This window comes from Amia ocellicauda, chromosome 1 (genome assembly GCF_036373705.1).
Source record: "Amia ocellicauda isolate fAmiCal2 chromosome 1, fAmiCal2.hap1, whole genome shotgun sequence".
Taxonomy (NCBI): Eukaryota; Metazoa; Chordata; class Actinopteri; order Amiiformes; family Amiidae; genus Amia; species Amia ocellicauda.
In genome coordinates, this window is record NC_089850.1 from 19223381 (window position 1) to 19295469 (window position 72089).

Genomic DNA, 72089 nt, shown 5'->3' on the forward strand with positions numbered 1-72089 from the left:
ATCACTGAGGCTGTGAACTTCCCAAAGTGACTTGTGCCCTTTCATTTTCCAACCTCAAGGCTTTTCCCCAATGAAAGTGGGGCAGCACTGATTTGTTTTTCTCAGTCATGTAGTAAACTTTCATGAACCAAAATGTGCAGAATTTCGCTCAGTCAGAAGCTTTAAGAAGATGCAAAGCGCAATACTGTCACCTTGCAAAGAAATAGTTGTATATATTCATTTATTTTTGAGGGTGCTTTTGTAGAGTGACAGTTCCGCAATTGAGAAATCAGATGTCAATTTGTGAGACGCTCAGCCAGAATCCAAAATAGTTAAACCATTCTAAAAAAGACATTCATTTGATGTCAAAATACCAAGAATGCTGTAACAAAAGGCCATACTTTACAATTTTTCCCAGTGGTTTTATTTTAGAGAATTGAGACTTCCCAGTTTGTACAGATTCTCTGGAATCCAAAACAAAATACAATTTGATCACAGCTATATGGACACAACTATAATTATCTCTTACAATGCACAAGTAAACAAGCACAGTCACTTTTCCAATTAAGTGCAATCTGGTCCTTGTGGGGCTAAGGGGCACTCAGCGGTTTGTTCCAAAGTATCTCAACATGTTTGAGTTGACCAACACCTGCTTGCATGATCAGAATGAGAGTCTCCTGGGTCTTCATAAATTGATCATTTGCGGGTGTTAAACTGTCGGCCTGGGGGCTGTCGGAGATCCCTCTTCCTGACATCGGTGAGCTGCTCCTTGCTCTTGCTCTTGCTCTTGGTGCGGCGTTCTGTTGGAGATGCTCTGTGTGAGCTAGACTCTTGTTCTTCTGCTGAGGAATTTTCACTCCTCTGCTGGAGGATCGCTCTCTTGTTTGCACTGAGGTCCCGGTGTTTCCATTCTTCTGCTGACTCGGTGACATTCCACAGTTTCTGTTCATGCAAGGCTGTGCTTCCACCTGGTTTACACATGTATTAGATGGTGATCTCTGTGACCGTCACGTACCTGAATGATCGAGCTTCTTTACAACGCTACAAATACTGTATGTCTAAATGGTAACACAAATTATAGCTGTTTGGTGCGGACTGGGGTGAGGAGGGGGGGCGGGTTAATAGACCTTTAAAGCCTGTGATTATTATGACTGTGGGAAGTAATGGGTGTCACAGGAAATTTAGAGAAGCTTTTTGTGAAGGCACACCTGCATACGGCCTCCGCTCTCATAAAACCTGCACTGAACTCAGACACTTAAATATCAGTCATACCTCATAGCAGAATTCCTACCCAGTCCCTGGAATTTCCATGCTTCGCAGAGAGGCTGACAAATAAACATACAACCCAGGGCATAGACAACTCCACTCCTGTGAGTTTTATAGGTCACTCTGAAATCGCCATTTCCTAACGACTGGGAGCCCATGTGAGTTATGATTTAATGAAGTGATTCCCTTGGAAGGCTGAAGGGTATTTGGGGAAGAGATGGGTGGTGCGGTTGTTCCCAGTGATTTCTAAAAGGCTGGATCGACTAGAACACCTGTTTCAGTGATCAGCACATAATGAGTCTTTACAAATTGGTGTTGAGACACCTGGTGCTCTCCCAGACCAGAGGCTGGAAACCCCAGTGATAATGGCAGAGAAATCCTTGGCAACAATCTGAAATAAAATAAGTTTGTCCCATCGTGAGCCTCTGTTCTGAATCTGAAAACATATTTCTCTGCTCCACACATTCAACTGTGCATGCAGCCCCAGACATTCTCTGCAAATTACCTGGCTGACAGTAATTGCAGTGCAGTGCAGTGTAGTGCTCAGATTACCTAGATTACAAGGTACCAGTGAGCAGTGAAGGGCTGAATGAGCAGTTCTCACCCTGCACTGCTTATCTTTTCAATGGTGATTTGCTGTGGTTTGGCTGCGTGGCACCACATCTGTTGAGCCCTGAACAACCCTTTAATGTGATCGGAGACCTGGTGACTCACGACCATCAAACCCTCCGAAAGAGAGAGACGGCGGCTAAGTGCGGCCTAAGGACAGGATGTAGGGCATCTCAGATAATGAAAGAACTGATCGTTCTTTTTAACACGTGGGCCGCAGCTCTGTGGTGCAAACAAACAAAAAAGGCCCTGTTCACACCAGTCATTTAATCAAAATTAGTTGCTTTCAAACCACACTGCAGAGAAACCAAAATAGCTTTTAAACCAAGCTCCAATCAAGCTGCTTTTGGTCACAGCTGCTGAGGTTTCTATAAAGATTGTGGAAAAGAGTTTATCACCCGTCCTGTAAGCTGTTTTTCTCAACCGAAGGCACAATTATCACCTCTGCCAGTGCGCCCCTTTATTGTAGTAATGGAGTTCTGGTGTGGTGAAGGAATGACTCTTGTATCAATAAGGCAACTGGATGCAGAGGGATTATACTGGGTAATTATAATAATAACCATATTCCACCCATTTATACCCTCAGAGAGCACACTGACACCTTACTGCACTATTCCTGTCCCCAAGTCAACCACTGATCGATGTGATGGATTTGATCGTGAGAGATCTTGCAAGTTAGCATTTACTAGAGACTATAAATAAATACGATAAATGAATTCCTAGCTATGCAGATAGAATATCAGTATTAAGTCATTATTTTTATTGCATTGTGACGGTACTCAGTTCAGCACCAGTGTAATGCCTGATTCAGATGTGCTTGTCTTTCTGTTTAAAGGCAGATTTAAATGTTCCCTCAGGTCTCAAAGATTTACGCAGTCATGTGATCACACTAAATGTATTCATCATATTATCTATGGTTTGACATTCCTGATTACGAGAGGATGGCATACAGTCAAATTGCCTTTTTCGTACCTGACACATACCTTTTGTATGTTTACAAGTGAGCCGGAGATTCCCCATGACTAAACCTCCTTTTTAAAAAATTCAAGGCTTCTTTCAATGTTTCTGTTCCATAGAACTGTATTGATTGTCCTATGAATTGCTGTGTTGGCTAATTAAATCAGGAATGTGCGACAATGACAAACGAGGGCAAACATTTCTCTGTCCTGGCTTCCTTTGAAAAAATTGTAGTCACTGGCCACGATGTAAGAAGGATGTGGTCACGGCTCTACCGGTGTTTGATTGGTGACCCAGCTCTCGCTGAACTTGTGAACTAACAATAACAGTTTAGAGTCAGCAAAGAAGCAGCTGAGAAGATTAATTGAGTGATGGCACTAAAAAGGCTGTAATGAGCTAGTCAGTCACTTCACTACTTTGTGTGTGTATGTGTGTCGGGGGAGGAGGATGTGTGAGTTTGCGGGTATCAAAATGCAAGTCTGTTAAAGTGATTAGAGGACAGGAAATCACCCGAGTAGTGTTCTGTGACCCAGTCCCAGATGTACTATTCAGGGAAATTGATTTTCCCAATGCAAAAATATTTTTAAACCAGAGGGCGAGAGTAGGTTTCAAAAGACTGGACGATACAATTACCTTTGCTGGAAGGAGACCCTTAATTTTGGGAAAGACTCAACATATTCTGAACTTTGTGTTCTTGATATACAAAGACAAAACAAGTCGGTGAAGTGAATGATTTCTGTTACTTGTTCCCATACTGGAATACATATGACAAATTCTGCAATTCTCTGTAATTTTTTGCTACAATGAAGAGAAATACCAAATATGGGATAGCGCATTCCAGTCAACTGTGTAACATTTTGTTTTCTTTTTAACTTGTCAAAAAGCTGCCTGGTGTTTGTCAGATTACTTTATTCTCCCAGCATGACTTACAATGTATCCCTTATGGCTCATTAATAAAGAAATCTACATGTGTATGTGCGTGGGTTGGTATTTTTTACCCTTCTGGCAATTATCATGCTTGTTTATAACACCCATCTATATGCAGCAAGAGCTAATGAGCATGCAGTAAAGTCCTGCATTTTATATTTACTACAGCGGAGCACAACTCCTCTGGAAGTCCAGTACAATGTGTTGGTCTCTGAAAATCTGATTTCTGATTTTGTTCATGTACTTACTGCTGATTTACAAGCATAAAAGTTGTGTACCTTTATAATATAATCACATTGAAAGCCAAGGCAGCCTCCTCTGCCACAGACCGTCATAGGAGAGCTCAGACCCTAAAGGAATGAGGTCTTGCTTAGTTTTTAGGGACAGGCTGTTCTCATTCTTCCATCTGACAGTCACCAAGACTGGTTTTGAATGTCCACATCGGACTGTTTCGCTCAGCTCGGTCTCTGAACTACATCTCCCACTGTTTTGCATCATTGTCTTGGCCTATGCAAACACCAGAATGAAGCCAAATCTATATTTAGGAATGATTAAAAGCTTTGAACATGTGGTGTAGCATCACAGAACCCAATCATCTCTTGCTGTCCCAGCCAGTACACTGCAAGGGGTAAAAAAACACACGGTGAGCAGATTAGGTGGATTTAGACTACCCCTTATAAGAGGTTCAGTCTCAGCATTTACTGAGCTTTTCCCCCCACGCTCATAAAGGGGTCTTTGTTAAGAGCTCAGACTGGCACTTTCATTAGAAGCTGCACACCTGGGTGTACCAGGCAGCAGGTGTCAGTGTGAAAACGGGGGTGAAACCTCAGCAGAAATACACACAATCTCAACATGACAATAAACACTCCCCCATAAAGCACACATTATATTTATGCCTTACCACCTGTGGCTGTGCATTTACTTTCCTTCAGTTTTCAAAAGATGCCATATGTCCCAAAATAGCAAGGGAGGGCAGACATAACCCTACAGATGGCTGTAATGAGGGGTTGTACAGAACTGTGACACCCCTGTTTGACACACCCTGCACCCTGCACTGGGGTGTAGGCGGATATGAATAAAAAATCTTCTCACTGCAAATTATTCTAATGTAGCTGCTAAAAACAGGCGAGGTAAAACTGTTGGCGATTTTGGTGACACTTTACATTAAGGTACTGGCACGTATTTAGAGTGTAGTTACACAAAACAATTTAGGTAATAATGCATGCGGTGGTGTAATTATACAAATAATTTAATGACATGAGTAAATGCACATTGCCTACACTGTCATTTTTTGTAAATACACTGAAAGTATTCAGTACTTACGCCCAGATATTTAGCCCACTTAATGTTGAGTGTTACACTGATTTCCATTTTTACATGTGGCATCACACCTACAGTCCACACAGACACAGCACTGTGCACATTATTACAGCACCAACCCCCCCCCCACCCAAGGTCTTTTGCTTTTGCACAAACACAAGAATATTCATTAAGGATGGAAATCGTGGTTAGTGGGAACCTATCTTAAACGCAGCTAATTTTGGACTGAGAACACAGCTGGACATTTCTTGGCAGTGGGCAGTGGGATCATTGTCTTCTTGGAATGTAAAATTCGGCCCAGTCAGCTTCGCCCCCAACCCGAACAGCAGGTAGGACTGCAATGATTCTGAAGAGTCCCGTGTATTTTACTTCAAATCTTCCCATTCTCTTCAAATCTTATCTTTGCTGTGTTGCTAAAATCCCCACTCCCAGGAATCCTGAATAGTAAGTGACCGTGCTTTGCTTTCAAACCGAATGTCGAAGGGAGTCTAATCATCTTGCCAGTTCTAACAAACATTCACTCTATGACACATACATTGATAAAGAGCAGGGCCGTGCACAACTTTTAGGCATGACATATGTTCTGGAGTAGACTGTCTGGAGACGTGGGCAAACAGTGAAATGTGTGAGCTACACGTTTTTCCTTTTGAATGAGATTCCTTTTCACTGATCACATGGTACAGCTACAGGGATATGAGATCCTAACACACTACCTGCACTCAGTGTGCCAAACGCTCATGGTTGCCACACACATGTAGTTATAATAAAAGGGTTAGGGCATAGTAAACAAACTGAGATATACATGTGGGTGGTCCCCTATATGTGCTTGTTCCAACTGGAATCGGAAACTCCTGTCTTCTGTGAAGCACTAGTCCTAATTTAGTCCTAAAAGCAATGCTGTTTATTGCCACTTACCCTACTGCTGAACCTTGGACAATCTTTTCAGTTAATATCCATTTTTGTATTGGCCTGGAGACATTGGGCTCAAGTAGCCTGGGAATGTTTTGCACTACAGTTGCTCAGAAGAGTTTCCCAGTAACCTGGACTTTTATGTGTTCGAGCAAATTTAACATTTAATAGTTTCCTCAGCTCCCTCCTAATTTCTCTGTTACTTAGATTTCATGTATTAATACTTACACTACATCACTTTGTTTCCACTTTGTGCCCTTCCTCTGTGTGGTGCGAGCTGGTCAAATCAGCCAATTGGTTAATTTAATTCTGTGTATCCATTTGACAAGTACATGAGCATTGTGGAAAAAAATAAACAAATATTTTATATCAATTGTATTGTTTTCTTGTAAACCAGTAAACCAGTCAGTTTGGTTAAAGACATCTGCCAGTAAACAAATGTAAAGATAAATGATTTAATACAAGTGAGTGGACCTCACTTTAAGCACCTGTGGGCATTAAAACATTTAACTGAGTTTATGTAGAGGATTAAGGATGAGTGGTTAATGAATCACCATAAAATCTATCAATTAAAGGTTATTGTATATAGCGCCTTTCAGGTGAGACAACCTTCACAAACCATAGCACATTAAAACAAGTAAATGCTACTGTTGTCTTTTTTTTTGGTGGAAAGCATATGAATCATGGGAAAATGCATAATCTTTGTTGTTACGGAAAATGCCCCGAGGTGTGGGAGGTCAGTTTATCATCAATTTCATCCCCCTTCCTTGTGGTCTTGTCTTGTGGTCAGTGTGACCCTGTGTTCTTGTTTCCTGGAGGATATCCTGGAAACATTATCTGCAAGAAAGAAAGAAAGAAAGAAAGAAGAAGAAGAAGAAGAAGAAGAAGAAGAAGAAGAAGAAGAAGAAGAAGAAGAAGAAGAAGAAGAAGAAGGAAAAGCTCCTGCAAATACAGCTGACAGCAAGACAGGAAACAATTTAGGGGGAAGGTTATAAGTGCCACACCACCCTAACAAATGAGACCTTGAAATGCTTCCTCACTTGACTTCCTCTCTGACATATCTGGCCTACATACAATCAGGAACAAAACGGGTCACCAATGAGGTGAACAGGAAAGCATAGGTGATATCTTTCAAATGAAGGCAAAGTGTAGAGACATGAAATGTCCAAAATGTCCAAAGTCACACAGACCTTGACCTGCACACATTTGAGATACCCAAGTGCTGAGTCCAAGGTTTGGGGTTTTGGTGTATTATTACACTCTGTCTAGGGAGCCTTCTTTGAACTGCACTGAGCTCCACTGCAAAAACATTGTTCATGACTCCCGACTTTAACTGGTCTGCACTGTCCTCGCCCCAAAGAGCCAAGTCGTATCTGTTATCAGGTGCTCAGCTTTCTAAATTTAACTTATATTTATTTATTTTTGTGGAGCACCCTCTGCATTTTCCTAGTGCAGGACAGAGCAGCAGGTGGTAGAGAGAATCCAAGGAATGAGGGAACTGGCATGATGGTGTGACTGCCTTTGCTGGTGAGCTGTTGTTTCTTCCCCCTGAGGTTCATTGTGCATTGTACAGGTTTATTGGCAGCCTGAAGTAGGACACATCCAAATACACGTACAGGGCACTGCCTCATTAAAATGAGTCCCCCCCACCCCATAACACTTTTAGGCCAAGCTGCCTGGGCATGCCTTGTACTGGTGTGCTCGGTTTTGTGCTTGGTATTGTGTGTCACTCATTTGAATATGGCCTCTGAGCTTTCGGGTGGCTGGTGAACAGAGCATGTCGTTCATTCCTAAAAAGCCGATTGCCTGCCCCCCCCCACCGCCAAACACACACACACACACACACACACACACTCTGGCATACCATCTTGTCATGTTTAAAAGCTTTGATCATCCATCTGAAAGGACAATATATCCTTCTGCCTGCTGTGTCTCCAACAACCCCGCCCCTCCCACACACTCCCTGCAAATGGTCAGTGTGGAGCACGACAGGCAGCAAAACTAATCATCTTGCCAGTTTCAGAGCCTTTTCTCTGAGCCCACACATGCCTAGGGCTCACCAGCCTAACCTTCTTAGGGAAGGTGGGAGAGGCCAGTGGCACTGAAGAATTCCTCTCTCTCTGTTCACACATCAGCTGCTGCTGGGTTGCTCCTGGGAGATCTGTCAGGATAAGAAATTATCTGTAAAAAGAAAGTAACGCTGATTTGTGATATTGATGAACCACACAGGATTAATGGGCATTTTTATTTCCACATAAGCATGCTTCATTGTATCATTCTGCAAAGTTACTAGGAAGGGTGTGGTGGAATTATTAGTAGCTATGGAAAATATTCATTTATAATATTTAATTTACCAATGTCCAGCTGCGGGGTCTGCCTCGGATTAAATTGGTTTTTACCGCAGTTCAAACATAAAATAATAAGTGGGAATGTTTGTGTTTGTCAGCGACTCAGAATAAATAACTTTTGAGAAAAAACCCTGATGCTTCTCTAATTCTGTCAGTGACATGGCACAGAGAAACGCAATGGTTATATATAGCCTGGCTTATAAAACAAAGCATATGCTTAATGTTTGAAGGGTGCTGGAAATAAGTCAAGAATACTCTCATTTTAAAAGAAAAAAAAACTAAATTCTTACAGCATATAAAGGCACATTGTAGCTACACAGGGCAGTACTGTAAATGTCTTGCCTCGCAGTATCTCAACTGCACACACACACACAAGTTTAAGTGAAAGACATACACTGTATACACAAAAAAAATGTTATTTTGGATTAGAGCCAGTTCACTCTCCAAACTTATAACCAGAAGCAGATGTCTAGACAGAGCACAATGAATCTAGAAGTACTGATAAACCCAAATAGAAACTAAGATAAAGGACTTGTGTAGATACTTGTCTAGTGCTACTAGTAGTAATAGTGGTATTATTATTATTACTACTAGTAGTAGTAGCAGCAGTAGTAGTAGTAGTAGTAGAATAGTAGTAGAAGAAGAAGTAAAGTAGTTAAATATAGAGAGGTTGAGCTTCAGTCAAAACTTCTTGCGTGAATGTTCCCCTTCGTTTGCGTAAAAGTATAAACTCTGTTCCAAAAGGCATCTGTGTTAAATGTCTTGCTCTGGTCCTTATTCAACAACAGAAAATGTTGCTTTCATTGGGTTCAGTTAATTGGGACTTTCCTGCCTCTGATACTTTGGCCTGATAACTTTCAATATGTGTGCAAATACTTCTTGAAACAGGCGGTGGGTGTCATTTTTTGGGGTGGGAGGATGTCATTGCACAGGGGGCTGGACGTTGAAAGGAGGGTCGGAGGCTGATGAGTGGAGGAGGATGGAAAGGGAGGGAGAGAGGGAGACTGGGGAGCGAGAAAGAAGGAGAGAGAGAGGGAGGGAGAGAGAGAGAGAGGGAGAAGGGGAGTGTAGTGATTCGTGCGCGCTGTTACGCAGGGAATACCATCATCTCCAGGGGAAAAAAGCGCACACCGACTACACGGAATTGACCCAAAGTTTTCAAGAATGATTTAACAGGATAAACGCTAACCTTGATGAGCCGCTGAAGAGATGTTTAGCTGCGATAAATGACGATAAAAGTTACATCCTTTATTTAAAAATTGAAAGAGAGCACTTGGCACTTCCCAAACCCCGACGCCTTGTTTGAAGCTCGGACGCAGAGGACCCCAGTCAGCCCCAGACACATTAAATCACATTTTTTGATGTTGTTAATCTACTACTGCTAATGTTTCTAATGCACAATGGTGTGAGAATATAATCTGCGAGGACTGGAAGCAGAGAAGAGTGTGCCACGGCTGGTAATCTCGCTTTCTTGGAGTATTGGCAATCATTCATTTTGGACACGACGAACTTTTATTTATTGGGGGGGACAGGCACCAGTTGTCAGTGTTTTAGACCGTGCTTTCAGGAATGGCTGGACCTGTCCCGTGTCTGCTTTGGTTTTTGACCCTTTGTGGAGGAGGGTGGAGTGCAACGTACCCCCAGCGATATAATCTTTACACCGGGCAGAGCCAGGTCCAGTCAGCACAGGCGCAGAACGGGCCGAGGGCATCTAGTAGACACAGGTAAGAATACAAATAATAACCATATGAGTGGTAGGATTATGTACTGTAATTTATGATTAACACCACATCTTTCAATGTGTGTGTGTGTGTGTGTGAGAGAGAGAGAGAGAGAGAGAGAGAGAGAGAGAGAGAGATTTCTAGCCCCGGTAAATGAAGTTGGAAAAAGTTGCCAGGTACAGAAAGCCTAGTCGCAGCAGTATCCGCCACTTAACCATAGCAGGGGTGTGATAAACTGCACTGTCTATTGTCATTTACCTCCCGGTGTTTTATAAAATAAAACTGAGCTACACCTTCTTCAACTGTCTAGGGTCAATTTAGACACTTGCACAAATAGATCACCCCAAATTCAACCCCAGAAGAACCAGACTGGAGATTTATGTGACTGGCCACTGGACCTTTGAGGCCAAGGGGAGCTAGACTTGATGAGCAGGAGGCGTCTTGTTTAAACAAGTTGTGCTGGTTAAGATGACAGTCATGGGCCAGTCCCTTAATGCGCACCGTTAAACCATGCTGGCGGGGGCGGCATATTGACCACAGTTTTGAGAAAATGTGACATGGCAATTTTGGGGGATCTTCTGGTGATGATCATAACAACCACAACAAATACAAGAACAATAATAATAATGGAGTGCATTGTAAAATAAAATCAGAGTATCTATATACGATGCCTTTACAATTTCAATAGTTTGTTAATATTTGTCATTCAAGGAAGGCAAGTTGTCGTTGCACTCATCCTATCTCAATTAAAATAAAAAATAAAAAAGATCCATATACCCATAATTAGACTCTAAATTAAATCATTTTTATTTTATGTATCCATGTATATTAGTATATATTTATTTATTTTGCATGGCCCTGCTGTAATTGAATCTCAGCTTCCTTGGACAGGCTGTTGTGGGTGCCAGACACGTCCCAATCCTGGGATGTGTCAGTAGTTCAAGCAAAAGACACACAAGGGGTCAACAAAAACATTAATGAATACTACTAGGGTTAGGGGGCAGCCTTCCCATGGGACTGGGAGATGAGTCCTATAATCCTAGTGTGCAGTAGTGTATAGTAATAACACAAAAACATGCCTTACTCAAAACTTGGACATGATTTATAGGCTATATACGGAACAGTGGATGCCTCAAGCCGTTCTGGCCCCTTGGGTGGTGGTGTCCGTTTACTGCACTGTAAACACTGAACAGGAAATGGCCCAATAAGCTCTGAAGTGCGAGAAGGGATGACGCAGGCACACGGATAGGGAACCCACAGTGGAGAGCTATGGGAGGAGGCTGGGATGCACTATCTAGATTTCTATCTCTTACTGTTGACTCATCAAGCGCTCAAGCTGGCTCTCTTAAACTATTTTTGTATTTATTTGATGAAGTCGTTGTGTCATGGAGATCTGCCAGACCCTGTCACTCTTATTCCATGGGTTGCAAAACATGACGCCAGAGTCTCCTCAATGAGCAGGTGTGACAAGACTTCCCACAGTCAGCTCTCCGATTTAATTCTGGCCAAGATAAAAAGAAAGAAACAAAATGAATGGAAATAATGCTTGGGTTTTCCACCGTGTAGTTGTGTGAATAGGCCAGCTAGATTTAATAGCACCCCCAGAGTGAATAATAATCAGTTGCCTGTTGCATAAATCATCAAATTATAATGATCGAGTGCTTAAGTGCAAAATACAGCAGCTTGGCTTCAGCGCTGGGTGCGATACCCTTAAACCCTTTCATGCAGTAGGCCACAGACAGACTTCAGTTGTTGCCTCCAAGCAGTTCTGAATGTCTTCCTCTATCTCACACTGAGCCCTATCCTAACAGTGTCTCAGGGATATTTGTTTGATTATTATTATTATTTTAAATTCCCACCTTGAACTTTAAAGATAAATGAAATATTTCCTCTTGTACTGCCTGCATAGAGCCTAATCCAAGTGTACTGTACAGAATGCATCCCAAGGGCTAAAAAGAAAATGGTTCAATTTATGTTCATCTGGAGGGCTGTAATGTAATACCCCTGTACTGGCACTACAGCACGTGCAGCAGGACACATAGCTGGTCATAATAAACGCCCCGTTTGAGAGGTGTAGTCATCCAGGCAACGCACTCCTTCCTGTGTGCCTGGGATGGACAGAGGGGAAGTCCTCAGCTGATGGGGTTCACGTGTGCTCTCTGAGACGGCCTAGCTTTGTTTTGCCAGAAGTAAAAGAAACTAAAAATGTAGTGAAGGCTTTGGGAAAGTATGTACTGGTTTTTGGCTGTACCGCTTGATCATTCATTTGAACTCTTTTGTTTTAACAGATGGGAAAGCTATTTCACCAGCCACGTTTGATTCTAGTCCTTTTTAATTGTTGTATATTTCAGGAGTGTGGCTGCTTGTGTAGACGTTTATGTAATTTTAACATCAAAGCTGATTTATACTGTTTTTCATTTTCCACCCAACTGCATTTTATGCCAGTTTAATCAAGCAAGGAGTGTGGGGGGGTATCTAAATAAACATTTAAGAAGCAATCCGAATCTCATTTTAAACTCAGCGGACGCAGTGTACTTTCTGTTGTCCTATATGGGAAGAAACTATGGCAGGTAGGATGAGCTATGATTTTAAATTATATTTTATGTTTTAATTTAATTTAAATGTATAGTTTTATTTCTGCCTCAGTTTTCTGAGAGGACTCACTGGATTTGCATAATGCACAACTGAGGAAGACCTAAAGCTGAGAAAGGACCCTCGTTTTGCATTGTTGTGTGGAGCTCTATGCCGCGGTGTGAAGGGGTGCAGGACATTGGGGGGGATCATTGTCAAGGAGAGGGCTAATGGCCTTGAGGTCCTCCGATCGCATGTCTTTGCACTGACAGTTACCAGAGTATAACCCGAACTCCTGGTCTGTGTACAACCGTGAAGGATTCTCAGGCCTCGTCTAGGAGAAATGTCATTAGCTCCCCCATACAGAACTGCTCTGCTTCTTCTCAGAGATGAAACCCTGGGACTAATAATTGAACTCTGTGAAGGATTCTTTAGATACACCGATTCTAAAAACTGCGAAGCAAACCAGCAGCTGGACAGTGATTGTTACATGGAGATATCATGTAGTCAGTGATTTTTCCTTTTTTCTGTATAAAAGACCTTGAAATTAGAATTGGTGCTGTTGCGTTATTGAACACCATAGTAATAAAGCACAGGAGTGGTGACTAGGGTGTATCAGTCGGACTGTGAATTGATTTGCTTTGATTGTCATTCTCTTATGCAAGGTTAATTTATTATATTTATCGTAGGATTTGTGCACTTTTAACATGGTTTTACTGTGGCTTTACCGCAGTGCGTCAGTGGTCTGCTATGGGTTGAGAGTGTCTTTAGTGTGCTTTACCTTGTAGATGACCTCAGAGTTCTGCTTGTAAAAATGCAAAGTCCCGTTTCATTTTCTTTTCTGCTTAATGCCTTTTTTCAGGCCCCTCCCCCTGCCCCCTTCCATAATTTTCTGCATTTTAGTGGCGTATAAAACTTTTCAACACTCTTCCTCCATCTCTTTAGCAAAGGGCCTTCTTTCAGCCTGCCCAGTATTTTCCTCCACATGCTGCAGGCACATTTTACTGTGCATCTGTCCAATGTCATGGGTTGCTGAATGCTTTTTTTCCCCCTGACTTCTGAAGTGCCCTATTAAAGCACCTAACAATGGCAGGCTGTGGCTTTTCTGCAGCTTAACTCTGAACAGCTGCTGCAAGCTCTCTGGCACTCTCTTACAAAGCCCATGCTCTACAATCTCCCAGATCAAACGCTAGAAACACCTCATCTTTAGAAGTAGAAGAAAAAAAAACGTATTTAGGAACCTAAAATTGACCCCTTTTTCAATAGCATTCATGTGTGTTCACATCACTGATTTGAACTGATACACAGTAGTAATCCTGTAGCTGAGCCTAAACCTTAAACTGATAAATTGACAATCCACAAAATGGCGTAACTTGGTTCTGTCCTTAAGGCGGTTACAACCTTGATTTATTGGTTTGTTAGTTTTAGTGATATGACTCAAGAAAAAGCTGCTTTTATTACCAACGTCTCTGTTCTGCCAAGGACAATGGCACAAGATTCCCTCTAGCAGTAGTTCATGTTCCCTGAGGGTCTGCTTTCTGAAAATGGAGAATGCGTATATCTTGTGGATATTCTGGACAACAGTGGACTGCCAGCATTGAAGGAACATTATAGAAAACCTGGCAACGGTAATGATCTGGCCAGCTGGGCAGTACTGGCTATTGGTCCTTCTGCTTAACTGGAGGAGAACTTATAGAGCTGGTTTCACAGACCCAAATCAGCACTAATCATGGCCTGCCTAATGTTTATATTAGGTAGAGCAGCCAGTAGAGTAAAAGTTTGGTATTTGGTAATATAGCAGACCTTGAGAAAAATATAACAAACTAAGCATTAAATTAAACTCCAATTCAGAGTAGGAGTTTACTCAACTGGGGCAGATTTGCTGAACTCTTTGTTTTGCCAGGACTTCAGGGGGGGTAGTGGAGTCTAATGTTGCAGTACACTTCAATATCTTTGCCAGCTCCTGTTAGTTAATAGCTGATGCTGTTTGTTCTTTTATCTGTTGAATCAGCAAGCAGGAGAAACAACTCAAACTCAGAGTGAGGGGTTATGTATGTTGGGTCTGCTGTTTTGTTTTTGTTGTTTTTTGTTGGGTTTGTGAACTAAGCCTCACTTTGCAAACCTGAATCCTCATTCTGTGATGGATATCTTCCAGTAGGAGGGGAATCTTGCTTCACATATGCTCCTCTTTAAAAGGAAGTGGCATGTTCTTTGCTCAGTCATGGTCTGTGGTGTGTATTGTAGTTTGCTATGTAATACCTCTGGATGCTTGGCTATGATTCCGCGTGGTGTTCCAACCCTGTACTATAGCACACTTTCTCAAGGGTATAGTGGAATGTGTATTGCTCCACACACAGACACTTCTGATCTCCTCTTCGGGTGCGACTCTTCTGTTGCGAACTGCCCTGGGTTCACCCCAGTGCTGGCTGGCAGAATGGAGCTGAGGTCACTGTGTTCTTCGCATGTTTACTCTGGGGAGTCAAACACTCCTCAGCTAGAAATTTCAGAACAAGAATGTATGAAAAGAAAATGAAGACTGCACGTGAAAGAGCGCTGCCCCGGTAATTTAAGATAGAAAGATTTCGAAACATCTGGAGGAATTCTTATGAAGCTTTCTGTGAGGGGGGGTGGCACTTACTGAAGGTCCATCCATCATCATCGCAGGGCTCTTGCAGGGAACTGGGCTGTGACTGTTTAATTGCCCTGTTTACGGCTTCATTGGGCCCTCTGGATTTATACTGCTAAGAGACAAGACACTTCAAAGGCCCCATTGCCTGAAGGGTGGGAGTGGGCAGGGGTCTGATACTGGAATATCAGGATCTCTGCACTGGATTTTGTTATCCAATAAAAACAATACAGCAGTGCAGTAAGCTCCTTGTTTCAAAGCCAGTTTAAGTGTATTTGATTCACAAATACGTGTCTATTTCATAAATGCGTTTTGTATATGGGTCTCCTGTTATTCATTTCATGCACATCTCAGTTCTGGTACTCGTGTTCCACACACCAGTACATGACAAATCACAACCTCAGCCCTGGTATAGTGCAGTGTAGCACAGTGAAGACATGGCAAAATAACAAGCTGAAAGTTAGATCCAGTTACTATAAAATGCAGAGGAAAACCAAGCAAATATTTCAGCGTTGACTTTCATTAAGTAGGAACAAGTATGTGACTGATCAAAATTAGGGATATTTCTTGAGGATTTCTCCTTGTCCTTCTCAGTAACACTGTATGGACCTGCTTGTGCAGTAACAGTTGCTATGGTACACTCTGTCCTGGGCGGTCTGACCCTTTTTTGGAGAATGTATTTATCCTGGTATGCTGGTAAAAGCAGAAAATAAAAAATAATGAGACTGTGGAGGTCTGTGGAAATGTACATTGTGCCAAGACGCAGGGGGCCTCTTTACAAAATATGAATTTGTTAGTAACAGTATAGATCTCACTGGGCACCTATGAAGAGAAGTAATTGTAATTATAGGGGCTCTGAATAAAACTAGGCATCCCACTGAAATGCTATACCACCCAGCCGTACTGGCCCCTGTGGCTTCCTCTCTCTCCATTTGCCCGTGTCTAAGCTGCTCTTTATACACTGTGCATATGTGTGCTGTACACAGTATACATTTATACACGTTACAATTAATGGACATGAACTGTTTTAGGGGATCAAAACAATAGAACAGCATTCCTCGTCACTTATACCGGCGGCCAGCTTAATTAATCAATAGCCAATATGTGTTCCCTTTTTCTGTAGGAATAAGGATTTAGAGGTGGCCTAATGGATCCTACTGGATTAGACAAGACCAGGGTTGTATGGAGATTTACTGTATTAAAGCAGTGGTCTGTGTGAAACACCTGTAGAGTTCAATTTAACTTGAATTAATTTGAGTCTATTATCCCCTCGTTAACGGAGGTAAAAATCACAAATTCAGCAGTTTTCCTTGTCGCCATTTGTTTGCTTACTTGTGTGTTTGTTTGTCTGGTTGATTTTGAACTGTGGTGCATTACGTCTGAGAGGGCCCCAGGAAGTGAAGGCCCCTTTGAGAGATAACCCTCAGTGACCCCACCTTCACCCAAGGTTGTTTGCTGCTGGCTTCCCCCCGGAGGGGTCGCTGGCTTTGAGACACGGGAAAACCTGATGTTTCCTCCTGTAAAGCAAGCAAGCTCTGTGATCAGTCCTCTCACAGGACAGTGTAGTTAGAAGGAGGTCGCTTCCCCTGCATCAGCGCACACCACTGTCCAGCTCAACACAATCTGTAAACACAATTAAGCTCTTAATTGGACACAGATGACTTTTGGAAAAAGGGTCAAACCCTGAAAAACCATAAACTGGTCATCCGCAGTGACAAGGAAGCACAGATTTTTAGTTTGTTTATTTTGTTTTTGTCTTCTCTGAAAATTAACCAGGGCTCTATTTTGGCTCATGCACTCATTAAGACAGCAAGGAACAACAACGAAAAAGCAAAATAGAAACAATTAAAACAAAAAATATTTAAATAAGTAAGACTATGCCAGACAGTGACTACATGGAAAGGTTGACATCAGTGCTATCATTTATTTGGCCTTTGAGCAGTTTTGGAGCTCTTGTCAACCAGTCTGATCCAAAATAGATACAATGCTACCTTACTGTACCAGTGATTGACAGTCTGTGAACCACATCAGTGTTCACTGAGGGGTAAAGGGTTGTGTGGCTGCTCTGTAGGAGCCCCTGTCTTTTGGATGAGTTGCTTAGCCACTGTTTTGTTTTGCAGTTGTTGTGATGTCATGGCAGTGTTGTAATGTGAAAACAATTTAGGTTTGGTTTTTTAAGAGACAGGCCTATATTGTTTTCACAATCATCGTTCAGAAAAAGGAGGCTGTACTGTACTGTAAGAATGCCTTGGACTGAGGTTAGGCTCAGGTCAGTGTATTATCTCAACCAAGAATGAATGTGTCTGATCTCATCCATAGCTTTCACATCCAAACCTCCAAAAGAAGGAGGAAAAAATATTAGTTTGAAGGTTTCACAGATGAAAGTAAATGTTCATTATATACCAGTGCACACCATGATGCCTTCACACATGTAGTATCAGATTTCCTCTACAATCTCAGAGTTTGCTGGCATCTTCCAGGGGCGCACAAGGGCAGGACTGCGAGCCAATTGTTACATTGGCAGGGCTGCCACAGCTGGGAATGGCAGGAGGAAGACAGCAATTAAAGTTTATTTATAAAGCCTTTGATCTGAGCCTTGAACTTTGCCTTTGACTCCATCCTCGTTCTCTGGGCATGATTTTTTGCACCACGTCGCAATCTCAAAACTTTTTGCTTTCACGGCTGTACTAATATTGTCCAATGTGTTATGTTTTAGTTAACAAAGGAAAGCCTCAAACAGCCAAACAGCTGGACAGCTCTGTGCTCTGTTTATTTCTGCTTATTGTGTGTGCCAGGAATGAAACACAACAATCAGGAGCAATTGTCAGCATTTCAGCTGCACATGCATATATATATATATATATATACACTCACCTAAAGGATTATTAGGAACACCTGTTCAATTTCTCATTAATGCAATTATCTAACCAACCAATCACATGGCAGTTGCTTCAATGCATTTAGGGGTGTGGTCCTGGTCAAGACAATCTCCTGAACTCCAAACTGAATGTCTGAATGGGAAAGAAAGGTGATTTAAGCAAGTTTGAGCGTGGCATGGTTGTTGGTGCCAGACGGGCCGGTCTGAGTATTTCACAATCTGCTCAGTTACTGGGATTTTCACGCACAACCATTTCTAGGGTTTACAAAGAATGGTGTGAAAAGGGAAAAACATCCAGTATGCGGCAGTCCTGTGGGCGAAAATGCCTTGTTGATGCTAGAGGTCAGAGGAGAATGGGCCGACTGATTCAAGCTGATAGAAGAGCAACTTTGACTGAAATAACCACTTGTTACAACCGAGGTATGCAGCAAAGCATTTGTGAAGCCACAACACGTACAACCTTGAGGCGGATGGGCTACAACAGCAGAAGACCCCACCGGGTACCACTCATCTCCACTACAAATAGGAAAAAGAGGCTACAATTTGCACAAGCTCACCAAAATTGGACAGTTGAAGACTGGAAAAATGTTGCCTGGTCTGATGAGTCTCGATTTCTGTTGAGACATTCAGATGGTAGAGTCAGAATTTGGCGTAAACAGAATGAGAACATGGATCCATCATGCCTTGTTACCACTGTGCAGGCTGGTGGTGGTGGTGGTGTAATGGTGTGGGGGATGTTTTCTTGGCACACTTTAGGCCCCTTAGTGCCAATTGGGCATCGTTTAAATGCCACGGCCTACCTGAGCATTGTTTCTGACCATGTCCATCCCTTTATGACCACCATATACCCATCCTCTGATGGCTACTTCCAGCAGGATAATGCACCATGTCACAAAGGTCGAATCATTTCAAATTGGTTTCTTGAACATGACAATGAGTTCACTGTACTAAACTGGCCCCCACAGTCACCAGATCTCAACCCAATAGAGCATCTTTGGGATGTGGTGGAACGGGAGGTTCGTGCCCTGGATGTGCATCCCACAAATCTCCATCAACTGCAAGATGCTATCCTATCAATATGGGCCAACATTTCTAATTTCAGCACCTTGTTGAATCAATGCCACGTAGAATTAAGGCAGTTCTGAAGGTGAAAGGGGGTCAAACACAGAATTAGTATGGTGTTCCTAATAATCCTTTAGGTGAGTGTGTATATATATATATATATATATATATATATATATATATATATATATACATTGTTTGAAAAAACCTAGAACATTAAAATTACTTGTGAATCCCAAGCTGGCCTATTTATTTTTTCTTGACAGGGTTTTCTTTCAATATTTCTGAATTCATTGATGGAGGAGATATTGTAACTACAGCACTGGAAAAGTGAAACTTGGAAGTCCATAGGAAGTACTTTCCTCTTCTTATCCTAGTCAATATCGGTCGTGGGAGACACAGAGATGCACAGATGAGCTGCTGGCTCTCTTTCTGGGCGAGGCAGAGAGAGAGAGACTGGAATCCAGCCATTAGGACACGCAGACATGGCATCCAAGCTGTACTCAAGGGATTTCACTCGCATTGCTGCAGTGATGTGCTGCTAACCACTTGTATTATCAGTGTATATTACTGCTTGAAAAAAACAATACATTAATAATAATAATAATAATAATAATAATAATAATAATAATAATAATAATAATAATTAAACCAGAAAACCTTTGAAAAACCAGACTACCTTCCTTTGTTGTAAAGAGCTCTTGGCATGCACACACTTTTACAGTGTCATAACTGGGAATTTAATATGCTCTCAGAGTCAGTGCACATCTGCATCAGCTGAGGATAATGACTGTTGAACACAGGGGCTGCTGGATATACAATAACGAGGGCTGAGAAAATGACAGGGTCGGTCTGTTTCACGAACAATAGACCCGACTATCTCCTTAAAATCAGCTGACTTTCATTACAAGCAATCAGCACAGTTCTGCAGCATGGAAAATGCCAGGTCGAGACAGTGTGTTGTTTATTGTGTGTATTAACCCTTCATTTACTTGCAGGAGTTATACGGCAGGTAGAGTCAGAGGTGTATATCTGGAAGATTACTGGTCTACTAAGTAGTATTTTGTAATAATATCAGAGTTGTGTTTTTTGTTAGAACATATGAACATAAGAAAGTTTACAAACGAGAGGAGGCCATTTGACCCATCTTGCTCGTTTGCTGTCCATTAATAAGTAAGTGATCCAAGGATCCTATCCAGTCTGATTTTAAATGTTCCCATATTTTCAGCTTCAACCACATCGCTGGGGAGTTTGTTCCAGATTGTGACGCCTCTCTGTGTGAAGAAGTGTCTGTTCTTGTTGGTGTTATCTTGGTGTTCCGGAACTCATCTTTGAACAATTAAGAAGTGCATAATTATCTTACGCTTGCACAGGTCGGATGTGTCTAGTTGTCTATGTGAGGTGTGATGTTCTTCTCAGCTGGTAACACCTACAATTTTGTCAGCAAGGGAGAGAGTTGATCCAGGGGAAGTGACATCATGCAGGCCCCGCCCACAGATGACGAGAATGAACATAAAGAGAGACTGCTTGACATGTAGAGCCCTTTACCTAAATGTTTTTCTCCTTGATCTAATGTATATCAACCAAACCACCCATGATCTTGATGTGAATAAGGCAGTAGAGTAGTGTTAATATAGTTTTAATTTTTTTTTATAGAAATATGCCTCGGTTGGTAGACCTTTATGGCACTGCAGAAAGGTTGGTGTCCTTTATGTCTCTCTTTCAGACTCCTTTCTCGTTCTTCATTGTGCCATTCTTGAGAGCGTTTCTTCCCCGTCTTTATCCCTCCAGGCTGTTGTTTACCCTAAAGCCATGCTTGCTTTCAAGCCGTATAAATACAGGCAGCTTTTTCTGTGATTATAATGGCAAATGTCAACATTTCAAAACCACTGAGAGAAAGAGACAGAGAGAGAGACTTTTTGCTCCAGTCATTCTGAACCTGTTCTTGTAGACACAGCAAGAAAAAGAAAGAAAAAAAATTCAGTAGTCATTCAGTTCTCTCCACTGTTGAATGTTCACTTTCTGTACTGAATGGCAGGGATTAGATGAAGAGTTTAATATCATTGCAATTGTTGTGTTCATTTCTTTCTTATTTCCTGGATATTCCCCGCATCTTCTGCTTTATTCTCTGTTGTTTCTGCTGACACTTTATATTCGCTGCATTGTTCCAACACAGCCATATTTAGAAAGACATCACTGTTTTTGGCGGGTTTGTTTTGAACAACTTTTGAATCATGCCACCCACAGACTGAAGGAGATATTTAAGAAAATAAAATAAAAACATCTCATTTACTCAATGAGACTAAGGACCATTTGAACACTAAAACCATGCATGAATACTGACATATTTGTGGCCTGTTGCTGGGCTTTATTGTAGTACTGGTCAGCTTCAACACATCTTACAACAAGTCTTTTGTGGACCTAAAAATCTTCTGAAAGACAGTGTGCAATAGTTCTTGTGTGACACGAATGAGAAACAAGGAATTCTCATTGTAGGAAGAGTCTCACCCCATCAATCAAAATGATTCATAGCCATCCTGACTTCTTTTGGGAGGCTCTTTTTCTGCAGAATAGCTTCCATGACAATCGGAGGAAAAAAGATACGAAAAGAAATAAAAAGCATTGAGGCTTCCCAGGATTCAATTGCAGTGAGGAGTGCAGAGAGATCACAGTCACACACAGAAAAAGGACATTTTAGCACTTGCAATATTAATGATAGGTAAAACTGCTATAGGCCAGTTAAATGTGCTTCTTCAGGGTTTCTTGTCACATTAAAAAAAAGATGTACATATTTGTAGTCTACCATACTTTAAACATGTTGGAAATTAGGGAAAACTTGTGCTAGCTAAATGTGTGCTGAAGGGAAAATCTACCCTGACACATGTTAGAACTGCGTGTATCTCCCACAGTCCCACAGCCCATCCTTCACCAGAACTGTCTCTCCCCTTTTTGCTCAAAAAAGCCTTTCACAATTTTGTGGAGAAGGAACGAGAAGCATTAGCGGTGTTCCCCAGGTGTTCACAGCAGCTGGTCTCATGCAGGTTGCACGCTGGAGATGTCCGGGCCAGTTCCTTTTATACGAGGACCACTGAGGTCAAGAGCTCCCCTGCCCTCACACTCTCTCTTCTCTCCGCAGGAACTGGTGCGCGTACGTGGTGACGCGGACGGTGAGCTGTGTTGTGGAGGATGGAGTGGAGACCTACGTGAAGCCGGACTACCAGCCCTGCTCCTGGGGCCAGATTCAGTGTGCTAGGGTTGTGACGTGAGTATCCCTCCTGGGCAGGATTAAAACAAACAAAAAAACTTAACACATTCCACACTAATTACTTATGACCATCACAATCCCGTGTCGGTGCTGTGCTTCACAGTTTTCTGCACAGACCACAGACCAATACAGCCCAGTTGTTTTGATGTTTAATTTTGAATTAAAATAAAATAAAAAGTATTGAAGATATTTAAGGCAGTTTTTTTTTTTTTTTTTGCAGAATTTTTATAGCATTATTTGAGTCAAAACTTGAAAAAGAATTAAACGGCCAAAGGTGTAAGTGGCACAAAATATTCTGCTGTTTAAGAAGGTGTCTATAGCTTGACTTTCACAAGTGGGCAAAATTTTGGTTTGCAAAGTAATTTCTAAAACCTCATCCAGGTCCCTTATATAAATTGTATTATGTATCTGCTTCCTCCACCTTCTACAGCAGTAATTCAGCGCTGTGAATTTGGCACTTCACTTTCAACCTTGATATCTAGAACTTGCCCAGCACAAAATCAGTAAGAATTAAATGGGTTCACCTACTTTTGAACATTATGTTTATCAGTATGGTGATGCACGGTGTAATTTACTACAACTGGTGTAGTGTATCCCAATTCCCAATGGCAGTCAGTCGCCTGTTGGGATTTCCCGCAAGGGTGTGAGCATGGCTGCTAGTCTAGGTGTGATGGGAAGGATATCCTCTCTTGAAAAGCTTAATCCCATTTAAAAAGCAGGTTTCTATAGAACCAGCCAAACCCTGAATTAGATAGAAATTTCCCAAACACTGAGAACTGTCAGTAAAAAGCATGAACTGATCAACAGGACAGTTTATCATCTTCAAAATTCTGTAGCACAGAAAAGCCTTTGAATTCTGCAAGTGCCCGCTTTCAAGGTAATTATAGGTTCATGTTTTAAATTTTTTAATTGGACTGTTTTCACAGTATATCACAGTGTTTCATCAGGGATAAACAATAATTAATTCACTGAACATTTTATTAAAAATCTTATTATATCTTTAATTAATTCATTCAACTACAGTGCATGTCCCTCCAGTTACAAGTCCAGAGCCCTCACCACTACACCACCCTGCAGCACTTTTAGATCAGTTTTTCGCAAGAAGCAACTCCGAGCTGTAAGTCAAGTCAATAAATAAACGTGCCCAAGCACACAAAACAGGAGTGAAGGGATTCCATTTCCCCCGAAGTGTTTCAGATTTGAGGGCAGTAGTAGGAATGGCTATTTGGTTTTCATTTCCCAACGGCAGCCAGAAAGCATTTATCCAGCTGGAAGTGTTTAATTTCATTAGTGCAGATTGGACTCACATGGTGCAGAATGTGAAGAGAGAAAAGACCCTTGATTCCTGCACAAGAACCACAGTAACTACTAATGACAACTACAGCTTGTCCCACTGTTAGACTTGGTTATCGTAACCACACATCTTTAATCGTTTCCCTTTTCTTTCCCCAAGTTGGGCGATGTTGCCTCATAGAGATCGAAATAAGACAATGTGAGAGTGAGAGTGAGAGAGAGAGAGGCAGGGACAGATATTTAGTTGACACTATGTTGCTGTGAAGTCTTAATTTATGATCAGATATCCTCCTGTAAAGTTTATACAGGATAGTCCCTGCAGCTTCACAAATTTTAGTGTTCAGCCAAAATATATTTTGTATGACACACTGATTTTGAGAACCATCTTTCAAATACTGTGTATGCTGTTGCTAAGGGATTAACAAAGAGATTTGCTGCATCTGCAAATCTTCACTTCCCATTGCCTTGACAGAATTTCTTATTAAAAAGCATGAAAACAAAATGAAACGATGAATACTAAACTAAACTAAACTTAACCCCTATTTCCCAAAGCACTAAGGCATATGTAACTGTAAATTATTCTTTTGGCTCACAATTGTATTATTAAATACATAGAATTGAATAATTCCATGACCAGAAAACCTTAAGAATTTCTATTACACCCGAGACGGTGTGGCCAGATTTCGAAGCATTCTGCAATCGGCTTTACTGGAACAAGTGCTTTGCACAGATGGAGGGCAGATGTTCAGTTTTTAAAGTTTTCATGATGCACACTGGTTGTAGAAACCAAATGGGGAATTTATGGTGTTTCCATATGTGGTAAATTATTCATGCAGGTTTTTTATGTAGAAAAAACAAAACAACAAAAGTAAACAGAGAAACATTTGCAGCTCCCTGCGGTGTGGAGGCTTGTTGTTATCAATCCTTAAAATACAAAAACATTCGGCCTGAACTGTACAATTACAACACTCATGCACAAGTCAAGAACCGTCAAGAACCTTTTGAAGATCTATTAGTCTATTAATGCTTCTCGATTAGAAATGTTTGGAGCACTGAACTTCATTCATGAAATCATTGTGTATACATTTGTATTACTAAATCTTGCTGCTGGAATAACACAATGTTTCTGATTCATATTATATTCAATTAAATGTCAAAGAAAAACTCTGCATTTATTTACAGCTTCTGTGCTGTGGCTTTGAAGAAGAAAGATATAACAGTACACAATCTCAGCTTAATGGTGGTTTCAGTGAGAAAAAGGCATGGTGCATATCATAGCGCTGCGTTTTGTGTTTCCTAGGTATCGGACCTACATGCGGCCTCGGTACAAAGTTGCTTATAAGATGGTGACGGAGATGGAGTGGAAATGTTGCCATGGTTTCTCCGGAGACGACTGCAGCGAGGGGCCGAGCGGAGGCCAGACACAGACACAGATCTCGACTGTCAGGCCCAGGCCCAAGCCTCACCGCCCCGGGCAGACTGGCTCAAACTCTGGCACAGTGCAGATTGGAGGAGAAGGTAGGAACCTCATGGTTCAGCAACCACAGCTTTTAACATTTTAGCAACTGCAGCTTTTACTGTTTGCTGTTTGTGTTGTAGGTTATTTTAGGAAGCTTGACAAGGAGGAAATTGGACCTGTAGATTAAATCAGTACATGCACCCTTAGCGAAGTGCTCACTCCTCGCAATTAAGATGTGTACATTTAGTATGTCTGTGAGTGTGAGTGCGTCATTCCTCTTCGAGGTATGTTTTGGGTGTCCTTGCAAGGGTCATCTGCTTCCCTATATCTGCCTGATAAAACTTACAAATGCCAAAGCTGACTCTCTCCTCTTGTGCATAGGGAGAGGGGAGAGCGACAAGGTGAAGCAGCTGGAAGACAAAATCCAGAGTCTGACCAAAGACCTCCATGACCTGCAGTCCACTCTGCGAGGGCTGAATGACAAGTTCCAGGAAGAGATCCGGAAGCCAGGGATCAACGGCAAGGTGCCTGCAGATGCTGCCGAGCCAGAGATGAAAGAGACACTCAACAGCATCCAGACCAAGCTGGACCAGCTCGACAACCGCACGCAGGCGCACGACAAGAAGCTGGTCACCATCAACAACCACCTAACCAATGGCAAGGGCACGAACAGCAACGAACTGGAGAGCTCTGATGTCACAGTGCAGAGGAAGTTCACGGAACTGAGGGAGGAGATCCTGAAAGAGGTGGAGGGGAGAATCAAGCAGTCCTGCGCAGCCTGCCAGACGGGGGCAGAGGATCTGAAGAAGCAGCAGCAGGAGGATCGCGAGAGGATCCGGGAGCTGGAGAAGCTCATCAGTTCCATGGACCAGCGTAACCGGGAGATGCTTGAGAGCATCCAGAAGGACTTCTCCAGCACACAGGGATGCTGCGACCAAGTGATAGAGCTCAGGAATAAGTTTGGCGACATGGAGAGGAAGATTGACTCGGTGTCCGGGGCCTATGACATTTTGAACGGCCGCTTAGACAACGAGCTGGTTGCGATCAAGGAGGATGGAGATATGCTGACCACGGAAGAGAAAATCAAACTCCTGATGGGAGACCTGGAGAGCAGGATGAACAGCACTTTGGAGAAGACAGAGAGTCACTGCGCCACTGTGGACAATGACCTGAAGGAATATTTCCAGAGGGAACTTAGCGACATGAGACACACATTAATCGACCAGTTTGATGAGGATGGGAGCAAGATCTCCACCCTGCAGATTGACATTGGTGACCTGAGGGACTCAGTTCTGGAGAACAAGGATCGGCTTGGAAGACTGGAAAATCTCACCTCCCTTTTGAATGACAAGCTGGCTTCGGCAGTGAGCAGGTGTGAGGAGAAGTGTACCACCGGCCAAGGCTCAGTAACTGGAGATGAGGCAATGGACGCTGTCAAGACGCTACAGTGGACGGTCATTGAGAACAAGGGCCAAATCCGTATATTCGACGACAAGATTAGGGACCTCTCAATGTCAGGGGATTCAATGTTTGAAAAAGTAGTGGGGATCAGCCACGATATTCGCAAAATAAAGGCCCTGACAGGAGAGAACGGGGAACACTTCAACAGGATAGTCAATGACATTGAAAATCTGGGGAAGACGCTGGAGACCTCAACGGCCAACTGCGATGTGTGCAGTATGCTCGACGAAGATCTGAGCTCCTTGCGGAACAATACGGATGACACCTTTAACAGATGGAACGCTGAATTCAATGACCTTCGCAACCGGATAGAGTCAGACGAGACCACATGTGCCCAAGTGTGCTCCAACCTGCAGGAGGAAGTGGGGAAACTGAAAGAAGATGTACAGAAGTGCACCGTACAGTGTAAAGTTGACTTAATCAGCCCCACTCCTGGCCATGGTGGTCTTGATCCACAGAAACCGTTAGATGGCCACAGCGTCATTGGGGGCACGTCCAGCATCAAACTGGAGTCTCTTCAGGGGGAGCTTTCTGAGGTCATTCTCACCTTCAGCTCCATTAACGACACCCTCAAGGGCCTGGAGCACACAGTGCAGAAACATGACAGCGTGATCTACGACTTGGGCAACACCAAGGACAAGATCATCTCAGAGATTGACAAGATCCAGCAGGAGCTGAGTGAGCACATAGAGGACAGCAAGAACCGCTTCGATCACGTGGGCAAGGAGATCCACCGCTTTGGCAGCAACTTCATGGTGGAGATGGGCGACTGCAAGCAGTCCTCCGACGGCCTGGCAAAGAGGATTGACAAGATGGAGAACGTCTGCGGGAGGCTGGACTCCGTCTCTGACAGCCTGCGGAGGATCAAGGAGGGTCTGAACAAGCACGTGTCCAGCCTGTGGAACTGCGTCAATGGGCTGAACTCCACTGTCATTTCTCACCGGTCTATCCTCGACACCCTTCGGAACACAGAGCTGGATGGGATCCATCACAGGATCAAAATCCTCAACTCCTCCATGCTCTACATATTCAACGAGTTCCACAACTTCACAAGCCAGGACTTTATTGGTGAGCATGTATTTGTGGTTGTTACTATTATAGTCATATAAAGGCTGCAATTTTGAATCACAGGTGCAGAGGAAATATCACTCCCTTTTATAATGTTGGAGAGCTCTGTAGATTGATGCTTAGGGTTTTGTCATTGAAACAGGTACCATTACTATGTCCCATTTAAGTAAACATTTCCTGTTAGATGGTCGAGGGATTGGGAAAAGGATGAAGGTTATGAATGGCAAATTTACCTTTGCAGAGGGTTGTTTTGGAATTCCTGGTCCATTCCGTTTCTAATCCGAAATGGACCCGAGCACAGGAGTGGTGCCCACAAACTACCCTCTGATCCTGAACAAGGAGAAGCATATCCACACGCAAAACACAGAAGTGCTCATCTCTCACTTATGCTTTCCATTAGGTCTCCCTGGTCCACCTGGTCCCCAGGGAGAGAGAGGCCTACAGGGGCCTTCAGGACCCCAAGGACCGCCAGGCAGAGATGGGACCCAGGGCAGACAGGGGCTGGAAGGACCACAAGGGCCCCCAGGTATGGCTTCAGGCAGCGGGTCTCTTCCTTGTGTTGCATGAAAGTTGAGAAATGTCAATGTGGCAACGTACAATGAGGGAAAAAAGTATTTGATCCCCTGCTGATTTTGTACGTTTGCCCACTGACAAAGAAATGATCAGTCTATCATTTTAATGGTAGGTGTATTTTAACAGTGAAAGACAGAATAACAACAACAAAATCCAGAAAAACGCATTTCAAAAAAGTTATAAATTGATTTGCATGTTAATGAGGGAAATAAGTATTTGATCTCCTATCAATCAGCAAGATTTCTGGCTCCCAGGTGTCTTTTATACAGGTAACGAGCTGAGATTAGGAGCACTCTCTTAAAGGGAGTGCTCCTAATCTCAGCTCGTTACCTGTATAAAAACACCTGTCCACAGAAGCAATCAATCAATCAGAATCCAAACTCTGCACCATGGCCAAGACCAAAGAGCTGTCCAAGGATGTCAGGGACAAGACTGTAGACCTACACAAGGCTGGAATGGGCTACAAGACCATCGCCAAGCAGCTTGGTGAGAAGGTGACAACAGTTGGTGCGATTATTCGCAAATGGAAGAAACACAAAATAACTGTCAGTCTCCCTCGGTCTGGGGCTCCATGCAAGATCTCACCTCGTGGAGCTTCAATGATCATGAGAACGGTGAGGAATCAGCCCAGAACTACACGGGAGGATCTTGTTAATGATCTCAAGGCAGCTGGGACCATAGTCACCAAGAAAACAATTGGTAACACACTACGCCGTGAAGGACTGAAATCCTGCAGCGCCCGCAAGGTCCCCCTGCTCAAGAAAGCACATGTACAGGCCCGTCTGACGTTTGCCAATGAACATCTGAATGATTCAGAGAACTGGGTGAAAGTGTTGTGGTCAGATGAGACCAAAATCGAGCTCTTTGGCATCAACTCAACTCGCCGTGTTTGGAGGAGGAGGAATGACCCCAAGAACACCATCCCCACCGTCAAACATGGAGGTGGAAACATTATGCTTTGGGGGTGTTTTTCTGCTAAGGGGACAGGACAACTGCACCGCATCAAAGGGACGATGGACGGGGCCATGTACCGTCAAATCTTGGGTGAGAACCTCCTTCCCTCAGCCAGGGCATTGAAAATGGGTCGTGGATGGGTATTCCAGCATGACAATGACCCAAAACGCACAGCCAAGGCAACAAAGGAGTGACTCAAGAAGAAGCACATTAAGGTCCTGGAGTGGCCTAGCCAGTCTCCAGACCTTAATCCCATAGAAAATCTGTGGAGGGAGCTGAAGGTTCGAGTTGCCAAACGTCAGCCTCGAAACCTTAATGACTTGGAGAGGATCTGCAAAGAGGAGTGGGACAAAATCCCTCCTGAGATGTGTGCAAACCTGGTGCCCAACTACAAGAAACGTCTGACCTCTGTGATTGCCAACAAGGGTTTTGCCACCAAGTACTAAGTCGAAGGGGTCAAATACTTATTTCCCTTATTAACATGTAAATCAATTTATAACTTTTTTGAAATGCGTTTTTCTGGACTTTTTTGTTGTTATTCTGTCTCTTACTGTTAAAATACACCTACCATTAAAATTATAGACTGATCATTTCTTTGTCAGTGGGCAAACGTACAAAATCAGCAGGGGATCAAATACTTTTTTCCCCCCACTGTAACTCTGCCGTGTCTGCATTTCTGTAGAGAGAAGGTGTATTAAGAGGCTAAATTATAATTATAGTTATAATTAGTTTAGTTAATGTTTACTTTTTCTTTGCCAGGAGGCCAAATAAGGCACAAATAAGATATACTTTTTTTTTAAATTACTTTTCACCTAACAGATCTTTCGTTTCCCTTTTTTCTTTCAGGCTACCCAGGTGAAAAAGGTATGGTATTTCATCCTCTTATTTTTGTCCTCCTCTCTTTGCTCTATTACTTTCTGAAACACCACACAGGGAAGACTAACATTCGTGTATTAATTGAAGAATGCAAGAAGTTAATCAAGAGTATATGTGTGCAAGAGTATATGTATGTGGGTCAGTGTCACCTCAGTGACCTCTGGCCCTAGCCACTGCACCACCAGCCTGTCCACATTTAATCTGACCTAGGCTAGACATCAGTCTAAACCCTAGCCACGAAGCTATTCCTAACCATAGGTTTAACTGGGTATACAAACGGCCCTAGGCCTGCTTTCAACTCGTCAATTCACTAGTCGAAAGGATTGTTGATTCTGTGCTTTTGTGTACATATATTTATGTGAAAGGAGAGTGAAAGGAGTGATGGGAGTGAAAGACTTAGACTGTCGAATAGCCTGAGAGAGTGGCTCCAGGGAGAGGGCAGGCAGGAGTGGGGAGAGCAGACAACCCTGCCAAGTGCCTCTGTAGATAGTGAACTGAGAAGATTAACTTCAGTTATTCTTAAACTGTTGGCAAATGCAAATGATTTAACATCTACTGGAAACAAAATGTGACAGTGGATACATTTTATAAGATATATATTTACAATTTATTTTATTCAATTACACTTATATTGTAAAATATACAATAAAATAATTCAATTTATTATAGGGAGACTCGTGCACCATAAGCAGTGCTTTCACATGCTCTATATAGAGAGCATTTGGTTTCCTAATCAATCCTACAGGTGCGGTTTGGGGAAAAAGAATAAAAGACGCTGTTAAAGCAATGTGTTTCAGGGCAACAGGAGTCACCTTATAGTAACATTTGGGCTGTGTCTTGTTTTTCTTTGTTGTGGAACTGTTCCTGCATTGTTTTGATTGTCTAGTGCCTTTCTGACCCCTTCCTGTCACTCTTCCTCCCGCCTCTCATATAGGTCTCCCCGGTATGGATGCCAGTGTTCCTCAAGTGTCTTTCTCTGCTGGGTTGACCAATCCCCAGGTTAATCCCGGGACCATCATTTTCGATAAGATCCTTGTGAATGATGGAGATTCCTACAATCCTGCTACAGGTACACACTTGTGGGTCTATTGGAGTGTAGAGAGATGAAATCCCATGATGCACAGGGTAACCATCAGTCTTTTGGACTGACAAACTTGTCTGGAAATCAGCCTCATTTACAATTATGCATTTTTTCTCTGCAGATTTTTGGGTTGTCTTGTACTTGAGGCTAAAGCATTTTATTCTCGGCTCCACACACTCACATATTTGAGACTATCAGGTTTTTCTAAGGGGAGTATCTCACAAAGTAAAATACTGGACAGGTTTCAGTTAGTCGGCCTGATGGATTTATTTTGACTGAAAAGCTTTTCTGTGTTTTGGAGAAATTAATATTAGGAGTATGTAAATTCACAATTGGTATTGCACCTTCATTTCTCTAACCTTTCCATTGTTTGGATATTTGTAGAAACGAATCCTGTAGGTAGCACTCATTGATATAAACAGTTATTCTGGAGTATGCATTTTGAATTATTTTACTCACTTTTATCAGGATTTGCTAACTGCCTGTCTACTGACTCAAAAGACATCAACAACAACAGTTGAAACGCTGGTGTGTTCTGTTGCAAGTCAACTATTTCTCACCCTCTGTAATTTTTTCTTCCAGGAATCTTTACGGCGCCATACGATGGGCGCTATTTCTTCAGTTGCATCTTGACCGGCCACAAGAACGAGAAGATCGAAGCTGTGCTCTCCATGTCCAACTATGGTATTGCGAGAGTGGACTCCGCCGGCTACCAGCCAGAGGGCCTAGAGAACAAACCTGTGGCAGAGAATAAGCCCACCCCAGGCTCCCTGGCCGTCTTCAACATCATCCTTCCTCTGCAGAAGGATGACACTGTGTGCGTCGACCTGGTCATGGGCAAGCTGGCCCACTCGGGGGAGCCGCTCACGATCTTCAGTGGCATGCTCTTGTATGACGGCATTTAAAATCCAATCCACCTGACTGGGGATATTTCATTTGAATGAGACACAAGGGGGTAATAAAAGAGCTGGCGATTAACCATGTTCATCCTCAACAAAAGAAGACACTGAATGGTTGTTTTTATTTTTATTTTTATTTTTGATATATATATATTTTTTAATCTGATTGATGGTTTAAGACCTGTTTAAGACGTGGGGGGGAGAAAGTGATGTATTAACAACTGAACTCTACCTGGATATGCTAGGAAATGCTTGTGGGATCCCCCCCCCCCCCCCAATTCAGACAAAGGTGTGAGAGGAATGCTACTGCAGTCACGATCTATAACACGCACTATTGGCAATGAATTATGAATAATCTTCCATTTGCCAAAGCTGGCCTCCTGGCCATGGGCACCTCACAGTAACGCTCTGTGATGTAGCAGTAAGGTAGTAACCAGGTGCAGTAAGGCAGTAACCAGGAATGAAGAAGCGTTTCTGTCTTGCAGGTAAAATAAATATATATATGCTGAGACGATTCAATTTTTTGGGATAATGTCATGTCTGTGTGCCCCTCTGTGCCTCAAGACCCTCACTCCGAATCTGATGATCGCAGAGAGATTGGAAAGCCATATAATCTTGCCTTTACCATGCCTTGCCTTTCACTGTACTGTTATCCTTTGTAAACCGTCGAACCAGCATATTTCTCAGTACCAGTGGTCTCCCACCACTTACTAGAGGAATTTTGATCAGGGGAGAAAATCCATGAGAATCCTCAACAACCTTTGCATTCTGGTTGAGATTACTGATCTGGACGACAAAGGAATCTAGTTCATTTTGATCCAATAAAAGCTTAGAGCTTAGAGTCTGATACTGTAATACAGGCTACTGTATGGGGCGACCAGTCCTGTGATTCCTTACCCGATTGTTCTGAACATGATGGGATGGTGTTTATTTGTCGTTATTTGTTATGCAGAGGTTATGCTCGATTTAAAGATTTCATGTATTTCCATTTAAATGCAATTGTAAACCCCCATCCTGTCTCAAAATATCCCCGTTTGAGCCACAAGATCTATTGTGTCTCTTATGATCCATTCCAGAAACAATGACCTAGTTTGATTGTGCCTCTGTAGTAAGTCACTACTGCTCGTCCCAGCTGGTAGTCTTACCTTGGAGATGCAATTTCCCACTCTCCTTTATACAAGATAAAGTTTACTACTAAATGCAGACTTTTTATATAAAAAGAGGCATAGGAAACTATTCAGTATTTTCTAAAATGTGTAACTGTCCCCCAGTCTGTTGCCTTTTACAAACAGTAGGTAACTATTACGATGCTGTGGTAAAAACATCCTTTTGAATGTACTTGCAATTACACCTTTAAGCTTTAATGAAAACAAATACTAAAAGCATTCAACAGACGCGCACTGAAAGTTTGCACTACTGTTGAACATCTCTCAACCGTTTCAGTAATTAAGAGCTTAACCCCTCTTAATGATGTTTAACTAATTGCAATGTCACAACTTGAGTGATTACATCTGAAGGAAACTGACAGCTTTGACCTGCACTCTCACTCTCCTCCTGACAGATTCTATCCCTAACAGCGAAGTGGATAAGACCTTCTGATGGAAACTGTCGCCATTTAGTCAGTAGTGTTTTGTTTACACACAAGAGGAGAGCATCAATGGGTCAAAAGTAACATAAAGACACGGCTAATTAAATTCCGCCAAAGAAACTGAAACGACGCAAAACTAAAGAAAACCAAAGATTAACAACCTGTACTGGTGCTTTAATAAATCCTTCTATTTAATCCAGTTTTTTTTTATTTATTTCACATTAATAGTGGTGTTTTCTCCTTGGCAGGGAAACAATACATGAAAATTTAAGCAACACTTTGTATAAGAAAAGAAAAAAAATATTTAGTTTTTTTGTACCTTTAGTACGCAATAAAAGTTGAGTTATTTGTAAGGCAGAGGGGTGTATTTCCCTTAGAGTAAGTCATTATGTTATTTACCACATGGATTAAATGAATACATATTCGGCAAGCCTGATATTCTTAACCTCCACATATACCACTTGTTGTCCACTTGTTATTTCCACCCAGTGGAAACTTGCCACCAAGCATTGGTTTTGTAACTTGTGGTTGGCAGATGAGTTGCATTTTTCCACAAAATTCTTGGTACATTCCCTGTAAGTTTTATCCAGGCTTAGTCACTGCGACATCATCATATTTTTTGATATTAGAACCATCTGTGTCCAATTAAAATTGAATGATGATACATTGGAGGTCATTAACGTCTTACATGGTGCATAGTACAATTGCAAGAAAAAGGTTGATAATAGTAAAATAATAAGTCATTTCAATATTTGTTGCAACTTTGCAGCACTGTGTTGGTTCATGACAGTGTTTGTACTGTGCTAACTTACACAATTTTATTACCAAAAAGCAACAAAAAAGGAAAACTTTTTAGTTTTTCCTACTGGTGAAATCAAACATGGCTGTACATTTCTATGATTTTTTTCTGATATCTCACAATGATGTGTTATCTCCATGTTTATCTGGCAACACGTGTGGTTCAAATAAAGATATTTAATTTTACACACTTTTTATTGGAGGTTTGGACCTGTTTCATGTTTACCTGGAAGGTGCATGTAAGCTCACTCTTGTTCAAAGACCACTTTTGGGGACTTTTCATGTACTACTTTATAAATTATTGTCACACCATGAGCCCACAGTGTCCACAGTATGTCATCACACCAAGTGGAGGGTTTGATGCAGATGGAGCAGCTTTTAATCCTAAAGAGACAGAAGGCACTCTTGAGTTTCCCATCAACTGACGTTGATGTTGTTGGAGGCTGGATTGGGACAAACCCTGCTCTTTGCTTTTACTGGATGTGACACTAAGGAACCACTTGACCTTCCACCATGTCGCCTGTTATGATTTCCAAATGAGATAAGATGCAAAGGACCCAGAAGAACATGTTCTCCTGTTAAGCTTTTGTTTTGGCCACAGAGGATGCTGCCTGGCCATGAAGTAATTTTTCCTGCACATCAGAGTGATTGGAATAGAAAAGCTCAGATGAAAGGAATAAGGTGTTTAAGCATCTGATGAGAAGGGTCTTTATACAAACTGCACTGTCGTCTTGAGTCTTGGTTCTGAAGGGAACACAGTGCAGAATCTTGCTGTTGTTTTAGTAGACCGAGACTGAATAACCAGTGTCATTTTCCAGAGACCTAGCCAAGAATGTCATTTGGAGCTTGGCCCTGAAATTTGTTAAAAAAAAAAAGGTTGGATCTGTTTCAGGATCAATAGGAACACCAGATATGGTTTCAGAGAATGAGAGATTTTTTCGTGGCAGAAGACAACAGTTTTTCAGAAAAAGTTTGAGGTCTTTTTTTTTTGGCAAGGCACAATCTCGTTGAAGAGTTGGCAACAGTGAAACACTGAAGAAAAGCAAGGGCTGGATCAGCTCAGTCCTTGATGTGAGCGAATCTTTCACACTACAAAATGTATAACTCTAGGCCGAGCCACGATCATCTCAGCGATCGTGCTAAAACAACACGGCATTCCAGCTTGCACACTTTGCCTGGTTTGTGCCCCTTGTTTGTGTAAGGTTGCCAACTCTCCACTGATTTGTTCAAGAAGGAGCTACCATGTGGCTCGTCTGTGCAAAGTCTCCCCCCAGAGGGGAGTTGAAGTCCTGCAGCCTTCTTCACCACTGTGGCACGCATCCCAGCACTGAGAGCAAGATGATCTGAGACTGGGAGGGGTGGAGGACGCAGGTGGATCCGCAGAGTCAGAGCTATCTCTGGAGCCAGAGCCCAGGGGCGCACTCTATTCGACAACAGCTGTGTCTGTCTGCCGCTTTGAAACAGACTGATTAAAAACGAAAAACACAGATATATATTTATCATTCCATTGTATTGATGCAATCTCCCTCTCTCTGACTGAACACATCTTCTATTGATATTTACTGCTGCATATAGTATATATATTTAGAGAGGGAGGGTGAGTGTTTACAGTTATTTGAATCAATGTTACACACAAGTTACATAGAAATCCATGGAGAGGTTTTTGGGTGGTCTTAGATTTAATACACTGGGTTGGGTCATCATAGTGTGTTGAAAATGAACTTTAAACACACTCGAATACTAAAAAGCTGGGGTCTACCGCTATACTCTTTCCTAGAATAAAAAGGCACAATTAAAAAAGCAGTGTGGTGCAATTTTTGAAACTTTATTGAAATCTGAAAATCAACACAAAAACTGCTCTTCCTGACATAACCTTCACAGCGTCTGACTTTATCAGCGGACAAATAATGGCCAAGGATCCAGCTATACCATCTAGTGGAACATCTTGATTTGGTGGAACATCTAACTTTGGTTTGAGGAGCAACAATGGTGAATGGAGTACTTAAATTTCTGAGAACTGTTGCTGACGAGCTTGGATGTGTGTATGTGTGTGGCCAGGCAAACTGTGCTTCAAATGACTGATCCTATTATCATCGGTGGCATCACACAGCTTGTTTGTATAGATTAATCCTCTGTAGCCAGTATAAAGCCACAGTGCTCCACAAGTGCCTTGGTTCTGAGTGACAATTCACCAGAACGTATTAAAAAAAAATACACCACTGTCAGTTCTCTGACCGTCAGTACAATGTGAAAGATTTTCTCTTGATTGGCATCCAGCGTCACTGAAGTTCACCACCGCCCTGCTCCACTTTGCCGGATCCCATCTGTTAGACAATTCCGTCATAACCGTAGACGCCACATTTCCTGCCTGCGATTTCACAGCCGAACGTCAGCGCCTCCTGCAGGCTCTTTCCTGTAAATGCAATGAGAAGACCAAGAGAAAAAGTACAAGAAAGAGGCAAATTACGGTCAACGAGATTTACATTTTATAGCTTACTAGTCAGACTTCCCTTTTGGTTTAATATCTGTGGATATATAAGTCACACTGCAAAGCTCAGTTCTCAATGACTGCAAGCATTCTGTCTAATGTCTAACAATACAGGGAACTCTTTTACGTAAGGCTGTCTGAACAACTTGACTCTGTTGAAGTGGAAGTGGGGATGTTTTGAAATGGGGGGTGAAAGACATCTAAAAACCCAAATTTACTTAAGCAGTTAAGGAGCAGACTTCAAAGGTTCATGAACTGCACAATAACTGGCGCACTGTTGCAAACGCACGTCAGCTTTGGGGCAACAGACAGATTCCAGCACCTTACCAGCGGACAGGGAGAAAATAACTGAGGCATTGAAGGTGTCGCCAGCTCCCAGAGTGTCTATGATGGCCGTGGGGGGGAAGGCATCTGAATGGATTACCACTCCCTCAGGGCCCATGCCGTCCGCCCCCTTCTCCGCCCAGGCACAGACCAGCAGCGCCCTGCAGGGGAGGAGGCATTAAAAAACGATATCAGCCTGCAACACCTGGTCTGAGCTTATCTGGAGAAACAAGCATCCCAGCAGTAAATCAGAAAGAGGACAGAAAAAAGTCTGGAGATGTTTCTCTCTCTCTCTCTCTCTCTCTCTCTCTCTCTCTCTCTCTCTCTCTCTCTCTCTCAAACATTTCAGACACCTCTGTGCTACTACAGTGCAGTGGTGCTTATGTTTAATTGACAGCCATACTGTTTCTGTCTCTTTGATTCATTGCATGTGAGAAACCAAAGAGCTGTAATGGACAGTCCAGGAGGAATGTAAAGTTAATTTCCGTGTTGATCGTCTTATTTCACAGATGGCATTAATAGGCCATGTTCCTACTGTAAAACAGTAAGAGAAGAGGAATGCATAGCCATGCATGTGTTTAGGACAACACACTAAAAAAATGTAAATAATATTTAAAAAAAATACTTTGGACACATTTAGCATCATATCTTTTTTCTGAGTACTTCTGCCATCTAGTGTCCAAGCACGTCATGGGAAAGCATCTGTATTCAACTGCAGGCTAGTGGGACCCTTCCCAATTTGTTATTTTTCAAAGCAGATTAAGCACAAATGTTCAGCTTTTAACTACAGCCAACAGACAACTGCAATCACAATCACGAACATAATCACAAACACAATGACAGACACAAACACAATCTCAATCACAAACCCCTTCTTCACACGACTGTAGAAACCCTTCAGGGCGTCTGCAGCAGAGTTGTACCCGAAGTGTCTCGCCACGTCTTTACTGACAAACACCTGTGGCAAGACAAACAAGCTAATCTAAGGAGCTACGACCATGGCAGGAACTATTGCCCTTTTCTCCACTGCATTCAAGGCCCCTGTCGGTGCTGCTGGCCATTCATACAACTGGATTGAGTGGAGCAATCAGTAAAAAACCCTGATCAAAATTGTACTGCCCCAAGGGTCTGGACCCCAGAACCTTCTGGTAATGTAGATAGATAGATAGAGAACTAAATGGCCGTACCACATCTCCATACTGAAAGAGCTGATAGAGTTCTTCCCTGGTCTTCTCAATCTCCACAGAGATGGTAATCCGCTGCTCCGGCGGCACAGTGGTGTTGTACTGCTCCACCTGTTTGATCATCTTCACCTGCTCCCCAGGGTTACGGCCCTGTAGCCCAGAGACACGACACGACTCAACTGCACACTGCTCAGCACAAAAGGGGGACCTGGTTAAAGAGGTCATCGCTAACTGGTCTGGAATGCTGAGACGGGAATTTGCAGCAGATATATGGTGACAACAATTATACAAACAAAATACCAATGCTAAAATGAAAGAGAGCTCACCTCCCAGTGGATCCACTTGTACCTGGTCAGATCCACTTTCTGGAAATCCTTGGCTGTAACATCAGGCAAGTTCCTGATCACAGTGTGAAGACATAACATTGCACCCATTAGTCGATAGCAAAAGGCGTGGGCCTAGACCTAATTACAATTTTGACCTGCCCACTCATCCCAATTACAAACGTGTACCCAGTCACATTTTTACTTTTTACTTTAATTAGGGGTCACGTTGTCTCTGACAGAAACCCTATATCACGACAGGTTGTATCTGGAAAGAAGCAATAATCCTGACCCAATTCAGATACTTTTAAGGCAAAAAAGGCTTGTAACCAGTCTGGACCTCAGCTCTTCCACAATCGCTCTCGATGTTCCTTAATCTCCTTCTCCTCTGTGCTTCGAGACGGACGAAACACCGTCTGTGATACATTTTTTTTTCGTCATGCACAGCTCAGCCCCTACTCTGTGTAAATGACTCTGGAGAAAAATTCAGCACAGGACAAACCTACTGGTAAGCAAAATATCAAAATGCCATGAGCTCTTCCAGGAAGGAAAAGTAGGGAAAGGGGGGGGGGATCTAGAACCTGTGATGTCATGGCTTTATATTTATTTATTTATTTATTCATGCACATACATAAAACTAGGGCTGTAAGAGTTTAAACGTTCAAACGGTAAACATGAATAAAAAATATTTGTTTAAAAAATGTAGTATACATTTAAAATAAACTCAACTTAACAAAAAAAGAGTATGTTTCCTCATGTAATGTCTTTTTCTGCATTTATTAAAAATTACATATCCCCGATGATTGACAAGCAAACATTATTTATATTGTTCTTTTTTTTAAATGTAAAACCTATGTAGAAACATTTAATTAAATATGATTGATCCCTCGCCACTGATTAATCAGTCAATCTTTTTTCTTTTGGTACTTTATTATTATTTAAGTGTTGAGGTGCGTTCTTGTGTTTCAATTCCTTAATCTTAAGTTAACAAAGAAAAAAAAAGTTACATTACTAACTAGGCCTACAGGTACAGTTGCTTCCACATAAAGCGTACATTCAGTATCTGTTGCTTAAATGAATGACAACTACTTATTCAAGTATTTGCCATGACACTCAAAATTGAGCTCAGGTGCATCCTGTTTCCACTGATCATCCTTGAGATGTTTCTACAACTTGATTGGAGTCCACCTGTGGTAAATTTAGTTGATTGGACATGATTTGGAAAGGCACACACCTGTCTATATAATGTCTCACAGTTAACAGTGCATGTCAGAGCATAAACCAATCCATGAAGTCCAAGGAATTGTCTGTAAACCGCCGAGACAGGATTGTATTGAGGCACAGATCTGGGGAAGGGTACAGAAAAAATTCTGCAGCATTGAAGGTCCCAATGAGACAGTGGCCTCCATCATCCGTAAATGGAAGAAGTTTGGAACCGCCAGGACTCTTACTAGAGCTGGCCGCCCAGCCAAACTGAGTGATCGGGGGAGCAGGGCCTTAGTCAGGGAGGTGACCAAGAACCCGATGGTCTCTCTGACAGAGCTCCAGCGTGTCTCTGTAGAGAGAGGAGAACCTTCCAGAAGAACAACCATCTCTGCAGCACTCCACCAATCAGGCCTGTATGGTAGAGTGGCCAGACGGAAGCCACTCCTCAGTAAAAGGCACATGACAGCCCGTCTGGAGTTTGCCAAAAGGCACCTGAAGGACTCTCCGACCATGAGAAACAAAATTCTCTGGTCTGATGAAACAAAGATTGAACTCATGTCTGGAGGAAATCAGGCACCGCTCATCACCTGGCCAATACCATCCCTACAGTGAAGCATGGTGGTGGCAGCATCATGCTGTGGGGATGTTTTTCAGCAGCAGGAACTGGGAGACTAGTCAGGATGGAGGGAAAGATGAATGCAGCAACATACAGAGACATCCTTGATGAAAACCTGCTCCAGAGTGCTCTGGACCTCAGACTGGGGAGAAGGTTTATCTTCCAACAGGACAATGTCCCTAAGCACACAGCCAAGATAACAAAGGAGTGGCTACAGGGCAACTCTGTGAATGTCCTTGAGTGGCCCAGCCAGAGCCCAGACTTGAACCCGATTGAACATCTCTGGAGAGATCTGAAAATGGCTGTGCACCGACGCTCCTCATCCAACCTGATGGAGCTTGAGAGGTCCTGCAAAGAAGAATGGGAGAAACTGCCCAAAAATAGGTGTGCCAAGCTTGTAGCATCAAACTCAAAAATACTTGAGGCTGTAATTGGTGCCAAAGGTGCTTCAACAAAGTATTGAGCAAAGGCTGTGAATACTTATGTACATGTGCTTTCTTTTGTTTTTTATTTTTAATAAATTTGCAAAGATTTCAAACAAACTTCTTTCACGTTGTCATTATGGGGTATTGTTTGTAGAATTTTGAGGAATATAATGAATTGAATCCATTTTGGAATAAGGCTGTAAACATAACAAAATATGGAAAAAGTGAAGCGCTGTGAATACTTTCCGGATGCACTGTATGTAGAGCAGTACATTACAATCCAGTTACATTTAAAGTATTAAGGATACCCTATAGATGTATGTAAAAGCATTAAATACCAGTCATTTATAACATCGTAATTTATTTTCAGACTGTGCCCCCCACAAAAAAAAAAACATTTAGCTGCATGACACCCCTGCTTAATACCCTGCAGCTGCTATTGAAACTAAAGCAGTTTGTGGTGAGACCTTGGACTGGGTGTCCATCAGGTTGGTCACAGCTGTAGCATCAACACATTTCCATAACAACTGTCTCTGAACGAACCTCAATGCAAGAGGATCACTGCAGACAAACTACCAACGTTTTGATAATATGATAATTTAAGATTTTGTTTTAAACGAATAGTGAACTTAATGTTCTTGCAATGGAGCATGCACAAACAACTGAAAGCACACTTCTTGTTCATGTTACACTTCTTTTAATTTTTAAGTTACAGTATCTTTAAACCCTCTGACCCCAAAATTGGGGTATTATGGGGAATTAATGGGGAAACTATTTGTGATAGATACATGCCTTTTTTTTCTTCTGCGTAGCTGAGATTCGGCTGAAAAGAACCATGTGCAATTTGTTTACATTTTGTCTTTCCGGGCATTTTCAATCCAGTGCGCAACTGCACAACATGGGCATGGTACTAACCAAGGGAAAGGACGTTACTATGGTCTGTCTTCAGCCCTAGAGATCTTATATTCTTCTACCCAATCACAAACCTGGAACTGTCATCTGATAAGGTAGGTGTCAGATTACACGCTGGTCAGCGCTCACTGCTGAGAGCGCAGAGAGAGAGAGAAACAAACTAAATTGTATCTTATAAACAATATGCTTTTGCTATGAACCACAGCTATGGATTCAGAACAACTTCAGCTAAAAGTAGTATGCATGTATAATGTACCTATAAGGCAGTATTTCAGTTGAAAACATGCCTCCGCCCCCTGAGATGCAAAGTGCAAATGAAACAGATTATCGTCGATGATGTACATCATAAAATAATGCAAGTACAATATATATACGAATGTAAAATTGTAGAAACAAATTGTTTACCCGTTTAAACAGTTAAACGACCAATTAACTCTGGGTTTAAATGTTTAATCAATAAAACACAAAGTCCGTTTGGGGTGCGAGCAGATCGTACGTTTTCTCTTGGTAGTGACTGAATTGGGGAAACCAATCTAGGCATCTAAGTTGACACAGCAAGAATATAACGCTGACAGTAAAACACAGTCAAATGCCCGTGACTGCATGCATTTTAAATTTTGCATTACAAAATAATGCCTTCCATGTGGGGACATAATATCACTGTTCAAATAACTGAGATGAGATTTAGAGGCTGTGACTTTATGTAATAGGAGACTATGCATTCAACATTTATTTTTTACCCTTCAGCCCAACATCATTAACATGCATTGCAGTACTCGCACAGGCGCTGGAATTCTGCTGAAAGATCGCTTTTTAATGCTTCAGCCGCTTAATTAACTCACTGACACAGAGAGGCTGATAAACTCAAATGCTTTCGTGAAAAAGGAGCCGTGAAACTCAAAATGGAACAGCATTAACAAAATCAACACAATAAACAAAACAAAAACTCAATTGATTACTGAAGCTAGCACTGCACAGAAGTAAACACTGTTCACATCTCCATTTTCTGACTTCTCAACATAATCTTATTATTCACATTAATAAAAAAAAACTAAATAGAATCTACATTGGGGGTATAAGAAGTAAATAAACAGTAAAACATGTACTTTACATAGATGCCTATATCCTGTGAATGAGTATCTGGCCAAACTTCCTAACTCAAACAGAAACTTATATGACATACTTACATAAATATTTATTTAGTTAGTTAGTTAGTTTAGTAGTAAAATAATTTGAAGACACAAACTCAATTTAGCAGGTGGCAGTACCTACAGTACAGCACAATATTTAATCACCTCACAGTTTCTTATACAGACAGAAATGACTGTCAGTCTCTGTCTGCCAGCCGCTTGGATACTCCATCTTATGTAGTCATGTATACAGTATGCAGTTGTGCACTAACAAAGTAATAATAAAACATGTTTTATTTTATTTTAATTTAGAATAAAAAAGTTAACGGTGCCTGAGAGATTACCAGTAATTACCGCATGCATTATTATGTGATATATGCTAATTACACTGTACAAAAAAGGGCATTAATGCAGAGAAAATGACATGCTTTGATGTCTAATCTTGAATAATTACTCCACCTCTTGATTTAAACTGCCTACAATTTTGTTTCCTTTTAAACACCATCATTTTCAATTTAGTCTGTATTCTTTAATTTCTGAGGTGCAAGCCACCATAAATTTCACAAACCCACCGTTCGCAGATAGAGAGTTTGTTTTGTCAACATTTGCTCTGGAAACGGACTGAATATTAAAGCTGGGTTTCTTCCATCATTACAATTTAAAAAATTTAAACATGAATTAATGGGGTGCACAGACAAAGTTAGAAGTTGGTTGGCCTCTTTATTTTGGTAGATTCAATATTTTGGAGGAATTAAGACTGAAGATGAAGGTACATTTTATTAAATTGGCATGCAGGTGACTAGTGCCACAGCAGAGATACCACAAGAACAACCACTCTCAAGTCCTGGGATATTTCTGATTCAAAACTGTGAATATAAATCTCACTTGTAAAAGTAAAACAGTGTGAACAGAAGCATCACTGTCGTCCTATCTTGCTGCTCTCCCCTGAGTCCATGACACTTCATTATACAGCATGGCGGTACACCTATCACCTGTTTCAAAGCTTTCCATACTGAATCACCGCCACAGCCTATATGGTCTGTGTGTTTACATGTTAGGGTGCATTCGACATGAAAGCAACTTCACTGAACTAATGACGGTTTTATTTCAGCCTTGTCCGCTGCTTTCAGCTCTAGAACGGGTGGAGATGGTTCAGGTAAATAGGTGACCACTGGGGCTGAAATGGAAACTAGCAGCCACAGGGGGGCCCCAAGACCAGGGTTGGGACCAAGTGCACTGAATTCACTACTGCTGTTCCCCAGTACAGACCCTGCTCTTTAATATTAAGTCAGGAAGGCTGCCCTTCTTGAACTTAGTTACAAGCCTGGAGTGCTGTTTCCAATCAGGCGTCTGAGTGGGTCACTGGCTGCAGTTGCAATTACATTCCATGCTCTCATAGTTTGGTGAATTATGCAATCAGATACCTAGGGGAAACCCCTCTAGCATTATGAAAAGGCCAAACAAAGGCCTCCTATATTGTTCAGCTTGTGAGGGAGGGTGGTTTTGTCAGTTTGGGCTGTAGTCAGGCTTTTTGTCTTTTCAAGGTATGTGCTATTGTACTGCTTTTGCTTTCCATGCTGATTACTTTGCTATTAAAGGGCTAGTTCTCATTTTGCTTTAGAACGAATCCTTCAGCTGAAATCAATACTGGACATGGAAACCAGCAAGCAAACTGATTCAAATGATCCAAACAAATTCACATAACTTTTCTCAAGTGGCAGTAAACCTTACAGCAAACAAACCTCAAATGAAAACTATATTAGTGTCGCTTGGAGTTTCCTCTCGCCGAGCCCTGGACCCGACTCAATTATTGGGTTTAATTTGGTCAAAATATCAGTAAGATTGTGGTTCAACTAAAGAACTTGATATAATTACTAGATTTAATTGGGTCATTCAGAGCTCCAACTGGAACTGAGACCAGGACACTCTGAAGACCCTTCAGGAGTCTGAGCCTTCCTGTTCTAAGTAGAAGGTCTCTCTGCTGTGGCACCACATTGATTCACGGCCCGGTTTACATTGATTCTGCTGTTGAAGGGATGCGGAAATGCCCTCTTACGTGTCGGAGAGAACGACCGTGCGGGAGCCACTCCTGGGACACACTACGCAACAAGCGCAGGGTGTCTCCCCGTCCCTCTGCCAGGCCACAGCCGACACCTCCACACCCCGTCTTTTAAAGTCACCCACTATGAAACTTACGGAGAGACACAGAAAGAGAGAAAAGACACCTCAATTTCCAGTTTTAAGACCACGGGAAAGGTGCCCGTGAACTGACTGCTCGAGGGTCCATAGGGAAGCTCGCCCTGAAAGCTGAGAAGGATTTTTATTTCCCGGTTGATGTGGAGAAATGTGCATCAAGCCCACAAACGTACGGGCAAAGACAAAAATGAACTCACAGACAGGGATCATCATGTGAATTTGATTCACAAGTAGTTATTTGATTTCACATTTCGTAGCATCACAACAAAGTTGTATTTGTCCCCCAATACGATAAGCTGTGCACAAAATCTGATCATTTTTTGACGGTTTAAATACTGGGCTATTAAATATGAAGATTTCTCCCTTTTTCTCTATCCCCTCCAATAAACAAAATCAAAAAACAAAGTCACATGGAGTCGTGTGACATGTAATATGAAAATACAACATAAAATAGAAGTCAGCCACACATGACAAGCTTATGAATCTGATTCTAAAAGTCAAACCACTTTCCTTTCACACTCCTAAAAGCTATCAAATGCTCTGCTTTCTCGTTCACCCTGCCTCCTGCCCTAAAGGGTGGAGCAGGAAGGAGAATCCCACTTTGTTTTGTTTGACCTCGGGGCAAATGAATCAGTGCAGACCACTGCAAGATTTAATAGAAGAATGCTGCACTTTCTGCCTCCTTCAATTCGAGACGTTCCAGTGTGGCCACAGTGACCGGACATACCCGGCCCTTGGTACCTGATTGCTCTCGTTATTTCAGCACCAGAATGATACTGACACTGTCCTCCCAACGCATAATATTTTTGCAGCAACTGTACCTGGAGTGAAGTGCAGTGTGAATGTGCCACTACTGTCTCCAGGGCCTGTCTGTTCGATTACCACCTGCAGCAGGCGGCTATTTCAATGAACACTTGCTGAGCTTCAATCATACTTAGTAATCTGTGGCCTGCAGGCGTGAGGGTACTAGCTCAATTTGCAGAAATAAACTATACTGTACTTGCGTACACTGCACCTACACTGCACACAAAAGTATAAATGTTCACATCAATTATTTTGGGTGGGGGAGGTAATATCTGTAAGGGGTGTTGGGAAACCAAGTTAAAAAAATAAATGAATCCAAATTTCATTGTTGTAAAATTAAATGTAATCTTAATCTACTGTTGATCATTCTTTCCTTGCCTTGGGGGGGGGGGGGTGGGAGAGAGAGCGAACCCCCACTGCCCCACGCACCTGTTCCTGTGCAGGATTGTTCGGCTGCCATTCCTCAAATTGCTGATTACTATGGAGGCCGGAAACGAGCATCCCGGGTGCGGGCCCAGGAGAGAGGTGTCGATCTGGTACCTCCCGAGGTCGTCCAGAACAAAACTACGGCATACAGTAAAAGGACAATAGGGGGATAAAAAGCACAATGACCCTGAAGTCCATCCAAGTAACCCTCCCAAAGCTGTACTCATCCACGTCCCTCTGGGTTTCCCTGAAAGACAGATACAGTCTACAAGGGGGAAAAAAACACACACAAAGAAGCCTCTTGTGTCTTCCATTCACTGGGACCTTTTTTCTTGAACCAACCTGTTAATTAAAACTGTTTCCAATCAGCTATTCACCACAAGTGATTGTGATGTACTAGGTTAGTTAAAAGGGGTTAAGCTATAATTTCATACATTTATTATTGTACTCCTATACCCTCAAATCGTTTTGTTGCTGTTGCTAATTAAAGAAAATGAGGGATATGGGGCAATTGTGTTCTAATCTGAGACAATCTGAGTTAAACTGGAAAAACGTATGCTTACTTTCAACTGGATGAGCATTATAGGGTTGATTGCTAATGTTTTTTAAATCTGTAAAGAGGCCATATTTCTCTGCTCTGTATTGAGGCACAGATGCTGACTTCATCTGGACCAATGACCAGTGACGAGAGAACTATCTTGCAAAGGCAAAGCTGTCTCTAACATCGTCGGCAGCGGGATGTTTCTGTGTAATCTTAATTTCACACGCCACTGCTGTAACATGGATCCCTGCTCACAGAAGTCTGTCACAAACGTCTGAGTTCAGAGGAGGACTTAATTTGCTCCCCTGTCAAGTCTTTACATGCTGCAACTGTCCTAGTGTAGAAAACAAACGTGGCATATAATTGATAGGGACTTCACAAGAATGAACGTACTTTTCTTCAGTTTGCTTTAGAAACAAATATATATTCATATGAGTAAATGTTTCCTAATTAATTTTAAGGCTAAAAAGTCTGGACAATTTAGTATCAGAGTTTTGTTTCATGTTTATAGTTAACGGTTGAATGTTTTTTGATGACACTTGTGTAGTTTTACTCCTACAGTACAAATCTGACTACACTAATCTAATCTAAGAAAGGCTGTGCATCACTCGGTTCATCCGGCCTATCCAATCATGCTCATCCTGTTGTTGGAAGCTTATTGTGATTTAAAGCAGGAACTGGTTTCTGAAGACATCCCAGTGAATCAACACCCACAGCCTGACATTTCTGAGCTCCCAGATACTGTGTTGTTAATGTAGGTGCCAGCCTTCCTCTGTGGAAAGGAGGCCTGCTATCCTCACTCAGCAGTCTGTGTGTTCGCAATCCTCTGCTATCCACACCAGCCACCTACAGAAAACCAGTCATCTGTCAGTGCAATGAGTGGCATTCAAAAACATAGTGCTTCAGAGCACCAGTCCTCCAGTATCCCGAGTACTTGCCGTCCCCTTCACCACGAACACAGCTGCAGGAGTAAGCAACCTTTACAAAATAAAATAATAAAAATAACACAAAAAACACAAACAAATGTTAAAATATTGTGATATACATTGTGTAACGTGTAACATTCAAAACATTGCGATGTAGTACTTACTCTGCCACTGGGCCGGATGTCAGAGAGCCCATGAACGCACAGGGGGCTCCCAGGAGAGAGAGGACAGTGCAGGAGTTGGAGGCGTTACCACCTCGCTGCCACCTCTGGGACAAACACCTGGCAAGGGCACACAGGGCTTCTGTCACTTTACTGGGCAATGGCAGCTACAAAGGTGACATGACCAATGGCATACATCTTTCAGCACAGGCAGAGGAGGTTGTTTATTATGATTATGATTATTATTATTATTTATTTGCCAGTTTCACAGGGCAAGAGCACAACATTTTAATAAATACAATACACAATCCTGATTTAAGCAAATAAAATAAAATAAAGAGGCTGATCAAACTAAAATGTATACATTCGAGTGTGACATTTTGTTAAGAGGGTAGTTCAAGTAAAAGCAGGAATGCCGTGATAGTTGCATCAGTGCTCAGATGCAGTTACAGTTCAGACAATTTAAAGTGCAGGAGTATAGCTCAAATAAGGAGCAACACAGGGGACTGGCAGTGTGGAGGGTAGATATGTGCAAGACAGGACGTGTGATAAAGTTTGAAGATAGGCGCTTTAAGACTGTAGGCTTGCCACCGATATATTGCTATACTTACACCAGTGCATTGGGTATACTGCCTCCTACTGGCGAGTTTATTTTAATTCAACACTGCCCTTCACATCAATATGTAATATATATCCTGTGAGTTTCGGGTACAGTAGATTGAATGCAGGAGATAAACCCAACCAGGGTAATGTCAAAAACAGTCTATATATAGATATAGTAGTAGTAGTAGTAGTAGTATAACTGATCATTCAGGGGGACAGAATAGAGCGAAACATACGCCACCAAATGTCAAACCTGACCAAATAACATTGATAATATAGATGTTCGAGATTTTCACTGTCCCTCCCTACTACATATGCAATAATATATCATGCAAAAATGCCAATAGCATTGATCTTGTTGTTGCTATACAAGAAATGCATGATCAACACAGTGCGATTCTGTGCCTTTCTGTGCCACTGGTGCATGTGCCATGAGTTGCTGTAAAATGATGACGCTGCGGTTTGTAACTGCGCTAGTAATATCTTCGCTGTGGTACTGGGTCACTGCCCACCAGTACAGACTACAGACAACACAGGTTAGTATTGTAAACCATAGCGATATCTAATAGGCTACACATCGTCATAGCTATATATACTATTTTGTTCTGCATTTATTATTAAAAGATTCTATACATTGGCAGGAATTGTTATTAATAACGTGATCGTTCCTTTACGTGTATGACGTGGACCTGTGATAGCCAATCACTGCAGCGCACTACGCTACGCGAGGCACACTCACACGACTAGCCTATCACTGATAATGTAATTATTAATTAGTCACTCATCGTTGCAAAACGGCTTCAAACCCTCGTCCCAACCTGCTGTCGGTGTCTTCTTCCGGGTATTTGTCCACCACGTTGATTATATCCAGGCACACCAGCCCGATGCACAAGATCTGTTTTTCGCCCATGTTGTCCCAGTATTGGGTGAATTGGACTTCGGATCCCTGGGGTTTCACCTCATCATTTTGCACTTTGGATTTGAATGGGGGAGGGAGGTGTGGGGGCTGACACGCCGATAACCGCAGTGCACATCCAATATGGCCGCCGTGTTTCGCCTTTTTCCGGCGGGCCGAAGTGACTGTACACTCGTTTCCTCTATCCCGCTCCATCCCGACGGGTCCGCTTAGCCCTGCTGCCGCCTCGGTGCGTGGCGTGAGATAAACCCGGCGCATTGAACCCTAGCCAAGGCATGGTCTGTCTTATAGTATGCCAATGTAAATGCAGCAGGAAACCTCTATATCCATGGTATTCTTCACAAGAGATCTGAAACCCATGCAATACAAACGTTAATGTATTAACAGATCTGTAAAATGGATGTGGATATTGGAATATTGTATTTTATAATGTGTAATAATGTATTCGGTCATGCAGAATTACAGGGTGGTGATGATCAGATTTTTCCTTTAAAGACTGTTACAGAAGGAGTAATATCAGGAATTCGATATTAGATTGAGTCGGTACAGATATGCAATAAGAAAACTCCTCGATGTTATGTTTATGTATGTATGTATGTATGTATGAATGTGTTTGCTAGGCAAGCTTATTAGCGCCACAGAGAAAACAAATAATCATTGCGTTAATATGAGCTAATGTTGCGGTATTTCGCAATACTTTTTGCGTTAAGACGAGATAATATTGCGTTATTTTGCTAGGGTCTTGGCTGATCGTGAGCTATGCACACGTATATATTTTCACTGTACTGTGCTGAATGCAGTTCTGACACCAGATGTCGCCACACCATTGGATTCGTGCAGCGGAGGCTCTGCTTGTGCAAAAGCACGTTGTCTGGTCATATAACACAAGCCTTTATATTCAATATTATGGATACAAGAGGGATGTCCAGCTTCCACCCCGAGATAAAGAAATTAAACAAAGCACCCAGACATTAAAAAACAACAGCCTCCAAGACAAAATACCAAGCACAAAAGGGAGCCTATAAATACTGGGTTGTACAGTATAGGGATGTCCAGGAACTCTGTTAAATCCTGTAATCCTATTATTTCAAGCGTACATAAAAAAAAAACATATAATAGAATCCAGACACAACATCAATTGTGATAAGGGCATCGAGGGAGAGGAGTATGAAGGATTGATTGTCGGTCCACATTTTCTTCCCCACTCCTCTCCTCCAGTTCTCCATGGTTATAGTAATCAGATTCGTTTTATGAATTTAATTAAATGTACAGCCAAGGCGGTCACCTTAAAGCACTTCCCATTTTCTCAGCACTCGGCGGATTTGAATTGTATTATTGCGCCTCGGTGACATTGATAGGGTTGACGGTTGGAGATGCAGATGCTCTATAACGTGGCTAAACTTTCTGCTTTCCCAACTCAGTTTAATGGGTGACTGCCTTGAATAACTAGCTTCATAACATCATGGATTTAGCACATCCCAACATCTGCAGTCCCAGACCAAATAATACAAACATACATACACAAATAAATAAACTATGCAAGTGAATTGTGCGTAAAAATAAAATGACGTATAACACTCATCCAGATGGAATAATTGAATGCAAATCAGACTGTGGTAACTTGCTTGATCCTGATCCTCTACATTCAATAGTCCCTGCTTTTGCCGCTGCCACCCCTCCTTACAGCAGCAGCAGCAGCTGTGACTAATGCCCCAGAGCCACGGATCACCTCAAACCGCCCCACGATATGGTGGGAGCCGGAGGACCCGTCAAACCCCTGCTCACAGCTGTGGGGGCTTCCCACCCACAGTACGTTGTGTGTGTGTTTTTCCCGATTGGTTGTTCTTGTGTTGGATTGAACCCCCGGTGAAGGGGGACACCGTGAACCACAGTGAATAACTTAGCTGCAATGTGGGTGGGATGTGAAATGACATTAGCACTTCCCCACTCAGACAGAGTCGTGCTGCGCTGCTGCTGCTGCGGAGGTTCAGAATCAGGCCAGAGGCGACGCAGAAAATACGTCACATAAGACACAGTAAGATTGGACAATCAAGGAAAGCCCTTCAAGGCTGCTGAAGCCCCAGAATAACTGATTCAAAAAAGAAGACACAGATGAATACAAAGCAGGACTGCTTCTATTATTTAGTAGTAGTAGTGGTAGTAGTGGTTGTGATGATGATGGTGGTAGTAGTAATAGTAGTAGTAGTAGTAGTGGTTGTGGTGGTCGTGGTGGTAGTAGTAGACGTAGTGGTGGTGGTGGTGGTGGCAGTAGTAGTGGTGGTGTTGGTCGTGGTGGTGGTGGCAGTAGTAGTGCTGGTGGTAGTGGCCGTGGGTGTGATGGCAGTAGTGGTGGTGGTGGTGGTAGTAGTAGTGGTGGTAGTGATCTTGGTAGTGGTGGTGGTGGTAGTAGTAGTGTTGGTAGTGGTCATGGGCGTGGTGTTAGTAGTAGTGGTGGTGGTGGTAGTAGTAGTAGTGGTGGTAGTGATCTTGGTGGTGGTGGTGGTGGTGGTAGTAGTAGTGTTGGTAGTGGTCATGGGCATGGTGTCAGTAGTGGTGGTGGTGGTGGTGGTAGTAGTAGTGTTGGTAGTGGTCATGGGCGTGGTGTCAGTAGTAGTGGTGGTGGTGGTAGTAGTAGTGGTGGTAGTGATCTTGGTGGTGGTGGTGGTGGTAGTAGTAGTGTTGGTAGTGGTCATGGGCGTGGTGTCAGTAGTAGTGGTGGTGGTGGTAGTAGACACTGCAGAAGCAGTAGTAGGTGTATTTGAAATTTGGAGATGCAAACCGCATTCTCGCGGGGCAGAGCACTTTATCACATGATCCCATAACAACCAACCTACACGTTGGTTATTGAGCAGTTATCTTCAATTCACAAGGTTTATATGGCTCTGTCACACCTGTCATTTGTGCCTTTGCACCTGTATGCTGACCTTTACCCCGAAAAAAAGATGGCAGCTCAAAACCACAACTTCTGTGACATCACGCCGACTGCGAGAATGAGCAAGGAATCTTTTCTTGGTGCATTTTCAAAAACGTAACAAAAGGATCACTTTGTATAGCCCTGTCAAGAAACACTGTTCAATCGTTCAAATAATGTGATTACAAAAATGTCAAAGCACCAATCAATGTCTTAACACAAATCACTTTAGACCCTGACTTTACAATAAACAAGAGCATTCACATTGACCCCCATGAGCATATTATGTTCAAAGTTTACAAATACTACGGATGTAACTTAGTTATCAATTGGGAATGGCATATTAAAACACAACAGTCATAACACTGTAGCGCATTGACATAACAGACACAGAGATTAAAAACAAAAAAACACCAGGCAATGATTTTTATTGTGACTGCATTAGGAAAAGATGATGCATGCTGTCTTGCATTTATGTGCAATTGTGTTTGCAAAATAGCAAACAGAGCATAAGACACAGCCTTCGCTCAAATCGAAAAAGTGTGATTGTCAATGGCTGCACACCAGTAAGAGTTATGATCGCGTTCTTGTGGCACAGATTTCTGCAGTTCAGTTCTGCACAAGTCTGCGCTACATGAATCAGACTGTCAGGATCCTTCAAAACGAATCATACAGACTGCATGGCACTACACTCGTGTGCAGTATTACAACATCACAATGATGTTGTAATACTGCACACGAGTGTAGTGCCATGCTGTCTGGACAGTGCTACTGCAGTTAGTAGGAAGAAAGGTGGAGAGGGAGCTGACTGCACTGTACTCACTCTATCATCTGCAGAATGCTACCTGTAGGCCATCTTTAATGCATTCAGCGGTCTTAAACACGCCAATGGGTCTCTGGCAGCTCTGACGGCACTGGATGTGACCCACGGCCTCCTTAATGTCTGAGGTGCCCACTGCTATACCCTACCCAGGGACAAACCTCTCTGATTTCAGACTCTAATAGCTCAGCACTGCAGTGCTTGTGTTCCATGCCGCTGATTCAGCATTTGTTGTTTATTTATTTAATTATATTTCTGTTACATAACACAAGGCACCAGCAGCCCACTGAAGTTGAGCATGTCCTTTTCAGCAGCACCGTGGATGGCTGTTCTTTTAGAAACTCCGGAACACATCCATAGTTCCTGTGGCAAACCATCTCGCTCAGAGCGCTGATGTAAAGGGGGCGGAAGGTAACGATTCCTTACCGAAACCAATACATTAAAGGCAGGGGAGACCGTGACACGACATGTAGGCGGAAGCTTTCCGCTGTGTGGATCGTGGCTTTTTCTTTTCAAGTGCTGCCATGCAGAGGAAAAGGCGAGAGATTTCCAGTCAGTCTATTCCACAGAAACAGAAACCTGAGGTTCACAAGACTGTGAAAGCATGCTTTCCATCCGAACTAAAAATATGTCCGAAAGTCAGTTAATCCATGAGAAAATAATTCAGCATTGATTGTGGGTTGCTTCAGTAGTTCAGATGCATGAACCCAGGGTCCAATCAGTTCTAAGCCCCCTAATTTATTTTAAAAGGCCCCTTTTCACTTTAAAAATTTGGCATTTCAGGGCTGCTTTATTTCAGGCACACATTCACAAGCACATTTTATTGCCATTTTACCTTTCCTAAGACTAATACTATTATTTCTTATGATCGTACGTGAGTTAACATGGCTAACGAAAGGGTCTGGTAGAGAAAATGTTGAACTCAAACTCAGCACAGAGCTTCATAAGCAGTGAGGCACAGTTGAGCTCAGCTATAGGCAGGCTGGTAATTACACTAACAATGTGCCTGTGACACAGTATCAGACCAGCTGCCTTGGGAGAAGAAAACAGAAAGAAGCAGGACTGTACAGCAGGTCTGAAGAAACATCGGCAATAAACCTTGGTCCTTTCTTGGCAATATCTTGTGCAAGAAGTAGGCAGATATCCAGAAACTTTTAATTCTATCTTATTTTTTTATCATTAATAGACACCCTCACCTAGGGCAATTTACAGTTGTAACTGAATATACACACAATAAAATATAGTGAGAGTAAGAAAATACAATTTGTAGTCCTAATTGAAGTAAAATAACTATTATGGTATTGAGCACAAATTGAACCTGCAGGAAGTTGCAAAAAATCCCTCCTTGTGTATCCTACACCAGAGAGAGTAGCATGCTCTCGTCAGGCACTGATTACTGGAAGTCAGTCTGTTCCCTGCACCCTTGCCCAGCCGGCATTAGACATCCACTGCATGAACTACACTGTGCTGCATTCCCCAGAACATGCTGTTGATGTTGTTATTGAGGGGATCTGTTTAATTTGAACAGGCTGGATAAAATGGGCGACCATTATGACACTGCAGAACACGAAAAAATTGCATTTTGCCTATTTAAGCCCTGCAGCTCCTCCTCTGTGTAACGTCTGCTGCTAATGCTAGCCACAGCAGGTATCTGAAGGGCATCGTCTCTATGAACTGAAGGCGTGAATCTTTAACTCTTTCGCCGGAAAGCATTAGTCGATGACGCAGGATGGAGGGTTACTACGGCACTGCGGCTTACAGCAGGAAGAAGCACCATGCCTGGCGTATCAGTTTACAGGATTTTGACTTGCATGCTGCTGTGCCGGTGTTGTGTCTGACCACTCGGACAGGGAAGGCAGCCCTTTAAGGCCGAGGACTGCAGTGAGGGACCGGCCACGGATAGTGCCAAATGAAGTGCCGCAATGAATTGATGAATTGAGTGCTGCAACGGTGATTTGTTCTGTGTGTGTTGGGGGGGTTATAATTTAATTGCAGAATCAACCTCGGTCTACCCTTAATTAAGGCAAGGCATTCCCACTCCAGAACCACCTATTGTTACAGAACCTAAAGGCAAAAATATTCTGCATGTGAAAAATCTGGATTTAAAAACAATATAAAGACCATTGTGAGCAAGTGAGCATCATGAACTCACTAGAGTACCTCTCCTCTCTATGTGTAGCCATCCACTGAATGGACGCACATCCCCCCAGTTATGTCAGGTTTGCCTCCATTACAACTGATGTCTTCATAACACACCAAGAGATCAAGACATTTCACATCAAACTGAACCTTATTATGTATTCGAGACTCATTTTAGAACCAGGGCTGGAGATCCCTGCTTTGATTCAATCGCCCACTGCATTATAGACCCATGAATGTGATTCAATTGGCCCAGCTAAGTGAATAATGGCTTAAATGAAGCTCTCTGGGACCTTGAGGAGTGTATTTGGAAAACACTGAACATCTGTATTTAAAGCAGTGGGATTTAAAGCAGTCCTATTTTATACAAACAACACAAAAACAAGCACATTTATTCTTGGCTCCAACATTACAAAATGCTTCAGTAGGAATGGCGTTTCTGTTACAACGATCATCTTTCAATGCTTCAGTTTGCATCCACCACTGTTTACAATAACGAACCTGGTTACTGGTGTGGAAATTGGCAGCGTGACACATTTAGCTAAAGGTCGGATTGAAATATAAGTATCCGGTTGGTTTTGTATCAGCAGTTTTTGAGGAGAAAGACAATAATGACATTTTTTCAGAGGACATTGAACTGTGGTTAGATAGATCAATCATCTTCAGTGACGTTTGACCCTTGGTGTTGCTGCACAAAGAACCTTGACCCAGTGACATCTATATGCCAGCTGAAGGAAAGTACCTGTGTTTAATTCTTGCTGTTCAGTACTTAAGGTGTTTAATGCAGGTGGCACGTTGACTTTTGAATGGATCTGTACTGCAACAAAGTATGTAACATGGAAGTGCACTGTAGTCTCAATGTAGTCTATTCCCTAATGATACATATCCTGAATACAAGATTTACTAGCTCTAACTGTCTTGTGTAATGAATGCCTATCAAAGCTGGGCTTTTTGGAGTTAAAACAATATGCTGGTAATCAAATCACTCTCCCCTCTTCAGCATTCACACATTTTAGCAGCTCTAGATCGGAGAACAATTGCCATATGTTTGTTTTATTTCTTTTAACAAAGGAAGCAGGCGGAGCAAAACATTTAATATTTCCTTATTTTATCCCCGATATACTTAAAAAAAAGAAGAAAGGTGTGCAACCATATGAAAGAGGATCTGTGTGAATTGATTTTTTTGTCCCCCCATTCATGTTTTTTATGAATGAAAAATAGGCCAGACCGCACAGTGGCCATTTTCTGTTTCCATGGCAACTGGCAGGTCGTGAGGAATGAAGACGGATCATTACTGAGCGGCTGAAAGAACGCCAGTGAGGTGAGATGAAGGGGCTCCACCTCACAGAATGAACAGGACTGCTAAATAAGCATGCTAAGACAAGACACCGTTTGTTTTTACTGTCTGATTAGTTCAATCTATCTTTTCAAAGGTGCAGAAAGGTGTGTTTGTTATTTTGAAATGGAGTTTATTAAGTGACCAATTTTCTGTTGCCCCTTTTGAACTCCACACTGAAAAACATACTCATTGTGAGGCAGCCTGGATTTAATAATATGCTTGAAACAACAGAAACATTGATGGTTAATCCGGGTCGCACTGTTTTCATAGCATGAGCTCTGCATACATCTGTGTATAAATTAATTACTGCAATATAGATGATTCTCAATGGAGTTATTGTGGAAATCTGCTGAGTCACACAGTTTATGCAGACCACACTGGAATTAATACAATTGCTAGTGCAGGTTAATATTAGTGCAGATGTAATCAGAGTCCTGCCTCCCTATAGTGCAATAAACCTTTTCTTCATTCTTTTCTTCCCTTCTAATAACAGCAATATGCTGTATGAAGCAAGGTTTAAAAACAGATCTCTCTTATGAGGAGCACTGTGTGAGTGTGTGTGTGTGTGTGTCTCGCTTTCTCTGTCTCTGTCCTCTCTCTCTCTCTCTCTGGCATTCTCTCTCTCCATGTCTCTCACTCTTTAAACAAAGTGTCAATCCAATGACAAACAGCTTTGCTTTTTCTCCTCTGTGGGATTGTCATACACAATCAACCGGGCTTCTTGCTGTTCTGGCACAAGCTGCCGAGTTTATGAAGCGGGGGCCTGGACCTGAAAGATAATATTTCTGTGAATTGGAGGGGGAGGGTTTTGAGTGGGAAATATCCCTTCGGGGACTGTGCTGCTGAATCACGATCCCCTGGCTCACAAGAAGCATAACGAGGGAACGCAGGACACGTGCCTCACATCACATCATCACAGTGAGGACCTGAGGCACCTCGGACTGCTGCCTCACCGCAGATCAGGGTTATGGATCTCAAAACTGCATTTACGGCTTCAAGGTCCACTGAGCTGGATTTCATGAACAGCAGCAGCAGCTTTGCGATGCACTTGGATGAAGGCCTCCTCAAGATGTTTCCACTGGTTTCAATATGAAGCCTCTAATTTCCGGATTACGCCAACCAAGCTTCTGCTGTTGTTCCCCTTTAAGTTTAGGTTGCTTTTTATGTGCCCTAGTGCTCTGTATAGCTACAATGGCTCACATTCTTTTAATACATTTGCCACTTCTGGGAAACTAGTTTGTGTTTTTAGGAAGTTTCCAGGTAGGCTTTTTTGCCAGCTGTTACTAAATGTAAACCAAACAGCAGGAAGGCTTTCAGACAGATATCTTCCCAGCAGCAGGATGAATAGCATGCGAGTGTCTTCAGTGCAAAACAGCTTACAGGACACACTTGACCTGATTCCCTATTTTCCAGCTCCTGTGTTCAATACTGTATGTCAGCAAAGGGAAATCAAGCCAACAAATTATCACAACAAAGGTCAAACCTAATAGCATCTGTACTGTAGTAGTCATTAACCTTTAACGCATACTGTGAGGTTTACCTGAAAGGCCATATCCGCCTCACATTCAGAGACACGGGTCATACGTCCTTGCTACACAACAAGGGGGGAATGTAAGCCTGAAGTATTCTGGTTAAAGATTAATTTGCATATTTTTGTTCTTTTGGGAATGATGCCCAATGGCACATTCCACACAATGTCATTCCACTCTAATCTCCTTTGCTAGAAGGAAGATTATCGCAGTGGCTTTTTTTATTGTTATTATGAAGAGGCATGGGATATATTTAGCCAAAATTGAATGATTAGACAGCGGGAGTGCTTTGGGCTGGGGATGCAGTAAATAAAATAAAACACAAGGAAGACACCACTGTTTCTCAGAGCATTATGGTTCAAACTGGTACAGCAAGTAATAAAGGAAGTTGTACAATCTAGTTTTGCAGCATTTTTACAGGAAAGACATTCAGTAGCTCAGCCAGATAATTCCTTGTTCAAAACATTACGCATTAGACTTCACATAAGATACATTACACATGACACTTTACACATGAAACCTTACACATTAAACATGACACTTTACACATTACACATTACAAATGATACGTTTACACGTGACACTTTTTCAAAATTATTAAAAGCAGATCATTTACACTCTAAGAAGCATAGACATAGTGAGATGTGGGGTAAGAAAATAAAATACTGCTCCAGAATACAAAATGATCTGAATCCCCCAAGTACTACCTGCGACCTTTTTCTTATCTATTTCCAGGTGGCCTAAAGCTTTGGTTGCCTGTAAGAGGAATTGCATCTTCGCCTACAACTTGAAGTGAAATTCGAACAAGATGAATTTGCTTTGGTATATATTCCAAAACTGAATGCAGAGGAATAAATAGGCCTCTAAACTGAAACAGGTACACCCCCCTGAGAATGCATGAGCAGGCATGTTGCTGTTTGTTGTCGGTTTTTAATAGATCATTTCACCAGGCATCCTCTGAGCCTCTGAATAACTGGCATGTGGGAATTAATTGTCAACACTTTTCAGCAGAGCTCTTAGGTTAATGCACCTGCAAAACAGCCAACATGATCTGTGTAAAGTGCTGGTCTGTTATACTGCAGCTATACCTCTGTGGAATTTGGGGGTGGGGGTGCTGAATAAATGGCACTTCTGCAGTGATTTTTATTTTTAATGTTATTTTTGAAACCCACAACTAGAAGGGAAAACATCAGTTAAGCGTCTTTTCAATTCCATTTCAGAAGCACCTGCCACTATTTTCTGATTCATTTATTTTTTATTAGGTAATATTTTGCGTGCTGGGAACTATCGGCCATTCTTGAAAGATACAAATAATTTCCAGTAGTCTGTTTTGTAGTTAACTAGTGTATACTGCAAAGCCGTGGTCTTCATACAGAGCCACAGACAATTCAGCAGCATTTTACAGATCTGTTTAAACCATCACCTGCACTGAACCAAGGAAACAGGGTCAATGGGTTCTGTTAATTGAATAATTAGCTCAATTAACTCATTACGAGCTCAGGGTCCAAATACAAACCAGACGTCTCTTAAAAACTGGATTGTCTGAAAAAAAAAAAAATGTACGTTAACGTGTGTAATTAATGCTCACAGCTATTGTCTTCTGCCTACAACTTCTGTATAGCATCTGGATTTACGCATCTTAATGCGACAGTTTTAACTAAGAAACAGGAGTATGCCTTGTAGTTTATTTTAATCATCTAAAAAGGGTGAAAATGAACAAACGAGACCATTTGTCTACTTTAGTTTTTTTACCACCGGTAAGAACATACTACCGGTACCATATAAAATGAACTGCATATTATCAGCGATGGAGATCAATACAGATCTACTCAGCCTGGCTAACCCTCCTCTGTTACAGAATAGCGCCCTGCTTTGTAAATTAGGCAAGACAAGAGTCACACCGGTCTAATAGGTCCAATAGTCAGATTCACTTTCTTTTTAATTGCAAGATTGAAGAAGAGCTGAAAAGGAGTCTGGCACTCTCTCTGCATTAACACATTTCGCTTCCCATCCGGCACAAAAATAAATTCTCTCTTTCTGTTTTGTTTTTTTTTAATCCAGAATTTTCTATTAAAGCCACAGATTCTGGAATGCGAACAATCTGTTTAAATTGAACAGTTTCTCGAACCAATTACTCTTGGCCATAAAAATCAATGGCGACGGACAGTGATGCATCGCAGCAGCTTCATAATGGGGACCTTGTGCTTTTTGCTTCTTTCTGAAGCCTCTGTATTAACTGCCTGCTGTTGCATATTTGTCTTACGGCAAACGTCCCCTTGCAACCGCCACCCGGCCAGCGAAATACAATGCAGTTCCTGGCAATTGCTTATAGTTATGCAACTGAGCCAATATCCTCTATATTTTATTAACATTAATGAAGGTTGATCCACAAAAGGGGTTTCATTTGCTCCAGTTGAAAGTGAAATCTCTGTGCCGCTGAACACCAGAGCTAAAGAGCCGCTGAACACCAGAGCTAAAGAGCCGCTGAACACCAGAGCTGCTGAACACCAGAGCTAAAGAGCCGCTGAACACCAGAGCTAAAGAGCCGCTGAACACCAGAGCCGCTGAACACCAGAGCTAAAGAGCCGCTGAACACCAGAGCTAAAGAGCCGCTGAACACCAGAGCTGCTGAACACCAGAGCTAAAGAGCCGCTGAACACCAGAGCTAAAGAGCCGCTGAACACCAGAGCTAAAGAGCCGCTGAACACAAGAGCTAAAGAGCCGCTGAACACCAGAGCTGCTGAACACCAGAGCTAAAGAGCCGCTGAACACCAGAGCCGCTGAACACCAGAGCCGCTGAACACCAGAGCTAAAGAGCCGCTGAACACCAGAGCCGCTGAACACCAGAGCTAAAGAGCCGCTGAACACCAGAGCCGCTGAACACCAGAGCTAAAGAGCCGCTGAACACCAGAGCTAAAGAGCCGCTGAACACCAGAGCTGCTGAACACCAGAGCTAAAGAGCCGCTGAACAACAGAGCTAAAGAGCCGCTGAACACAAGAGCTAAAGAGCCGCTGAACACCAGAGCTAAAGAGCCGCTGAACACCAGAGCTGCTGAACACCAGAGCTAAAGAGCCGCTGAACACCAGAGCCGCTGAACACCAGAGCTAAAGAGCCGCTGAACACCAGAGCCGCTGAACACCAGAGCCGCTGAACACCAGAGCTAAAGAGCCGCTGAACACCAGAGCCGCTGAACACCAGAGCTAAAGAGCCGCTGAACACCAGAGCCGCTGAACACCAGAGCTAAAGAGCCGCTGAACACCAGAGCTAAAGAGCCGCTGAACACCAGAGCTGCTGAACACCAGAGCTAAAGAGCCGCTGAACACCAGAGCTAAAGAGCCGCTGAACACCAGAGCCGCTGAACACCAGAGCCGCTGAACACCAGAGCTAAAGAGCCGCTGTACACCAGAGCCGCTGAACACCAGAGCCGCTGAACACCAGAGCTGCTGAACACCAGAGCTAAAGAGCCGCTGAACACCAGAGCCGCTGAACACCAGAGCCGCTGAACACCAGAGCTAAAGAGCCGCTGAACACCAGAGCTAAAGAGCCGCTGAACACCAGAGCCGCTGAACACCAGAGCTAAAGAGCCGCTGAACACCAGAGCTAAAGAGCCGCTGAACACCAGAGCCGCTGAACACCAGAGCTAAAGAGCCGCTGAACACCAGAGTTAAAGAGCCGCTGAACACCAGAGCCGCTGAACACCAGAGCCACTGAACACCAGAGCTAAAGAGCCGCTGAACACCAGAGCTAAAGAGCCTCTGAAGACCAGAGTTAAAGAGCCGCTGAACACCAGAGCCGCTGAACACCAGAGCCGCTGAACACCAGAGCTAAAGAGCCGCTGAACACCAGAGCCGCTGAACACCAGAGACGCTGAACACCAGAGCTAAAGAGCCGCTGAACACCAGAGCCACTGAACACCAGAGCTAAAGAGCCGCTGAACACCAGAGACGCTGAACACCAGAGACGCTGAACACCAGAGCTAAAGAGCCTCTGAACACCAGAGACGCTGAACACCAGAGACGCTGAACACCAGAGCTAAAGAGCCGCTGAACACCAGAGCTGCTGAACACCAGAGCTAAAGAGCCGCTGAACACCAGAGCTAAAGAGCCGCTGAACACCAGAGCCGCTGAACACCAGAGCTAAAGAGCCGCTGAACACCAGAGCTAAAGAGCCGCTGAACACCAGAGCCGCTGAACACCAGAGCTAAAGAGCCGCTGAACACCAGAGCCGCTGAACACCAGAGCTAAAGAGCCGCTGAACACCAGAGCTAAAGAGCCGCTGAACACCAGAGCCGCTGAACACCAGAGCCACTGAACACCAGAGCTAAAGAGCCGCTGAACACCAGAGCTAAAGAGCCTCTGAAGACCAGAGTTAAAGAGCCGCTGAACACCAGAGCCGCTGAACACCAGAGCCGCTGAACACCAGAGCTAAAGAGCCGCTGAACACCAGAGCCGCTGAACACCAGAGACGCTGAACACCAGAGCTAAAGAGCCGCTGAACACCAGAGCCACTGAACACCAGAGCTAAAGAGCCGCTGAACACCAGAGACGCTGAACACCAGAGACGCTGAACACCAGAGCTAAAGAGCCTCTGAACACCAGAGACGCTGAACACCAGAGACGCTGAACACCAGAGCCGCTGAACACCAGAGCTAAAGAGCCGCTGAACACCAGAGCCGCTGAACACCAGAGCTAAAGAGCCGCTGAACACCAGAGCTAAAGAGCCGCTGAACACCAGAGCTGCTGAACACCAGAGCTAAAGAGCCGCTGAACAACAGAGCTAAAGAGCCGCTGAACACAAGAGCTAAAGAGCCGCTGAACACCAGAGCTAAAGAGCCGCTGAACACCAGAGCTGCTGAACACCAGAGCTAAAGAGCCGCTGAACACCAGAGCCGCTGAACACCAGAGCTAAAGAGCCGCTGAACACCAGAGCCGCTGAACACCAGAGCCGCTGAACACCAGAGCTAAAGAGCCGCTGAACACCAGAGCCGCTGAACACCAGAGCTAAAGAGCCGCTGAACACCAGAGCCGCTGAACACCAGAGCTAAAGAGCCGCTGAACACCAGAGCTAAAGAGCCGCTGAACACCAGAGCTGCTGAACACCAGAGCTAAAGAGCCGCTGAACACCAGAGCTAAAGAGCCGCTGAACACCAGAGCCGCTGAACACCAGAGCCGCTGAACACCAGAGCTAAAGAGCCGCTGTACACCAGAGCCGCTGAACACCAGAGCCGCTGAACACCAGAGCTGCTGAACACCAGAGCTAAAGAGCCGCTGAACACCAGAGCCGCTGAACACCAGAGCCGCTGAACACCAGAGCTAAAGAGCCGCTGAACACCAGAGCTAAAGAGCCGCTGAACACCAGAGCCGCTGAACACCAGAGCTAAAGAGCCGCTGAACACCAGAGCTAAAGAGCCGCTGAACACCAGAGCCGCTGAACACCAGAGCTAAAGAGCCGCTGAACACCAGAGTTAAAGAGCCGCTGAACACCAGAGCCGCTGAACACCAGAGCCACTGAACACCAGAGCTAAAGAGCCGCTGAACACCAGAGCTAAAGAGCCTCTGAAGACCAGAGTTAAAGAGCCGCTGAACACCAGAGCCGCTGAACACCAGAGCCGCTGAACACCAGAGCTAAAGAGCCGCTGAACACCAGAGCCGCTGAACACCAGAGACGCTGAACACCAGAGCTAAAGAGCCGCTGAACACCAGAGCCACTGAACACCAGAGCTAAAGAGCCGCTGAACACCAGAGACGCTGAACACCAGAGACGCTGAACACCAGAGCTAAAGAGCCTCTGAACACCAGAGACGCTGAACACCAGAGACGCTGAACACCAGAGCTAAAGAGCCGCTGAACACCAGAGCTGCTGAACACCAGAGCTAAAGAGCCGCTGAACACCAGAGCTAAAGAGCCGCTGAACACCAGAGCCGCTGAACACCAGAGCTAAAGAGCCGCTGAACACCAGAGCTAAAGAGCCGCTGAACACCAGAGCCGCTGAACACCAGAGCTAAAGAGCCGCTGAACACCAGAGCCGCTGAACACCAGAGCTAAAGAGCCGCTGAACACCAGAGCTAAAGAGCCGCTGAACACCAGAGCCGCTGAACACCAGAGCCACTGAACACCAGAGCTAAAGAGCCGCTGAACACCAGAGCTAAAGAGCCTCTGAAGACCAGAGTTAAAGAGCCGCTGAACACCAGAGCCGCTGAACACCAGAGCCGCTGAACACCAGAGCTAAAGAGCCGCTGAACACCAGAGCCGCTGAACACCAGAGACGCTGAACACCAGAGCTAAAGAGCCGCTGAACACCAGAGCCACTGAACACCAGAGCTAAAGAGCCGCTGAACACCAGAGACGCTGAACACCAGAGACGCTGAACACCAGAGCTAAAGAGCCTCTGAACACCAGAGACGCTGAACACCAGAGACGCTGAACACCAGAGCTAAAGAGCCGCTGAACACCAGAGCTGCTGAACACCAGAGCTAAAGAGCCGCTGAACACCAGAGCCGCTGAACACCAGAGTTAAAGAGCCGCTGAACACCAGAGCTAAAGAGGCCCTGAACACCAGAGCCGCTGAACATCAGAGCTAAAGAGCCGCTGAACACCAGAGCCGCTGAACACCAGAGATAAAGAGCCGCTGAACACCAAAGCCGCTGAATACCAAAGCCGCTGAACACCAGAGCTAATGAGCCGCTGAACACCAGAGCCGCTGAACACCAGAGCCGCAGAACACCAGAGCCGCTGAACACCAGAGCTATAGAGACGCTGAACACCAGACCTGCTGAACACCAGAGCTAAAGAGCCGCTGATCACCCGAGCTGCTGAACACCAGAGCCGCTGAACACCAGAGCCGCTCAACACCAGAGCCGCTCAACACCGGAGCCACTGAACACCAGAGCTAAAGAGCCGCTGAACACCAGAGCCGCTGAACACCAGAGCTAAAGAGCCGCTGAACACCAGAGCCGCTGAACACCAGAGCCACTGAACACCAGAGGTAAAGAGCCGCTGAACACCAGAGCTAAGGAGCCTCTGAACACCAGAGTTAAAGAGCCGCTGAATACCAGAGCCGCTGAACACCAGAGCCGCTGAACACCAGAGCTAAAGAGCCGCTGATCACCAGAGCCGCTGAACACCAGAGCCGCTGAATACCAGAGCTAAAGAGCCGCTGAACACCAGAGACGCTGAACACCAGAGCCGCTGAACACCAGAGCTAAAGAGCCGCTGAACACCAGAGCCACTGAACACCAGAGCTAAAGAGCCGCTGAACACCAGAGCCGCTGAACACCAGAGCTAAAGAGCCGCTGAACACCAGAGCCGCTGAACACCAGAGCCGCTGAACACCAGAGCTAAAGAGCCGCTGAACACCAGAGCCACTGAACACCAGAGCTAAAGAGCCGCTGAACACCAGAGCCGCTGAACACCAGAGTTAAAGAGCCGCTGAACACCAGAGCCGCTGAACACCAGAGCTAAAGAGCCGCTGAGCACCAGAACCGCTGAACACCAGAGCCGCTGAACACCAGAGTTAAAGAGCCGCTGAACACCAGAGCTAAAGAGCCGCTGAACACCAGAGCCGCTGAACACCAGAGCTAAAGAGCCGCTGAACACCAGAGCCGCTGAACACCAGAGTTAAAAAGCCGCTGAACACCAGAGCCGCAGAACACCAGAGCTATAGAGCCGCTGAACACCAGAGCCACTGAACACTAGAGCTAAAGAGCCGCTGAACACCAGAGCCACTGAACACCAGAGCTAAAGGGCCGCTGAACACCAGGGCCGCTGAACACCAGAGCCGCTGAACACCAGAGCTATAGAGCCGCTGAACACCGGAGCTAAAGAGCCGCTGAATACCAGAGCCACTAAACACCAGAGCCGCTGAACACCAGAGCTAAAGAGCCGCTGAACACCAGAGCCGCTGAACACCAGAGCCGCTGAACACCAGAGTTAAAGAGCCGCTGAACACCAGAGCTAAAGAGCCGCTGAACACCAGTGCCACTGAACACCAGAGCCGCTGAACACCAGAGCTAAAGAGCCGCTGAACACCAGAGCCGCTGAACACCAGAGCCGCTGAACACCAGAGTTAAAGAGCCGCTGAACACCGGAGCTAAAGAACCACTGAACACCAGAGCTGCTGAACACCAGAGCTAAAGAGCCGCTGAACACCAGAGCCACTGAACACCAGAGCTAAAGAGCCGCTGAACACCAGAGCCGCTAAACACCAGAGCCGCTGAACACCAGAGCTAAAGAGCCGCTGAACACCAGAGCCGCTGAATACCAGAGCTAAAGAGCCGCAGAACACCAGAGCCGCTGAACACCAGAGCCACTGAACACCAGAGTTAAAGAGCCGCTGAACACCAGAGCTAAAGAGCCGCTGAACACCAGAGCCGCTGAACACCAGAGCCGCTGAACACCAGAGCTAAAGAGCCGCTGAACACCAGAGCCGCTGAACACCAGAGCCGCTGAACACCAGAGTTAAAGAGCCGCTGAACACCGGAACTAAAGAACCGCTGAACACCAGAGCTGCTGAACACCAGAGCTAAAGAGCCGCTGAACACCAGAGCCACTGAACACCAGAGCTAAAGAGCCGCTGAACACCAGAGCCGCTAAACACCAGAGCCGCTGAACACCAGAGCTAAAGAGCTGCTGAACACCAGAGCCGCTGAATACCAGAGCTAAAGAGCCGCAGAACACCAGAGACGCTGAACACCAGAGACGCTGAACACCAGAGCTAAAGAGCCGCTGAACACCGGAGCCGCTGAACACCAGAGCTGCTGAACACCAGAGCTAAAGAGCCGCTGAACACCAGAGCTAAAGAGCCGCTGAACACCAGAGCTAAAGAGCCGCTGAACACCAGAGCCGCTGAACACCAGAGCCGCTGAACACCAGAGCTAAAGAGCCGCTGAACACCAGAGCCGCTGAACACCAGAGCCGCTGAACACCAGAGCTAAAGAGCCGCTGAACACCAGAGCCGCTGAACACCAGAGCCGCTGAACACCAGAGCTGCTGAACACCAGAGCTAAAGAGCCGCTGAACACCAGAGCCGCTGAACACCAGAGCCGCTGAACACCAGAGTTAAAGAGCCGCTGAACACCAGAGCTAAAGAGGCCCTGAACACCAGAGCCGCTGAACATCAGAGCTAAAGAGCCGCTGAACACCAGAGCCGCTGAACACCAGAGCTAAGGAGCCTCTGAACACCAGAGTTAAAGAGCCGCTGAATACCAGAGCCGCTGAACACCAGAGCCGCTGAACACCAGAGCTAAAGAGCCGCTGATCACCAGAGCCGCTGAACACCAGAGCCGCTGAATACCAGAGCTAAAGAGCCGCTGAACACCAGAGACGCTGAACACCAGAGCCGCTGAACACCAGAGCTAAAGAGCCGCTGAACACCAGAGCCACTGAACACCAGAGCTAAAGAGCCGCTGAACACCAGAGCCGCTGAACACCAGAGCTAAAGAGCCGCTGAACACCAGAGCCGCTGAACACCAGAGCCGCTGAACACCAGAGCTAAAGAGCCGCTGAACACCAGAGCCACTGAACACCAGAGCTAAAGAGCCGCTGAACACCAGAGCCGCTGAACACCAGAGTTAAAGAGCCGCTGAACACCAGAGCCGCTGAACACCAGAGCTAAAGAGCCGCTGAGCACCAGAACCGCTGAACACCAGAGCCGCTGAACACCAGAGTTAAAGAGCCGCTGAACACCAGAGCTAAAGAGCCGCTGAACACCAGAGCCGCTGAACACCAGAGCTAAAGAGCCGCTGAACACCAGAGCCGCTGAACACCAGAGTTAAAAAGCCGCTGAACACCAGAGCCGCAGAACACCAGAGCTATAGAGCCGCTGAACACCAGAGCCACTGAACACTAGAGCTAAAGAGCCGCTGAACACCAGAGCCACTGAACACCAGAGCTAAAGGGCCGCTGAACACCAGGGCCGCTGAACACCAGAGCCGCTGAACACCAGAGCTATAGAGCCGCTGAACACCGGAGCTAAAGAGCCGCTGAATACCAGAGCCACTAAACACCAGAGCCGCTGAACACCAGAGCTAAAGAGCCGCTGAACACCAGAGCCGCTGAACACCAGAGCCGCTGAACACCAGAGTTAAAGAGCCGCTGAACACCAGAGCTAAAGAGCCGCTGAACACCAGTGCCACTGAACACCAGAGCCGCTGAACACCAGAGCTAAAGAGCCGCTGAACACCAGAGCCGCTGAACACCAGAGCCGCTGAACACCAGAGTTAAAGAGCCGCTGAACACCGGAGCTAAAGAACCACTGAACACCAGAGCTGCTGAACACCAGAGCTAAAGAGCCGCTGAACACCAGAGCCACTGAACACCAGAGCTAAAGAGCCGCTGAACACCAGAGCCGCTAAACACCAGAGCCGCTGAACACCAGAGCTAAAGAGCCGCTGAACACCAGAGCCGCTGAATACCAGAGCTAAAGAGCCGCAGAACACCAGAGCCGCTGAACACCAGAGCCACTGAACACCAGAGTTAAAGAGCCGCTGAACACCAGAGCTAAAGAGCCGCTGAACACCAGAGCCGCTGAACACCAGAGCCGCTGAACACCAGAGCTAAAGAGCCGCTGAACACCAGAGCCGCTGAACACCAGAGCCGCTGAACACCAGAGTTAAAGAGCCGCTGAACACCGGAACTAAAGAACCGCTGAACACCAGAGCTGCTGAACACCAGAGCTAAAGAGCCGCTGAACACCAGAGCCACTGAACACCAGAGCTAAAGAGCCGCTGAACACCAGAGCCGCTAAACACCAGAGCCGCTGAACACCAGAGCTAAAGAGCTGCTGAACACCAGAGCCGCTGAATACCAGAGCTAAAGAGCCGCAGAACACCAGAGACGCTGAACACCAGAGACGCTGAACACCAGAGCTAAAGAGCCGCTGAACACCGGAGCCGCTGAACACCAGAGCTGCTGAACACCAGAGCTAAAGAGCCGCTGAACACCAGAGCTAAAGAGCCGCTGAACACCAGAGCTAAAGAGCCGCTGAACACCAGAGCCGCTGAACACCAGAGCCGCTGAACACCAGAGCTAAAGAGCCGCTGAACACCAGAGCCGCTGAACACCAGAGCCGCTGAACACCAGAGCTAAAGAGCCGCTGAACACCAGAGCCGCTGAACACCAGAGCCGCTGAACACCAGAGCTGCTGAACACCAGAGCTAAAGAGCCGCTGAACACCAGAGCCGCTGAACACCAGAGCCGCTGAACACCAGAGTTAAAGAGCCGCTGAACACCAGAGCTAAAGAGGCCCTGAACACCAGAGCCGCTGAACATCAGAGCTAAAGAGCCGCTGAACACCAGAGCCGCTGAACACCAGAGCTAAAGAGCCGCTGAACACCAGAGCCGCTGAATACCAGAGCCGCTGAAATCCAGAGCTAATGAGCCGCTGAACACCAGAGCCGCTGAACACCAGAGCTAAAGAGCCGCTGATCACCAGAGCTAAAGAGGCCCTGAACACCAGAGCCGCTGAACATCAGAGCTAAAGAGCCGCTGAACACCAGAGCCGCTGAACACCAGAGCTAAAGAGCCGCTGAACACCAGAGCCGCTGAACACCAGAGCTAAAGAGCCGCTGAACACCAGAGCCGCTGAATACCAGAGCCGCTGAACACCAGAGCTAATGAGCCGCTGAACACCAGAGCCGCTGAACACCAGAGCTAATGAGCCGCTGAACACCAGAGCCGCTGAACACCAGAGCCGCTGAACACCAGAGCTAAAGAGCCGCTGAACACCAGAGTTAAAGAGCCGCTGAACACCAGAGCCGCTGAACACCAGAGCTAAAGAGCCGCTGAACACCAGAGTTAAAGAGCCGCTGAACACCAGAGCTGCTCAACACCAGAGCTAAAGAGCCGCTGAACACCAGAGCCGCTGAACACCAGAGCTAAAGAGCCGCTGAACACCAGAGCTAAAGAGCCGCTGAACACCAGAGCCGCTGAACACCAGAGCCGCTGAACACCAGAGCTAAAGAGCCGCTGAACACCAGAGCCGCTGAACACCAGAGCTAAAGAGCCGCTAAACACCAGAGCCGCTGAACACCAGAGCTAAAGAGCCGCTGAACACCAGAGCCGCTGAACACCAGAGTTAAAGAGCCGCTGAACACCAGAGCTATAGAGCCGCTGAACACCAGAGCCGCTGAACACCAGAGCTAAAGAGCCGCTGAACACCAGAGCCGCTGAACACCAGAGCTAAAGAGCCGCTGAACACAAGAGCTAAAGAGCCGCTGAACACCAGAGCCGCTGAACACCAGAGCCGCTGAACACCAGAGCTAAGGAGCCTCTGAACACCAGAGTTAATGAGCCGCTGAACACCAGAGCTGCTGAACACCAGAGCTAAAGAGCTGCTGAACACCAAAGCTAAAGACCCGCTGAACCTCAGAGCCGCTGAACACCAGAGCTGCTGAATACCAGAGCCGCTGAACCTGCACTGAGCATGACTGTGATGTCGGCTCTGCCAAACCTGTCTGTACACAACATACGCACTGGTCTAAAACAGACATCTGACTTTGTTCGTTCTTTTTTTCTTCAATGCTGTATTAAGAAACAGATAATAAACAATCCTAAAAACCAGAGACCTATCCAGGGGCGTTTCTAGACTTAGGGGGGCTTCGAAACGTGTCCAAGATGGGGGGGTGGGTTGCTGACAGTGTTTTGCGGAGTTACTTTTTCATTCTTGGAAACTTTTGTTGTATTATTTTTAGGGGAGAGAAAATACAAGGGGCGGCTGACAGTGTTTTGTCGGACTGTTTGACCGCTCCGTTACTTCATAATGGTATTATTTTTGGGGGTGCTGAGAGAAAATACAGGGGGGCTCCTAAATAGGGTGTAGCGACGCCCCTGGGCCTATCGTCTATAATGTTTAAGTGCTCAGTGTATGTTTTAGTGTAGTAGTAGTCTAGTGCTTGTGGCTGTTTTGTACGCAAATGCGCATTTGTCTAAATTCATGCCCCTATTAGTGTAGTATATAGCCCACATTATAGTTCGTCTATTATAATGCATGCATCTCATCTCCAAGACTCTAGGCTACTTAGTATAACAATCTAACATTCAATGCGATCCATAACGTGATACATAAATAAAAATGTTAACGTATTTAAGAAAACAATATGCTATTAGTTTTGTTGTTTTATTTGATTCTATTGGTTGCACCATCATTATTTCTACATTTGAAAATGACCCAGCTAATACACAACGTTGCCACAACGTTATAATTCCCTAGTAAATACATATATTAATAAAACATATTTATCTTTTTTATAACTTTTTTTTATCATTTGATCTCATTAAAATCAGTTGCCAGGAATATCAGTCTCAAAACATTTCCCAAATCTCCAGGACGGTAAAATGATTTACATAATGACAGTGCTTTTCACAGGATCAGCATTTTGATCCTGAAACTGAATTAATGGCAGTCTTGTGGAAATTTACGAGATGGAGACCTCAGCGCAGATGAAAAAAGGCAAAGAAAGATCCCACACATTCAGCACAGTCTTGAGAGCCTGGAACAGCATTCAGTTGATTAACTACCACAGCCCACGGATGGTGGGATTGATTTCAAATGATTCACACAGTATGAACTGGACTTCTGTGAGAAGAAGAAGAAGAAGAAGAAGAAGAAGAAGGAACAGAGTCTGTAAGCATTTTGCGTTGCAGCCCTGTGCCTCCACTGCTTGGGGCTCTGGATGGACACCAGG

At 44.1% G+C, this 72089-nt stretch overlaps 3 protein-coding genes across 5 annotated transcripts; 1 reads left to right on the top strand and 2 right to left on the bottom strand.

Moving 5' to 3' along the window:
• The first annotated feature begins 9329 nt into the window (after window positions 1-9329).
• Window positions 9330-34674, top strand: emilin1b (elastin microfibril interfacer 1b). Its single transcript, XM_066697693.1, has 8 exons — window positions 9330-10039; window positions 22310-22435; window positions 25032-25249; window positions 25572-27719; window positions 28120-28245; window positions 30093-30110; window positions 31057-31191; window positions 31786-34674. The coding sequence occupies exons 1-8, from the start codon at window positions 9885-9887 to the stop codon at window positions 32106-32108; spliced, it is 3249 nt and encodes a 1082-aa protein (XP_066553790.1). The 5' UTR covers window positions 9330-9884; the 3' UTR covers window positions 32109-34674.
• Window positions 34675-36292: 1618 nt separating this feature from the next.
• Window positions 36293-49799, bottom strand: khk (ketohexokinase). Of its 3 annotated transcripts, XM_066697706.1 has the most exons (9): window positions 49572-49799; window positions 48154-48270; window positions 46526-46660; window positions 45153-45287; window positions 38811-38883; window positions 38488-38634; window positions 38170-38258; window positions 37304-37461; window positions 36293-36901 (listed from the first exon to the last, which is right to left on the bottom strand). In XM_066697706.1, exons 1-9 carry the CDS (start codon window positions 49661-49663, stop codon window positions 36816-36818), a joined length of 1032 nt encoding a protein of 343 aa, XP_066553803.1. In that variant the 5' UTR covers window positions 49664-49799; the 3' UTR covers window positions 36293-36815. The 3 variants fall into 3 exon arrangements, with proteins under 3 accessions (XP_066553803.1, XP_066553818.1, XP_066553808.1); XM_066697721.1 differs by lacking the exon at window positions 46526-46660; XM_066697711.1 differs by lacking the exon at window positions 45153-45287 and having other exon boundaries at window positions 49572-49797.
• Window positions 49800-51807: 2008 nt separating this feature from the next.
• Window positions 51808-52362, bottom strand: LOC136758662 (uncharacterized). Its single transcript, XM_066713224.1, has one exon. It carries the CDS (start codon window positions 52360-52362, stop codon window positions 51808-51810), a length of 555 nt encoding a protein of 184 aa, XP_066569321.1.
• Window positions 52363-72089: the final 19727 nt, after the last annotated feature.

What these genes read in the sequence shown, in the direction of transcription:
- emilin1b (XM_066697693.1), top strand. Translation starts at nt 9,885, where the DNA reads ATGGCTGGACCTGTCCCGTGTCTGCTTTGGTTTTTGACCCTTTGTGGA. An exon ending in CAGTGTGCTAGGGTTGTGAC is followed by an intron (nt 22,436 to 25,031) that starts GTGAGTATCCCT and finishes TGTGTTTCCTAG; the next exon opens with GTATCGGACCTACATGCGGC. An exon ending in AGTGCAGATTGGAGGAGAAG is followed by an intron (nt 25,250 to 25,571) that starts GTAGGAACCTCA and finishes TCTTGTGCATAG; the next exon opens with GGAGAGGGGAGAGCGACAAG.
- khk (XM_066697706.1), bottom strand. Translation starts at nt 49,663, where the DNA reads ATGGGCGAAAAACAGATCTTGTGCATCGGGCTGGTGTGCCTGGATATA. An exon ending in ACAATCCTGCACAGGAACAG is followed by an intron (nt 45,288 to 46,525) that starts GTGCGTGGGGCA and finishes TCTCTCCGTAAG; the next exon opens with TTTCATAGTGGGTGACTTTA. An exon ending in TCTTTCAGTATGGAGATGTG is followed by an intron (nt 38,259 to 38,487) that starts GTACGGCCATTT and finishes GTCTTGCCACAG; the next exon opens with GTGTTTGTCAGTAAAGACGT.
- LOC136758662 (XM_066713224.1), bottom strand. Translation starts at nt 52,362, where the DNA reads ATGACCACTACCAACACTACTACTACCACCACCACCACCACCAAGATC.